The 72,089-nt window shown below is 47.0% G+C and overlaps 1 protein-coding gene across 1 annotated transcript; it reads left to right on the top strand.

The window, feature by feature from the left end:
• The first annotated feature begins 14,177 nt into the window (after positions 1-14,177).
• LOC141253091 (B- and T-lymphocyte attenuator-like) lies at positions 14,178-59,300 on the top strand. The gene is made up of 6 exons (XM_073670849.1): positions 14,178-14,788; positions 32,941-33,270; positions 52,629-52,673; positions 53,198-53,329; positions 56,430-56,473; positions 56,838-59,300. The coding sequence occupies exons 1-6, from the start codon at positions 14,701-14,703 to the stop codon at positions 57,102-57,104; spliced, it is 906 nt and encodes a 301-aa protein (XP_073526950.1). The 5' UTR covers positions 14,178-14,700; the 3' UTR covers positions 57,105-59,300.
• The last annotated feature ends 12,789 nt before the right edge of the window (positions 59,301-72,089 follow it).

The following is a 72,089-nucleotide window of genomic DNA, read 5'->3' on the forward strand; positions in this document are numbered from 1 at the left end:
CCCCGATGGGACTCTGCGAGTTCAACAGTATGCCGTTTGGACTCTGCAATGCCCCCGGAACGTTCCAGAGATTGATGGAGTGCTGCCTGGGACACCACAACTTCGAGACCGTGTTACTATACCTGGATGTCATGATTGTGTACTCCAAGATGTATGAGGACCACTTGAAGCACCTGGCGGAGGTATTTGAGTCACTGTCCCAGTATGGGATGAAGTTGAAGCCCTCCAAGTGCCACCAGCTCAAGAGAAAGGTACAGTACCTGGGACACATTGTCAGTCCAGATGGAGTAGCACCAGACCCGGAGAAGGTCACTGCCATCCAGAAATGGCCGGACCCGAAGAACTTCAAGGAGGTGCGTCAGTTCCTGGGACTGATAGGATACTACCGGAGGTTTGTAAAAGATTACACCAAGAGAGCAGCGCCTCTGCAAGACCTCCTGGTAGGACAGTCCCCCAAAGGCAGAACCCCCCCGTTCCACTGGGGTAAAGAGCAGGCTGAATCATTCAAGGAGATGAAGCAGATCCTGACAGGCGACGAGATCCTAGCCTACCCTGACTACAGCCAACCGTTCCTGCTGTATACTGATGCCAGCAATGAAGGATTGGGAGCTGTCCTAAGTCAGAAGCAGAATGGTCAGGAGAAAGTCATCGCGTATGCAAGCAGGAAGCTCCGCCCGACTGAGAGGAACCCAGAGAACTATAGCAGCTTTTAGTTAGAGTTCCTGGCCTTGGTCTGGGCCATCACAGAAAGGTACAAGCACTACTTAGCCTCCAGCAAGTTCACTGCCTACACTGACAATAACCCCTTAACTCATCTTGAAACAGCCAAGCTGGGAGCCATGGATCAACGATGGATGGCTCGGCTGTCAAATTACCAATTCACAATAAAGTACCGGGCGGGCCGCTAGAACGTCAACGCCGATGCCTTGTCCAGGATGCCTCACCAGTCAGACACAGAAGAAGAAGTGGATGACCTGGAGGAGATTGAGCTACCTGCCTTTCATCGGAATGGGATGATCCACGAGCAACGAGCCTCCAGGAGGCAGCGTGGTAAGACGTTAAACCCTTTGCCTCACCACAGCTGGAAGGAGACCCAGGACAGTGACCCAGTTGTCAGCCGTATCAAGGAGCTGATAACCCAAGAAGATTCCTCCCTGGAGAAGGACGCGTCTCTACAAGCAAAGCATCTGTGGAATGAGAGAAGCCGGCTGTTTATCTACCGTGAGAAGCTGTGCCAGAGGTACGTCAATCCAAAAACCCATGAGATGGTATGGCAGATAGTGGTCCCCAAGACGGACATCCAGATGGTGTTGGAGGCCTACCACGATCAGGCGGGGCACTTTGGCTGGAAAAAGCTAGAGACCCTGTTGAATTGTCGATTCTACTGGGTGGGAATGCGCAGCTCCATTGAGAGGTGGTGCAGAGACTGTGGACCCTGTAGCCTAAGAAGAAAAGACTACAGCAGCCAGAAGGCACTCCTGCAACCCATCAAGACGACTCGACCCCTGGAGATCGTGGCCCTGGACCATGTCAAGTTTTCACCCAGCCGGTCAGGATATACCTATGCCCTGACCATGATGGATCACTACTCCTGGTTCCTGGTGGTCGCCCCTGTCAAAGACCTGACAGCAGAGACAGCAGCGAAGACGTTCCAAGCGTACTTCTGCAGACCCCATGGATACCCTGAGCAGGTACTGACTGACCAAGGCCCGGCCTTTGAGGCTGAATTGTTCAAAGAGTTCTGCCACCTGTACGGGTGTAAAAAGATCAGGACTACACAGTACCACCCCCAAACTAATGGTCTCTGTGAAAAGATGAATAACATCATCATCGACCTGCTGAAGACCATACCACTTGAGGAGAGAAACCAGTGGCCAGACCTACTACCTGACCTAGTAGACCTGTACAATCATATAGCAGTAAGTTCCACCAACTGCACTCTGGCATACCTAATGCGGGCAAGACCTGGGAAGTTGCCCATGGACCTGGAGCTTGGTGTTGTAGAACCTGAAGCTGATGTGACCACTGAGGACTGGGACACGACCAGACAGGAGCAGTACAGAAGAGTACAAGCCTGTGTCGAAGACAGTCTCACTCGAGTGAGGGATAAACAAGAAGCATAATACAACAGAAGTGCACCAGCAGAACCCTTCACACCAGGAGAAATGGTATTGAAAAGGAAGCGGAGGAACCACAAGCTTGATGACCAGTGGGAGAGAGAACCCTACACTGTGTTGAATTCAAGGTTCGACAACAGGAAGAAGTGTCTAATCAGCAAGGATGAAGGAAGAACAACTGCAACAGTATCTAGGAACCAACTGAAGTTGTGTCCAGATCTGCTAAAACCACAAGAAGAAGTGCCTCTCATTTTCCCGGAGGAACCTGATGGAGCAGTAATACATACTGATTTAGGAGACTTCCCGGCAGATTGGCCTCAAATCGGAGGAGCAGTCATAATTCCAGTACTAGAATTCTTCCAACAGCCAGAAGACCCTCCACAGCAAGTTGAACCTGTAAGTGCTGCAGAAGAGCCTAGTGCCGCAAAAGAGCCTGCTAAGGAAGAATCCCCGGAAGGAGGATCCCCGGCAGAAGCAGAGAAAGAAGGCCCAGCCAATAGTGAACTTGCCAGCCCAGTAGCGAGGTTAAGGCCGTTTTTCAATACCATCGCTAGTAGAACAAACAGGGGAGCCGAGAGAGACACTGACACTACACGGACCACCGCACTACGCAGATCTACACGTAGCACGAAAGGTCAACTCCCTGTCAGGTACACTAAGTAAAATAGTTAAATCCCGACAGATGTAGATAGTTACCCCTGTATTGTATTGTATAATACTGTATATTATTGCATTATCCTGTGTATGTATTGCTATGTATTTATTGCCTTTTACAGGCCTGTAACTTATATTTTGCCCCTCTAATGGACAATCCAAGTGAAACGGACACTTTACTTATTTGCTTCCCATTACCCACTTGGGTATCTAAGAACTCTGTGGCTGAGGACTATGTGCAGCCCAAAGACTTTATTTGTACATATTTGCACTCCCTGAGTACCCCATTGAGCAACCTCTCCGGAAGAGACTTGGACTTTCTGGTTGCTTATTGCCTACTGTTTATTGAACTATATATGTATATTTATCCATGTTCTGGTTATGTAACGTTCAAGTGTCCTAACCTCCCATAAAGGGAAGCTTGTTATTGTTGTTGTTACAAAATGTGCTTCAGCCCGGGAGTGCTGAGTTCAACTAGTGGGGAATGTGACGCCCTGCTGCGCATGGAGTCACAGATCCTGGGGGGGTGCATTTTAGGTTTTCTCCGCAAGAGGCCCTCAGAGCATACACACACCTCCACCCTACCTCAGACCACCAGAGGGAGCCCGGATAGGGATATAAATACGGAGGGTGGAGCTAGGCAGAGTCAGTCTGCTCCAGAGTTAAGAACAGAGCAGAACAGTCTGTGAGTTAGTTCTCCTCAGGAAGTGAGTGGAGTCAGAACAGTCTGGAGTCCACAGCCAGTTCCTGCAGAGTGAGACACAGAGAAACAGGTCAGTCTGCAGTGTAGCTCGGTCAGACTCAAGCAGCTCGAGCTAAGTGAGCTAGGAGCGTTGCTGACGCTCAGAGAGCAGCAGAAGAGGCAGCCAACTAACTGCCAGTGTGTATAGCCTAGTGAGGGCCCGAGTAGGCTGAAGGCTAGAGGACTGAGTAGAATTGGAGGCAGAGGAGCTTTACCAGCTCACCCCAGAAACCATATACCGGACACAGGGTCCGAGTCTGCAGGGATTCTTTACACCCAGCAGAAGACAACCAGAACCCCTGGCGAACCACATGTCCCAGGAATACCAAACGCTGACTGTTATACCAAGGTCAGGAGTTACCGAGGCCCCATATACCAGGGAGTGTGTACTCCAACAGAAGGCCCTACCACAGGATCAGCTGGTGCAGAACAGAGACTAAGTTAGGCCTAGCTCCAGGCAGGCCAGAGACTAACACTAAGCGGCAAAGAAACAGGAGGCCCTACACCTGCTCACTGGGGAGAGTCCTGCAGTGCACCCCTCACCCTACAGTGCTCTGGACGGTACCTGCATTTCCACCAGTAAAAGGTACAGAAGCAAACCGTGTGTGTGTGTCCCCTGTTCTTCCTTGGACCCGGCTGGGTCACCGCCATATCGTGCACCTTGTCAAACATCACTGCCCTGAGGCCCCGCTCCGCCTGTGGGGAGCGATTCCATCTAAGCTGCCACAACACCGGCCTCAGTGGACTGCCGCAGCGCTGGTGATCCTCACCAGACACCACAGGTGGCGTCATGAACTTTGACATTCACTTTCCCCTATTTAAGAGAGACCCCAGGGTACGGGCCCGGGAGCCGACCACCGCGACATCCCCCAAGACCAGGCATTAAGGCCCGGGCGCCGAGTAGACCCCATCCCCTGGGCGCCACAAAAGCAACGGATCAGGAGGCCCTATACCCACTCACTGGGGAGAGTCCAGAAGTGCACCCTTCCTACCGAGTACCATGGACCATACCTGCATCTACACCAGTAAAGGTACCGAAGCGAACCCCTGTGTGAGTGTCTGTCATTTCTCCCTGAACGGTCCTGGCCATCTCTCACCTGTACCACCATCCATTTTCCCACGCTGCCCTGAGGCCCGCTCCACCTGTGGGGAGCCGTTCCATCATAAGCTGCCCTAACATCTGCCTCAGAGGACTGTCGCAGTGCTGGTAGTCCTTACCAGGCACCACAGGTGGCGTCACAAACTATTTATTATTTTTTCCTATCCAAGTTATCAATCCCCTTTTTAGTTGACCGCCCTGGGCCACGGACCGGGCCAGCCACTGTGACCTATCCCCCCACCAGCATCCATAGGCCCCGCTGCCGAGTACCCCATTTTCCTGGGGGCGCGTCACTATCCCTTGCACATAACCCTTACCAAGTTACCTTTCAGTAAAGACTGTGTTTTAGAACAGAAGTCTCCTTTATTGAACTGTGGAAGCTATGGTCCTGGTCAGCCAACACCACCGGTTGCAGGTGGCCTGCATGAACGTAAGGCCCTCACTGCATGAGTACAAACACCCAGCCAAGACCCACACACTTTCATATTGCGCACCGGGGTGTAAAAGGAGGAGAAGAGTCCCTAGCCGGTAGCTACCGCCCCACGTCACCCTACATGTCATCCAAAGCATCAAAGGTTGAGTGATTGCTTGAAATATCTCCTTCTGCAGGAAAAGTTGGTGAAAATTCTGAATTTGGCAAAATGCGTATTGAAGTCATCAGTTCAGCCTGAAGAACAGTTGCATACTACTTTCCTTTAGGTTGGAGCGCTTAGTACTATGTGTTATGACACAGCTTCAATCTGGCCAGGAACAATTATTCTTAATTATGCTAGACGTACTGTTCTTTTGTTCAGTAGGTCAAGAGACATGAGCCATTGTTTCATGTGAGACTGTCTGTTGACCCTTTTTGTTTGTTAAATTGTGGAATGCCTGCTGATTACATATTGCATCAACCCCCTACGTTGTATTAGTTTTCACAACTTGGAAGACAAATATGCAGTCAAATTGAACAATTGAACAATGAGGGATTACCTCCTCCCATATTCCCCCAATCATGTGGGATATAAAAGGGGCCTGCCCCTTTCATCGATGTGATTCTGCAGGACGACAGCTCAGGAACCATGGCTCCAGCTGGTGGGATACAGATCTGCTCCACTGCCAATCACTGAGACCACAAAGACGTTTGGAGAACCCAGATTGGGTCAATCAGGTCACCTGGCCACATACCTTGCTGTGCTTGATCAGCTTTCTAAACTTGCCACTACCTCCTCTCTGTGGGTGCCCGCCAAAAGTGGGGTAGGCCCTCGATGGCCCAAAGTCATGGAAATTCTAATCTCTGGCGAGCCAGTGGAAGGGTGAGATGCTGTCATTTGCACCATCTTTGTTATGATCTGCCTCAAGCACTAAGGAAAGACAGGAGATCTGTCCCTACAGTAGAACTAAACTGGATCCCTACGATGTAACGGGGAACCTGATCCTGCGATCAGACCCGCTAAAGTCCTCAGCTAGTCTGTACGAAGACCTATAGATGCAAGGGAGGGATCCCTACAAGAACTAGGGACTGGGATAAAGTTGGACACCTCCTAGCAGAAATTGTAGCAGTAAAAGATAAACACACAACATAGAACATAGAGGTCAGAAGACCTAGCAAAACCAACAGAGAAAGGTAACAGAGCACCAAGCTAGCTCAAGAGTAGTAATTACAATGAAGTCCAGCAAGGCCAGGAGGGTGGAGCCGGATTAAATAGGCAAAAAAGGTCATGTGACCAGCAAACTAGAAAAAAAAACAACAGGAGAGTTCTAACAATCTTGAGTACTTGCTGGGAATGTACTATGCATTGTTGACTGTTGGTGATCCAATAAAGTCTTACCGTAGTGTGGAACCCTCACCCTGTGTAGTCTGAAAAGTGTTCTGCCCATGGGGAAGGAGTACCAGCATTCACTGGAATGAGACCTGGTCCAAGCATTCTTTCTAAAGACTGCCAGGCCAGTGGATGAGAGCACACTGACCCCCATGTCTCCACACTATGTTTCTCTAAGTGTCCCCCAGTGTGCCCTGGGTATTTTACCAAGTGCACAATCTTCAATTGTATCTGCATCCTCTGCTGCAAGTTTCTTCAGAGTCCACCGACACCTCTAACTAGAAGGAGGGACACACAGGACATCAGCAATAACAAGCAAAGAAGCCATAAAGCAGTTGGACCATGCAAGCAAGTTATCACCTATCCACAGGATAAATGGTGATGTGCTGTTTGCTGGGGTTCCAACACTGAGACCTGCATTGATCCATAAAATGGGGCTCTGTAGTACACTGTTAAAGGGAATCAGTCAACAGGAGATAGAGGCTGAAACACAGAATTCAGGGATGTGTCACTTGTCAGAGTAAGTGCTGTTGTCAATTAACTGTGAAGGATTTATCACTAAGAGATTAACATTTCCGGACTACTCCAGCAACTAAGTAGCTCACTGTCTATGGACTTTGTACACGGAGAGCCTGGTGTGGGCGGGGTTAGCTTTGTTGTGGTTGGGTGTTACACGCATGCCGCTAGGCTGAGATAGGGCAAGATGGTATTCATGAATTCGTTGGAATCCTGGGGGAACCGTTACCCAGGGTGATCATAGGCTGCAGCTTCTCTCAGGCACACGATGGATTCAGTTGCTGACTAGACACATCTGACAAGAGTCTTCATAAACAGTTGAACAGTGGAGTTTAATTAACTACGGCCAGTACCATTTAACTCTTTGAAGCAACAGGATTCACCACAGTACAGTCTATTAAAGCAGGCACAGTAACATCAGTCTCTTCAGTAGCATAATTCAGCACAGATTAGATCTCTTTGCAGCACACTTCTATGCATACACAACCACAGGTTTTTCCTTCACAAAGACACAATAGTGCACACCATTCTTTATCCTGCATGGAGATGGAGGGGGATGGTTTGATGAGGGAGATGATCCCTGTGACACGATTCCTTCCAGTCCTTATCTTTCTGCCCGATAATACTCTGCACTGTTAGTTTAGAGAGTCTATCTGACCCGTGTTTAGCTTCCCTCCTGACCTGAATTCTGTTTACTTGCCTTCTGTGAGATACAGATCACACACCACCTTTCTCTTAGGCTCTAGCCAGACTAAGTAACAAGTTCCCCACAATCCCCCTAGGGCTCTGCTAAACACTCCACATGTCCTATGACTGTTGTGGCAAGTCGACTCGCTCGGCTCTCCTGGAGGCAGACTCAGGACACATGTTCTCAGGTTTCCTCTCTGCTGGTTTATTATCAGCCATAAACTCATGCAGGTTTCACAGGAAAAACAAACATGACCCCTCTGGGTTGAACGAAAAAAAACCAAAGCAAAGTATAACTCAGTCCATAGATGAGCGGGTTCCGCCCGCTCTCGGTAGCATAAACTGCACTGCTAAAGTCCATGTGAAAAGCTCTGCAGCTTCCACAATACTGTCTGGAGACTTCCCTCTCCAGACCACACTCCACAGGAAAAAAAACAGGACTGAGCTTTTACACATTGCTCAGCCACACCCTGAGGTGAGGTAGGGGGAATGGCGTCCCGCCCTCTTTGCCATTCCCATAAAACCGCACACCCTTTAACAGAGTAAGCCTACCAGCATATAACACGCTGGCAGAAAAATAAAGCAGGTCTTAGTTCACACAGGAGAGCATCCTGAGTGACACATACCTCCCCTCACATATAAAACCAGTGACACTGTCACACTGTGTTAACCCCTCTAGTTGCTGGATGCTTCTGAAGCACAACACTTCCTGTCTCTTGTGACTGTGTTAACTCTTATAGTTGCTGGAAGCTTTTGAAGCAACAGCACTACTTCTACATGTCACATGGAGTTAGATGTGGTGTGGGAGGGGTTAGCTTTATCAGCTCTGCTTCTTCCTAAATCTAAAAGCCCTGATTGTGTGAGAACTCCTGTATCCAGTAATATAAGTGATACATCGTTGTATTCAGCTTCTCTTTGCCTACATCATGCTGCTCTCAAATAAGGTAGCAAAAACCTGCTATCAGATTCCCTTTAAAATGGACCAGTGGCCCTGTATGCACCCCATTGCTCTAGTCATTGACTATAGGACAGCAGGAAATAGCCATGCGATGTACTCAGTTATTTCCTGCAGGTCTTTAATTGAATTGAGCGATAGTGTCCATGCATGACAAAATCAAGGAAAATACACCTAAAAAGTAAAGTAAAACGTGTACAATGCTAATAAAAAAAAACAAATGCTAATAAAGTAAAAATTTGAAAACGTAAAATACATATTACAAGGTATAAAAGTAGAAAAATACATTTATAAAAAAAATCTACATGCATAAAATAAAAAAATACATATGTAAAAAAAATGAAATAAAGGACATATAAATAAATAAAATAAATAAATTAAAAAAAAATAAAATAAAAAATAAAACACCTAAAAAAAAATCAATGACAAAACAAATGCACATTAAAGTGTTACATATACAACACTAAATAAAATTAAAAAGCATTGATAAAATAAAAATGTAAAAGCATACATATAAAAAATACACATCTTACTACATAGAGAGCTTAATGTTGAGGTGAGTCCAAGAAAAGCATCAGCTGAAATGCTACATGATTACCGGTAGTTGTAACATCATCTATATATATAATCGTCTTATCCCGTCTGTCTGTCTGTCTGTCTGTTTGTCTGTCCAGGAAATCCCGCTTCGCTCATTGGTCCGCCAGCGGGCAATCAGCGCGCGGGATTTCTGAAAAAAGATGGCGGCCGTTAGCGGCTCATCTGCAGGACGGAGCTCAGCGGCGATGCAGCCGGGAGATGACCGGCGCGAGGCGCTCATCTCCCGGCCGGCAACAGCAGAAGGAACCCGACCGCCGGACCCATCTGCGGGACGGAGATGCAGCCGGGAGATGAGCGGCGCGAGGCGCTCATCTCACGGCCGGAAGCAGCGGAAGGACCGCCGGCGCCGCTGACCTCCATGCGGAAGGAAGGACCGGGGAGCGGCGCTGCGGGTCGGGATACTTCTGCTGCGAGCGCTTGCTCATGTCCTGGGTTCTCGCAGCGGAAGTTGCCGCACAGGCAGCGCCGCTCCCCGGTCCTCACCAAGACGATTCGATGATTGGTCGCGGTCTTCGGACCCGACCAATCACTCATCTTACCGCAAAAGTTAAGCACCGTTGTGCTGATTGGTCGCGGACGCTGCCCGCGACCAATCACCGATTTGGGCGCCAAATTTAAATATCGGCCGCGACCAATCAGCACAGCGGTGTTTAAATGTGGAGCCAAGATCGGTGATTGGTCGCGGCCGATATTTAAATTTGGCGCCCAAATCGGTGATTGGTCGCGGTCAGCGTCCGCGACCAATCAGCACAATAGTGTTTAACTTTGGCGCCAAAATCAGTGATTGGTCTCGGGCCAAGACAGCGACCAATCACCGATTTGTGCGGCAGATTTAAATAGCGCCCGCGGCCAATTGGATGTCAGCGGCGCTGCCTGTGCGGATACTTCCGCTCCGAGAACCCGGGACATGAGCGGGCGCTCGCAGCAGAAGTATCCGGACCCGCAGCGCCGCTCCCCGGTCCTCCCTTCACACCCTAGCCGCTGATGTCCCCACAGTATCCGCATGCTGTTACAAAGGTCCGGACATTTGTGTTAAAAATCGCTGATTGGTCGCTGGCGCTGCCCGTGACCAATCACCGATTTGGGCGCCAAATTTAAATATCGGCCGCGACCAATCAGCACAGCGGTGTTTAAATGTGGACCCAAGATCGGTGATTGGTCGCGGCCGATATTTAAATTTGGCACCCAAATCGGTGATTGGTCGCGGTCAGCGTCAGCGACCAATCAGCACAATACTTTGGCGCCAAGATCAGTGATTGGTCGCGGGCCAAGACAGCGACCAATCACCGATTTGTGCGGCAGATTTAAATAGCGGCCGCGACCAATTGGATGTCAGCGCCGCTCCCCGGTCCTCCCTTCACACCCTAGCCGCATGGATGTCAGCGGCGCTGCCTGTGCGGATACTTCCGCTCCGAGAACCCGGGACATGAGCGGGCGCTCGGAGCAGAAGTATCCCGACCCGCAGCGCCGCTCCCCGGTCCTCCCTTGACTCCCTAGGCGCTGATGTCCCCACAGTATCCACATAGTGTTACAAAGGTTCGGACATTTGTGTTAAAAATCGCTGATTGGTCGCTGCCGCTGCCCGCGACCAATCACCGATTTGGGCGCCAAATTTAAATATCGGCCGCGACCAATCACCGATCTTGGCTCCAAATTTAAACTCCGCTGTGCTGATTGGTCGCGGCCGATATTTAAATTTGGCGCCCAAATCGGTGATTGGTTGCGGGCAGCGTCGGCGACCAATCAGCACAGCGGTGTTTAAATGTGGAGCCAATCATGATTTTTAACAAATATGTCAGGACCTTTGTAACACCATGCAGATACTGTGGGGAAATCAGCGGCTAGGGTGTGAAGGGAGGACCGGGGAGCGGCGCTGCGGGTCGGGATACTTCTGCTCCGAGCGCCCACTCATGTCCCGGGTTCTCGGAGCGGAAGTACCCGCACAGGCAGCGCCGCTCCCCGGTCCTCCCTTCACACCCTAGCCGCTGATGTCCCCACAGTATCCGCATGGTGTTACAAAGGTCCGGACATTTGTGTTAAAAATCGCTGATTGGTCGCTGGCACTGCCCGCGACCACTCACCGATTTGGGCGCCAAATTTAAATATCGGCCGCGACCAATTACCGATCTTGGCTCCACATTTAAACAGCGCTGTGCTGATTGGTCGCCGACGCTGCCCGCGACCAATCACCGATTTGGGTGCCAAATTTAAATATCTTCCGCGACCAATCACCGATCTTGGCTCCAGATTTAAACACCGCTGTGCTGATTGGTCGCGGCCGATATTTAAATTTTGCGCCCAAATCGGTGATTGGTTGCGGGCAGCGTCGGCGACCAATCAGCACAGCGCTGTTTAAATGTGGAGCCAAGATCGGTAATTGGTCGCGGCCGATATTTAAATTTGGCGCCCAAATCGGTGAGTGGTCGCGGGCAGTGCCAGCGACCAATCAGCGATTTTTAACAAATATGTCAGGACCTTTGTAACAGCATGCCGATACTGTGGGGACATCAGCGGCTAGGGTGTGAAGGGAGGACCGGGGAGTGGCGCTGCGGGTCGGGATACTTCTGCTCCGAGCGCCCGCTCATGTCCCGGGTTCTCGCAGCGGAAGTATCCGCACAGGCTGTGGCGCTCCCCGGTCCTCACTAATACGATTCCGCTCCCCGCTCCTCACCAATACGATTCGCTGATTGGTCGTGTGCGGAGAGCGCGACCAATCAGTGATCTTGGCGCTAAAGTTAAACACCGCTCTTCTGATTGGTCGCGGCCGCTGCCCGCGACCAATCACCGATCTTGTCGCCTCATTTAAACACTGCTGTGCTAATTGGTCGCGGACTCCAGCCGCGACCAATCAACGAGATTGGCGCCAAATTTAAGCAATGCTCTGGTGATTGGTCGCGGTTGTCGGCTGTGACCAGTCAGCAGTATTGGCGCCAAATTTAAACCTCACTCTGCTGATTGATCGCAACCACCGGCCTCGACCAATCTTCGTTTTTTGTGCCAAATTTAAACAACGCTCTGCTGATTGGTCGCGGTCGCTGGCCGCGACCAATCAGCAGTATTGGTGCCAAATTTAAACCCCGCTCTGCTGATTGGTCGCGGCCGCCAGCCGCGACCCATCAGCATTATTGGTGCCAAATTTAAACCCCGCTCTGCTGATTGGTCTCGGCCGCCAGCCGCGAACAATCAGCGAGATTGGCGCCAAATTTAAACACCGCTCTGCTGATTGGTTGAGGCCGCCTGCCGCGACCAATCAGCGATTTTGCCCCCAAATTTAAACAACGCTCTGCTGATTGGTCGCGGCCGTCAGCCGCGAACAATCAGCGAGATTGGCGCCAAATTTAAACACCGCTCTGCTGATTGGTTGAGGCCGCCTGCCGCGACCAATCAGCGATTTTGCCCCCAAATTTAAACAACGCTCTGCTGATTGGTCGCGGCCGTCAGCGGCGACTAATCAGCGATTTTGGCGCCAAATTTAAACACCGCTCTGCTGATTGGTCGTGGCCGGCGACCATTCAGCGATTTTGGCGCCAAATTTAATCCCCGCTCTGCATCGCTCTGCTGATTGGTCGCGGTCGCCGGCCACGACCAATCAGCAGTATTGTCGCCAAATTTAAACACCTCTTTGCTGATTGGTCGCGTTCGCGACTAATCAGCGATTTTGGTGCCAAATTTAAACACGCTCTCCAGTCCTCACTAACACGGTTCGCTGATTGGTCGTGGCCGCCGCCCGCGACCAATCAGTGATTTGGGCGTAAAATTTAAACAACGCTCTGCTGATTGGTCGCGGCCGTCAGCCGCGACTAATCAGCGATTTTATCGCCAAATTTAAACACCGCTCTGCTGATTGGTCGCGGCCGGCGACCAATCAACGATTTTGGTGCCAAATTTCAACCCCGCTCTGCATCGCCGTGCTGATTGGTCGCGGTCGCCGGCCGCGACCAATCAGCAGTATTGTCGCCAAATTTAAACACCTCTTTGCTGATTGGTCGCGGTCGCGGCTAATCAGCGATTTTGGTGCCAAATTTAAACACGCTCTCCAGTCCTCACTAACACGGTTCGCTGATTCGTTGCGGCCGCCACCCGCGGCCAATCAGCGATTTTGGAGCAAAATTTAAACACCGCTTTGCTGATTGGTCGCGGCCGGCGGCCGCAACCAATCAGCGAGATTGGTGCCAAATTTAAACACCGCTCTGCTGATTGGTCGCGGCCGCCAAATGCGACCAATCAGCGATTTTGGCGCAAAATTTAAACAACGCTCTGCATCGCTCTGCTGATTGGTCGCGGTCGGCGATCACGACCAATCAGCAGTATTGGCGCCAAATTTAAAAAACACTCTGCTGATTAATCGCGACTAATCAGCGGTTTTGGTGCCAAATTTAAACACGCTCTCCAGTTCTCACTAACACGGTTCGCTGATTGGTCGCGGCCGCCGCCCGCGACCAATCTCCGATATTGCCGCCAAATTTAAACACCGCTTTGCTGATTGGTCACGGTTGCCGAACGTGACCAATCAGCGATTTTGGCGCCAAATTTAAACACCGCTCTGCTAATTGCGCCCGGTCGGCCGCATACATATTCTAGAATACCCGATGCGTTAGAATCGGGCCACCATCGAGCTGAATAGAAATGTTCTTAAGGCAGAGATTTTAACAGGATTAGCTGAAGGTGATAAAGTATTTATACTAAGAATTGATTTATGTCCATCAGAAACAGGACAAATGAAGTTTGGACATGGTCAATTACCGTATATGTGGCGTTATTAATTATGACAACTTTGTTGTTTATCGTGTAAAAAGGCTGAAAGTAAATGGCACACTTTTCTAGCTTCCGAAACGTATTTGTTTCGGAACTCAGGCTGTTACTATAAAATAAAACACATAAAAAGTAATACAAGTAAAAATATAAAAATAAAAAATTCACATATATAAAATAAAATACATGAAAAAGTCATACAAGTAAAAATACTAAATAAAAAATACGCATATATAAAATGCATAAAAAAATCTAAATAATAAAAAACAATGAGAAATAAATGAAGTATTACATAAATCTCACAAAAACAAGAATTATCAAAAAATGTAAAAACATATATATATATATATATATATATATATATATATATATATATAAAGAAATCTACATTAAAAAAAAAATCAGCCCAAGCCTTTCTCTAATGACCTGCTCTGTATGACATCAGTGATGAGATACTTTATTTTGACAATAGCTGGTTAATGAGGCAAGATTTGCTTCTTCTGTACAAGAACAGGAAGTTGAGTAGAGATGAAAAGTTCGATACGTCGTTGTGTTCCTTATACCGTGGGCTGCGGTGAATGTTCTCATTTTCTATAGCAGCCGTCTATCTGTATGAAACGCAGCTCATCCAAAAGTGAGAGAGTCACCCTCGAAGACCGTGCTGGGCTCAGCTACGACAACCTATGAAAACAACTCCGGTACTCCCAGGACTAGGTCTCACCATATATTAGTAGAAATGATGACAAATCTCATCACTGCTACATAGAAACCTGTGAACCATGGACACATTGGCGCCAGCTTTTCGGAGGGGCCTTGTCGTGCTGTATATGACGGTCTCGTTATCGCTCGCGAGGAGCTTAGTGAATGGTGAGTACTTGTATCAAACATTCAGGACACATCATTATGACTGTCGTATAGATGTTGTGGAGCTCATTTTGTCGTGGATGTGTACAGGGGCTGAGTCTGTGATATACCATGAAAGCAAATCTTGATGATGTATTGGGTCATCGATATTTTTTAATGGTACGATTGGTAAGAGCGTCATCCCTATACATGAAAGAAACAGTTTGAAGACTATGGTGAGACCTGTTCTAATAGGTGGAGGCTCTAGGAGTAGGTCCACCATGTGTAAGAGTGTCATCCCTATACATGAAAGAAACAGTTTGAAGACTATGGTGGGACCTGTTCTAATAGGTGGAGGCTCTAGGAGTAGGTCCACCATGTGTAAGAGTGTCATCCCTGTACACGAAAGAAACAGTTTGAAGACTATGGTGGGACCTGTTCTAATAGGTGGAGGCTCTAGGAGTAGGTCCACTATGTGTAAGAGTGTCATCCCTATGCACGAAAGAAACAGTTTGAAGACTACTGTGGGACCTGTTCTAATAGGTGGAGGCTCTAGGAGTAGGTCCACTATGTGTAAGAGTGTCATCCCTATGCACGAAAGAAACAGTTTGAAGACTACTGTGGGACCTGTTCTAATAGGTGGAGGCTCTAGGAGTAGGTCCACTATGTGTAAGAGTGTCATCCCTATACATGAAAGAAACAGTTTGAAGACTATGGTGGAACCTGTTCTAATAGGTGGAGGCTCTAGGAGTAGGTCCACCATGTGTAAGAGCATCATCCCGATACACGAGAGAAACAGTTTGAAGACTAAGGTGGAACCTGTTCTAATAGGTGGAGGCTCTAGGAGTAGGTCCACCATGTGTAAGAGAGTCATCCCGATACACGAGAGAAACAGTTTGAAGACTAAGGTGGGACCTGTTCTTCCAGTAGGTGGAGGCTCTGGGGGTAGGTCCACCATCTATCACCTATCCTAGGGTTTATGGGTGAAATATTCCTTTAAGCATTTTTGAGTTTTGGGCGTTTTTCATTTTTTACATTTCTTGATGTAACTCAAAGCGGTTGTCCCAACTTGGACATTTATAGCATGTCGTTAGGATATAGGATGGGACCTGCTTTTTATCATTGAGAACAGGACTCCCAGGATAAGATCCTATTGAATAAAGAGGTGGCAAACATAACTCTTTCCAATCATTCATATGGGAGCTTAGTAAATTGATGAGCGCCCCATCCCATGAGAGCGAGCGCCAGATCCCTTTTCTCAAGAGGCTGGGACTATTCATACACCATGCAATGTCCCAGATGTAACATCCCTTTAAATTCATACTGAATTATCAAACACACTATAAACAATTAATTTTTTGTAGGAGTTTAAACATTTTTTACTACATTTTTGAGGTCTTGTTTTTTTAAAAAATGTCACGTTCTCTAAGTATGGCATCTTTTCTGGTGTATTTCTAAGGCCTCATTCAGAAGTTAGTGATTTTTCTCCTAGGTGATGAGCGATGTTCGTCAGATTTTGATCAACGTTTGTCTTTTTTAACCATCAGTGATCTTCTCGTATGGCAAAAAAAAAAATATTGCAAAGCTTCTCCTACACAATGCAATGTTAAAACGGATGGCGCGCATGACACAAGGATGACATCTCTGTGCTGTCTGAGATTTCCATACACTTGTATGGCCTCATTCAGACATTTGTTTTTCACATCTGTGTTATAAGTCTGGTTTCGTACAGATGTGTTTTGTGGTCTGTATTCAGACCGCAATTCATGAACTGTCCACAGGTCTACTGACCAGACTTTCACAGCCTCATATTTGCCTGTAGGAGCCTCCGAGGTCAGGCCAAACATCTCAAACCAAGTGTGGACTGGTAAACACGGATGTGTGAACCCAGCCTAAGCGTGATATTTTACAACACGTATCCAACTATAGTCTATGTTGCTATTAACGCATACTTGTTTTTTGCAAATAATCATGTCCGTTTTCGATAAAACTCTACACGACACAGATGACCTCCGTGTGCCATTTGCATACTCTCTGTTTTAACATTGTGATGGGTAGAGGGTTTTTAATTTCTTTTATGTTTGTCTATAAAAATAATCACTGATGTTAAGAGAAGACACAAGTACTAACTTTATACATTTTATTATAAATTATAATGAATTTGTCGGACGCGCTTGGCCAGGCCACCTCCCGGCTAAGCTCCTCTCACTTCTCAAAAACACAGCAGAGCTGGTAAAGACTTGGTGCAAAAAATGCCAAAAGTTTGCAAAGTTTCAACAAGTTGCCCAAAGATGTTGAGAAATTTCAAGCACTTTTATGCCAGAAAACCCCCTAAAATAAAAAAATTAAGGAAGGAAGCCTAAAACAAAAATTTAGAAGAATCAACAAGGATGCCACAACTAAATAAACTGGACAATTTTGTATGAGGACATCAGCAGATCTGCGTGAAAGACCACGAGGAAGACAAGGCTTTGTAGAAGCCGTGCGCTATGATTTCATGGGTTTGTCCCCACTGGCAGAAACTTTCTTGAGCACACATTTCTTAAACCTACCTGCATCTGACATTAATTAACAGATTTTTTTCCTTTTCCATAAAGTGTTTTCTTAGCTGTGCGATATTTATGGGATTCTTCTATGCACGGCGCGTTTCACATCTCTGGAACTTTGACGGGACCATGCAAGAACTTTCCATTTTTTCCATGTTTACTTGGTGGTATGGGGCATTGTTATGTTGTAAGATCCCTCACAGATTAGGTCACATTGTCTCAACTGGGACACTGAGGGCATGTAAATAGGATATTCCATAAATTCCCAATAACCCCACGTTTACCTCCAAAATGGGGCACAGGTGGTCGCTGTCAGGAGTAGACAAGGCAGCGCGTGTGCAATTGAGAGCTCTGAAAATTGCTCAGCACATGGTGGACCTTGACATGGATGGCATATCCTATTAATATTCCAGAAATATTTCAGATGGGGCAACCTCTATCAGTGACCTGTGATGCTTTAAAAAATTCATAGGGTTGCTTAAGCGTTGATGGAGTTAAATCAATTCCCAAAAAATAATATCTGCTCATCATGCTTTACACTCCAGGTATCAAGTTCGTTTAGTAAAGCCTGCAATCTTCCAGGCATGGCCAGTATTAATGCTCATATCCATAATTTCAGCAGTTTCCTAAATAATCACCAACCAATGATGCCCTAGATGTGCTCGATGGGAGACAAGTCTGGAGACACTGCAGCGATGGGAGCACATTTAGGCCACACAGGCTGCTCACAGTAGCACCAAGAAACATGTGGGTTGTGGCTGTCGTATTGACAAAACTGCTTCTGGGACACTTTAGAGAAATGGTCACACAACTGGTTCCACCCCCAAATCAAGGTAATGCCGAGCTGTTAGTCACCTGCAAAGAAGACTAGAGGGGTCCGACTCTCATACATTATGCCATCCCAAACCATAATCCAGGGAGTAGGTCCGGTGTTACTTTGCCTTTCAAAGGCCTCTTCTTTTTGTTACCTATGTAGTCTCAGATTCAAAGAATTACTCAAAGTGATCCATTCTGTACTGCAAGTGAGATTAGACATCAACTACCAAGAATAAGGTGTCACTCATTGTCTACAGAAACCATTAGACGGTGTCTACATGACATTGGGCTGCGAGCCAGACATCCAGTTACAGGTGTCCACTGACCTCAATCAATAGTTCTCAAAGTCTATTACGTCACAGAGCAAAACAGCAATGGAGGATATAATGGAGGTCTAGCCTCATCAGTGATGACTTCTCTGTTTTACTGTGGATGAAGTGATAATAGGTAATTGGTCTGGAGATCATGTGGTCAACGCCATAAAGAGGCCTTCTCGAGGGAACGTTACATCGGTCCTACTTCTAGGATTATTGTGTGGGGTGATGCGGCGCCCCTCAGGGTTCAGTCGCCACAGGGGTACTGCACCTCAGCTTGAGGTGTGGTATCTCCTCTTCCAGGTAAGGATGGAGCATCTCTCAGGACCCCACTTCACCACTCAACACTACACCACTCCTGTCCTGAAGGGGAACTAAATGCACCAGGGTGCTGCCCCGGCCCAGGATAGAGGAGATGGGGGGAACCAAAGATAGGGGGAACCAAGTAGTGGGTGAGGGTGGAGGACACACTTTTAGGAAACACTTATTGATTCATATTTAATCTACGGCCATTTTAGGTTCAAGGTCTTTGATTGAGGGTCTTCTGTCAGGGTCCAGCAAGAGGCTGTAGCTGGCGGAAGGTTCGCGGTCCTCGTATTCTGGCCTTGAGACGAGGAGTGGGTCAGAGTTAACCACTGTCTCTACCCGGTCAAGGTCCTGACCTAAGAAGGCCTTGGAGGGGAGCAGAGGAGATAGGCTCCACAGGCAAAAGGATCCCAGGGGGATACGGACGGAGCGGAGCCGCCACCTGTATTCTTTATTCTGGCCTAGTCAGAGGGATTCCTGCTGCAAGAGGGGTAACCGGCCCCCGATATCTGACTTTGTTACTTCACGTCTCAGTCAGAAAAGCCCGGAGGCTTAGTGGATCCCAGGGGGATACGGATGGAGCGGAGTCACCACCTGTATGCTTTACTCTGGCCTAGTCAGAGGGATTCCTGCTGCAAGAGGGGTAACCGGCCCCCTATATCTGACTTTGTTACTTCACGTCTCAGTCAGAAAAGTCTGGAGGCTTAGTGGATCCCAGGTGGATACGGACGGAGCGGAGTCGCCATCTGTATCTCTCACACTGCGTTTATCCAGTGGGACCCGGCCATACACCACGTTCATACCACACACAGTCAGGAGAAGACTTAGTGGGAGAACTTACCAAGGAGAGGAACACACACCAGAGGGGTCTCGACAGGTGCTCCTGATCTACCTGGGAAGTGCTGGACCCCCTTCCTGGTGGCCGCAGTACGCCGTGTGTAGCAGAGAGAAGCTTTGCGGCTGAAAGTTCATCTGAAGTGAGTAAAGACCCAGATGACTTCACACACCGCCTCAGCCTGTTATTTCCTGCACGGCACTGCACCCACCATTCCTCCTCACACTGCCCTGAGGCCTGCTCCGCCTGCGGGGAGCCGTCCCATCTTAGCTGCCCGTAACACCGGCCTCAGTGGACTGTTGCAGCGCTGGTGTCCATCACCGGAAACCACAGGTGGCGTAGTCGAAATACCATTCATCTTTGAAAGCCCAATATTTTTATGTGACCGCCCTGGGCACGGAACGGGTCCAGGCCATGACTGCCTCCCCTGCAACCCCTAAACTGACCCGGCTCCGAGTAACCCCACCGCTCAGGGAGGGCGAGGTGTCACAGTGACAAAATGTTTGTTAGCCGGACCTCTCTAGACTTCTTTCCAGGTAAACAGCAACAGCAATTTTGCAAACATTTCCCAGGAACCATATTTCAATATAACAGCTCTAGGTAGATCCATTGACTCCTGCTTGCTCCTGATCTTGACCTTGGCTTTGTCCTTGACTGTGTTCATGCCTTGTTCACTGGATTGTCTGCTCAGTATCTGTAGTCCAACCCTTAGTTTTGACCCTTGGACACATTCCTTACTATGCTCTCATCTCATCTTTTGGCCTGTTAATTTCTGACTAATTGGTCGTCAACAATTCGTGTCTCAATTCCTTCTTCTCTACTCCTGCATCAGAGCCACTACTGTCAAACCGTTACTATTTCGGGTACTGTAAGCTAATGATCTTTCTAAAACAAAGTCCAGACCTCCTTGCAGAGGAAAGGGAGATATTTTAAGTGAGCCAATGGCTCCACTTCTCCCATATGAGACTATAGCTTTAAAAAAGTACAACTCTCAGCATGATTTATCAATGCATTAGAGGAAAATTGGCGTGCTCACAGTAGAGGAGTCGAGGTGCAGGTGGAATCAGGTTTTGAGCCCCTGGGACATCTAGTTAGGTAAATTCACAGCACACTCTTGTGATGAATGCAATTTCTTTTTATTTCAAAACTCTAGTGCAGGTAGACATAAGCTCTGATCAAGCATAGAGTGCAAATAATAGATGCGATATAACATTTCGACACGATCCCCGGTCTTGTTCCACAAAGTCGTTCTTGGTGTGCTGAGCTTCTCCATGAAAGATACTAGTGGTCTTTGATGGGGTAAAGCAAAGAGGTTTGTCCTTGGCTATGGTGTCCTGGTTTGCGCTCCTGCACCTCTGATGTGTTTTACCCAAACTTGATATTATGGTTAAAACTAGCGTTAGAACCACAAACATGAAGTCTATATTGAGAGTAGTAGTGGACACATGTCTTAATCAGTCAATTTCGGTTCCTCATTCAGTTCCTTTGCAACCAGCGTATAACATCTGGCCCTTTGCCCTCGGTGTAAAACATCTGACCCCTCACCATATGACAGAATGACTGGTGGTGCAGAGCTCACTGATATCAGCGCGGTCCTGTACTTTGAACCACCGGAGTAACAAGTCCATCCATTACATTTCTTCCTCCTCAATCTTCCTCCATCACCTATGAGTGATATTATTGAAAAGTGGAAGTAAAATTAACAACTCAGCCACGAGGGGGGGACCGAGTTCTGAGGAGCAGAAAAGTCACCAACTCTTTGCTGACTTCATAACTGCAGAGTCCAGACCTCCTCTAGTATTGACATCAGCACAAGCTTCATGGCCGAGCAGCTGCATGCAGCCGGACATCACCAAGCACAATGCCGAGTGTCGGATGGAGTTTTGTAAAGCCACCACCACTGGACTCTGTAGGAGACGTGTTCTGTGCAGTGACGGATCGCTCTTCTCTACCTGCGTCTGATGGAGGAGTCTGGGTTTGGTGAATGCAGGAGGACGTTACCCCCTGACTGCATTGTGTGCTGTACAGATGGTGGAGGAGAATGATGCTATGGGCTGTTATCAGGGGGCGGCCTCGGCCCCTCAGCTACAGTGATGGGAAATCTTACAACATCAGCACAAGACATTTTGGACATTTGTAGCTTCAGCTTTGTGGGAACAGTTTGGGGAAGGCCCTCTTCTGTTCCCCATGACTGTGCCCAAGGTCCACAAAAACATAGTTGGCAGAGTTTGGTGGAAGAACATGACTGGCCGCCCAGATCCCGGACCTCAGCCACATCCAATAACTAGACCAGAGATTGTGATCCTGGCCTCTTTCCAACATCAGGATCTGACCTCACAAATGCTCTTCTGGATGAAGAACAAAAATTCCCACAGACGCCTCAAAAAGAAGTAGGCATTCTTCCCAGAAGAGCAGGAGCCATCATATCTTAAAGGGCTCGGATCCATATTAATGTCTGTGTATGTAGGATAGGAAGTCAGAAAAGAACCTGAAGGTGGAGGGGGCACGTACTTTTGACCATATAGTGTAACTGAAATGAGCTTTATCCTTCTTCATATTTCATGTGACCTAATATGATTTGCTGTATTTAAAAGTGGTACAGTAACTGAAAATTTGAACATCGCTGTCACAGATCTCACTTATACCAGTGCCAGCTATTCCTATGTACAATTTACACTTAGCCTGGGTTGAGTCTGTAGCTCAGGTCATCAGACTCGTGTCTCCTCGGGGCTCGATTCATATCTGTCCATCCTACTACAACGTCATGAATATTATTAGTCTACACAATTGTAATAAGCAGAATTTACTCATTGATTGTTGTGCAGACATTGAGCTGTGACGGTAATACATATTGGGTAATTTGCAGCCTTGACAGAGCAGAGAACGGTAGGAGGATGCTGTGGTTGGAAAATGTCCCACCTGAAACAAAAGCAAGCAGCAAATGTGGGTCAAATGTGCTCTGCTTTGTGCTAAAATAAGCAAAGTTGAGCAATGCTAGTGAGATACTGTACAGAATATACTACGTAAAAGTCAGATGTAACTGTGTCAATTTCAAGGGAAAAGTTAAAGTCACCAATAATTAGAACCAGCACCTGACGAGCTAAGTTAGTGAAGGGCTCACGGTGCCTGGTGGGGCCCACTATGCCCAGGAGTCAACGCTTGGTGGATGTGTCTACTACGTGTATGGAGCCGGCTCAGGGGCTGTGTTATGTAGTCCGCACCTGAGCCTAATCAATCAGGACAGCGGCACTCAAGAGTTTGACCCCCCACTTCCAACCCCCATTGACCTCTCCTCCGCAACATGATTGCAAGGTGCTGATTGCACTGTCATGGCAACCTACCAAAGGCCCCCATGTCTGCCATGCTTGTGAATGGGCTTCATAGAAGATCGTTCATTTTACAAAACAATGCAATATTACAATATTGAAGTGTATTGTACAAATGATCAAGTCCCTTGGGGGAGGGAAAATGGAAAATTAAAAAAAATATATATAAGTTCATATCACCTCCTTTCTCAGAACATAAATTAAATCTAAAACATAAGCTTAATATTTCATATCAATGTGTGCGGAATTGTCAAAATTAATAAAAAGTCCTAATATTTATCCCATACGGTGAATGCCAGAAAATTCAAAATGGAAGAATAGCTGTTATTTGGTGACTTTGCTTTTGAAAATAAAAATGGAATAAAAAGAGATCGGAAAGTTAAATGGACACTAAAATGGTAATAATAAAATCTAGAACTCGTACAAAAAAAAAAAAAAAAAGCCCTGATAGAACTCTATTGACCGAAATATGATTGGATTAGTATGGATTTATCTGTACCTGTGATGAAGTTTTTTTTTAACTATCTACAATTTTTGTGAAGATTTATTATACATGCCTTGATTCATTGCTGGATTTTTTCCTTTTTTCATGTTGGATTGTTTTGAGCCTTGCGAAGAAACCTAACCATGACTAGAGGTATAGCGTTATTTGGTGAGGTGACTCTCTCCTTCCTTATTCCTATTTTTGTATGAAAAGGTAATAACTTATAGCTCTTGGAGGACAAAGAGAAAAAATTGAAAGCGAAAAGAGTCTCACTGAGACTTGTCCAAGGGCCTGGTATCGGCCATAGTTTAATAAGATATGAAATGAGGAAGCCAAGCAGCAAAGCCATTAAGAAAATGGTGGGGTGAATCCATGGGGGTCATAGTCAACCTGCACTTAATGGAAGAAGACTCCAAGGGTGTACACATTAATAGAGAGGGATGAAAGTGAGAGTAACAAGGACTGACCTGGAAAGTGCTTTATCTATACTCAGGTGTGGGGATATGAGAGAAGTATTAACCTCTGTGAGGTTGAGCATCAGGGGAAGCGATATTGTCGAAACGTGTGAAATAATTGATTGTGTAACCATGAGAAATAAATACAAATAATATATGCAGGATATAGGAAAGCTAAATTTGTCATTTACTTCTCCATAATATGTGCAGTGTAATCAATAAGTATAATAAGTATTCCTGCAGCCCTATGCAAAACGCCAATCAGTGATGTCACCATGAGATGTGCTAAATGATAAATTCAGCTGTGCAATATGGGATAGTGTCAGTCCTAATAATCCTTTCTGTCTTTTTTTTGGTTTACTCATCTCTAGTTTTCCTTCCTTCATTTTTATTGTATGATACTTGTCAGGTTTGCTGTGTAGACAGAAGCCGAATAAGCAGAGTCATCTCAGTATGATTAGTGGTTGCACTTGTTAATGACACCTCTGCCAAGGTAACACACTATATATTAAAGACCCCCATGAACAATAGATAGCTGTGGGACAGTCATTCGACTGTTGGCTATATCTCGACTCCCACATACACAAGAACGCCTTCCATTCTTTTCTATGAGGAGTCTGGTAGAACATTGTCTTTGTGTAGAACAAAAGTAAATTTGCATTCCAATGGCCGGATACTTCTATTCCCTGAAATAATTTGTCAGGGAAGAGTCGAAAGTCCAAACACACAATAGACGGTTGGCCGATCTTACCGAAATCGGTGGATTTGGCCAACAAGTCTAATTTGTATGAAGATTCTGTATAGAGCTGACCTGTCACAACTTGGTCTAAAGTGGAGGGGTCTGGATTCCATCACTTTCCCGACAGCTAACATAAAGCAAAGACATCCTGATGTACGGTTCATGCCGAAAATACAGGAAGGGAGTGTGCCTCCACCAATATATCCTTCCCGGAGAGCAGTTTTATAAATATGAAATACATTACTAACTACAGTGGGTCAATGTCAGGAATCAAATGGAAAACATGACACTAGTGCGAAAAGAAGCCCTGGCAGGGTAGGAATGTCCATCCGATAAGATTAAACAATTTATTTCACTTCTCTTTTTTCTTTACTACACGTGATAGAAAAAAAAACAAAAAATCCCTAGTGTGCACATGTGTCTGAGGTGAGGTGAATGTGGGCTACCATAACCTGAAACAAGGATCTGATAGCGAAATATAGAACATGTCCAGTGGTGGATGTGGATGAAGTCGTAGAGGATTATAGAATCAAGAGATTTTGTTACATAACAAGGGTGTGTGTGCACAATGTCTTTTTTTAGGTGGAATCTATCTGGAATCCGCTTGAAAAAGCACCGCAGACTCGCAGAAAAAAATGTACATAATGCACAGTATGTAAAAACAACATTGCTGTGCACATGTTCACTCTTTTGTTGCTTCTTTTAACTTCTTCAGGTTTCGGAAACTGAGAAGCAGTTGTTTATTCTTTGGGCGGCTTCCACTACTTGCTAGTTCTAAAACCTAAGATAGAAATGAAATGAGGCGGTAAAAGCCATCCCACTGCGACAAGGTGTACCCAAATCGGGATGATCCTATACTTTCTCTAATATTGAAACCTTACCATGTGTCAAAAACAACCTCAATGTGAATATGGGTAGAGCAGGAGTGGGACCCAACTATGGACACTCAGCCATGGGAAGCCATATAAACGTAATGCCCGGCTCAAAATTTGAGCTGGGCATTACGTTTATGTAGCTTTCCATGGGTGGATGTCAATAATTAAGACCCTCTCCTGCTCTGCTCTCATTCACATTGAGGTAGTTTTCGAATTTTAGTAAGGTTTTAATATTAGAGACAGTATAGGACTGTCCTTGTGTCACCCTGGCCTGGATGCCACAAATATAATAAAGCTGTGTCTGAGAGCAAGGGGGAAGTTCTCTAGTCAGGGGAACATTAGCATGCAATACCTCCTGTCTCAGGCCAGTAGGGGGAGCAGGCCGCCCCTATAAAAGCTGGAACTGGGGGCAGGGTTAGAGAGAACTGGACGACCTGTCTCAGGACTGAGAGGTGTCCCAGAGCAGAGAGAAACAGTTGTGTTGCACCCTAAGAGGACGTGTGGCAGTAGGAGAGCCACAAGCCAGGGACAAAAGGTGAAGTACGCCTGTCCTGGCAGACAAAGAACCAAATTTACCAGACTTTGGAGTCTGAGGCTGTGAGGATTCCACGTCCTGCAGCAGATAACCAGTCCGCAGGGGACTGTATGTTCCTTGGCCTAAGAAGCCCGGAGGCTCCGCCACAGCAGAAGGGACCAGCAAAGCCGTACCAGGCCGAGAGTAGAAAGGGACCCACGTTGCAAACCATACGGGCGAGAGGACACGGTGAGCTCGGGAACGTGGACTGTTACCCTATAAGAAGGAGATAGCCAGAAGGAGCGCAGAGAGCACGGTAGGCCTACACCCTCAACCTGACCAGGGCCAACTTCCCATTTGCTCTCAGACATCCAGGTCCCCTCTTAGCCGGGACTGTTTGTGGGTCAGTTCACCTGTTCTAGTAAAGACCCTGGACTGTAACCTGTTGTCTGTGTGCTCCTTGCTCCTCCAGCACTAACGGTACTGAGACGCCCTACACCATCACCCCCATCCTCCATTATACTGCCCTGGGGCCGCACTCTTCCCATGGGGAGTCACACTACCCCAGCTGCATACATCATCAGCCCCAGCGGACTGCCTTTGTCACGCTGTCTCCGTATACTGGAAGTAGGGGGCCTAAGCTGACCCTAAGCTGGGGCCCTGACTAATCCCTCAACCTGGAGGTACTGTTAAAGGTACAGAGGTCCAGGCCGCCAGCGTAACCCCTACCTCCTGAAGATCCCTGCACCACAGTAATCTAGTCCTGAGAAGGACCCCGATCACAACCAAAGGGAACAAGACATAATATGCCCAAACACAATACTTAGACGAACGAGACAGTACAAGGGAAAAACCAAAACCACCTTGCATACAAACAACTTCTCAACTACAACAGAGGGAAAACCAACGGGAAAGGAGATAAATGATAAAGCGAGGAAAGGGAAAAAACACTTCCAAATACACTTATCTCAGCAACTCCAAACACCACGATCAGCTCTGTCAGTCTGAATGAAATGCTTTCACCGACACTTCCCAAACAGACCAGCAGGTATATGAAGGAGTCTCACTACAGAAGTATTGATTGCAGCTGGGCGAGGCTGGACCTCATCTAGCCCAGAGAGAGAGAGAATTAACTCCCTCACTGCCGAGAGACACAAAGCACCAACAAGTCAGCTGCGAGAAGTCAGGCTGTGTACTCGTGACGATCTTCGTGGCAACACACCCGTGACAGTACCCCCCCTTCTACGAGGGGCCTCCGGACCCTCAGGGCCAGGTTTATCCGGGTGAGTCGTGTGGAAGACCCGAACTAATCGGTCTGCGTTAATATCCGACGCAGGAACCCACATCCTCTCCTCAGGACCATACCCCTTCCAATGAACCAGGTACTGAAGGGACCGGCGATTAAAGCGTGAATCAATGACCCTCGATACCTGGAACTCCAAGTTACCATTGACAACCACTGGAGGGGGAGGTAAAGGTGACGGTACCACCGGCGCCACATACCTCTTAAGCAATGATCTGTGAAACACGTTGTGAATTTTAAACGTAGGGGGGAGATCAAGACGGAATGCCACCGGATTAATAATAGAACTGATTCTGTACGGCCCAATGAACCTGGGACCCAATTTCCAGGAGGGAACCTTAAGTTTAATATTCCTGGTAGACAACCATACCCGATCGTTCACACTTAGGTCCGGACCAGACACTCTCCTCCTATCAGCCATACGTTTGTATCGGTTCCCCATAGTATTCAGATTCTTCAGCACCCCTCTCCATACTGAAGCGAGTGATGAGGAAAATCGTTCCTCCTCAGGAACCCCCGAAGAGCCCCCCCTACTGAAAGTACAAAACTGGGGGTGAAAACCATATGCCCCAAAAAACGGGGACTTACCAGTGGACTCGCTCCGCCTATTATTAAGAGCAAACTCTGCCAGAGGTAAGAAAGAAGCCCAGTCCTCCTGGTTCTCTGACACAAAACACCGGAGATATGTCTCCAAGCTCTGGTTCATACGTTCCGTCTGACCATTGGTCTGAGGATGAAAAGCCGAAGAGAATGACAACTGCATCCCCCGCCGTGCACAAAACGCCTTCCAGAACTTGGACACAAACTGAGACCCCCGATCAGACACCACCTCGGAGGGTACCCCGTGAAGCCTCACAATCTCCCCAATGAACACCTGTGCAAGAGTTTTAGCATTAGGGAGAGCCGGAAGAGCGATAAAATGTGCCATCTTGCTGAACCTGTCCACTACAACGAGTATGACCGTTTTACCCGAAGACGGAGGGAGGTCCGTAATAAAGTCCATAGACAGATGAGTCCAAGGACGCTCCGGGATCTTCAAAGGTAAGAGGGCCCCAGACGGACGGGTATGTGAGGTCTTAGAGCGCGCACAAACCCCACAGGACGCGACAAAAGTTACCACCTCCTTATGTAAGTTAGGCCACCAAAACCGACGCGAGAGGAGATCCACAGTTGCTTTACTCCCCGGGTGTCCTGCAAAAACAGAGTTATGGTGTGCCTCGATCACCTTTTGTCGCAACTGATCTGGAACAAACAGTCTCCCTGGAGGTCCAACAGGGGCGTCCCCCTGAGCCTCCAATACCTCCTCCTCCAGCTCAGAGCATACTGCCGAAACCACCACCCCCTCCTGAAGGATAGGAATCGGGTCGTCCGTATTCCCGGCCCCCGGGAAACTACGAGATAAGGCATCCGCCTTTACATTTTTTGACCCAGGACGATATGTAACGACAAAATTAAACCTGGTAAAAAACAATGACCACCTAGCTTGTCTGGGATTCAGACGTTTCGCGGACTCCAGATATAGCAGGTTCTTGTGATCGGTGATGACGGTGACCGGATGAACTGCCCCCTCCAAAAAATGGCGCCACTCCTCAAAAGCTAACTTAATGGCCAAGAGTTCCCTATTGCCGACATCGTAATTCCTCTCAGCGGACGACAATTTTTTAGAGAAAAAGGCGCACGGATGCCACTTACCAGGGGACGAACCCTGTGACAATACTGCTCCCACCCCTACCTCGGAAGCGTCTACCTCTACAATGAATGGCTGAGACGCATCAGGTTGAATGAGTATGGGCGCCGAGGCAAAACATTTTTTCAAAGAGGAGAATGCTTGACAAGCCTTGTCAGACCACCTAGAAAAATCCGTCCCCTTTTTAGTCATGTCTGTGAGAGGCTTAACCATGGACGAGAAATTACGAATGAACTTCCGGTAATAATTAGCAAACCCCAGGAAACGTTGTAGTGCCTTAAGATTCTCTGGCCGATCCCACTCAAGAACTGCCCGCACTTTCCCAGGGTCCATACGAAAACCGGACGCTGAAACCAGGAAGCCTAAAAACTGGAGTTCCTGTACGGCGAACACACACTTTTCCCACTTGGCATACAGTTTATTATCCCGCAAGATCTGTAACACCTGCCTAACGTGCTCCTGATGAGACACCAGATCCGGCGAGTAAATTAAGATATCATCCAGATATATGACAACAAACTGTCCCACCAGGCGGCGAAAGATGTCATTAACAAAGTGTTGAAACACCGCCGGGGCATTAGTCAGACCGAATGGCATGACAAGGTTCTCATAATGCCCCTCCGGAGTGTTAAACGCCGTCTTCCACTCATCCCCCTCTTTCATCCTAATCAGATTGTACGCCCCCCTGAGATCCAACTTAGAGAACCATTTGGCGCCCACGATCTGATTAAAGAGATCGGGAATAAGTGGGAGCGGATACGGATCTCGGACCGTAATCCGATTAAGTTCACGGAAATCCAGGCAAGGGCGTAGGCCTCCATCTTTCTTCTTAACAAAGAAGAACCCCGCAGCCACCGGTGAAGATGAAGGTCTAATATGCCCCTTAGCCAGACTTTCTGAGATATAATCCTTCATGGCCTGCCTCTCAGGACCAGAAAGGTTATACAACCTAGCTTTAGGTAACTTGGCCTCAGGGAGCAGTTTTACAGAACAGTCATACACGCGATGAGGAGGTAGTTCCTGACACCCTTTCTCCGAGAATACATCCTCAAAGTCCGCCAGAAATGGAGGTAAGACCCAAGGAGTAACCGCACCAATGACCGTGTTCATGCAGTTTTTATTACAGAATTTACTCCATTGGCTTATCTCCCTGGTTTGCCAATTAATAACCGGGTTATGCTTAGCTAACCAAGGAAGGCCCAACACAATAGGAGTGGGAAGACCCTCCAACACGTAGCAAGACAACAGTTCTTTATGTATTGCCCCCACTTGAAGTTTTACGTCATGCACAGCTTGCAAAAAACTTCCCTGACCGAGAGGCCTGGCATCGATCGAGAATATGGGGATGGGTTTAGCCAACTCACTCAACCGCATACCTTGGACCCGGGCAAACCGAGCATCAACCAGATTAGCCCCGGCCCCACTATCCAGAAGAACAGATATCCTCTCAGTTCTCGTACCCACCACCACCTCCGCCGGTACGAGAAACTGAGACGAACCTAGGGACGAAATACCTACTCCCAGATTGCCGTCCACCACACAACCTGGGATTAACAGTTTTCCGACGACTCTTCACTCTGCAAGGGACGGGATGGACACCCCCCAATAAAATGTCCCTTTCTCCCGCAGAAGAAACACCTTCCTGCCTTATGGCGCACCACCGGTCCCCTCCCCCGAAATGATGTCCCTCCTAATTGCATAGGCTCCTCTGGACTGACCAGGGGAACCACCATATGAGGGGACCTTGTAGGAGGTGGAGTCATCACAGGGGGTAGAATTATCCCGCACCTCTCCCGAAGCCGTCTGTCCACGCGAATAGCAAGGGCCATAGCGGCTTCCAGTGACACGGGAGAGTCATACTGTGCCAACACATCCTGTAATTTGTCGGATAAACCATGACAAAACTGGCTCCTAAGAGCCGGGTCATTCCACTGGGTGTCCGTGGCCCACCTACGGAACTCCGAACAGAATTCCTCCGCCGGACGATCTCCCTGCTGGATCCTACGTAACTTAGACTCAGCAAGGGAGATCCGATCTGGGTCATCATATACGAGTCCCAGAGCAGCGAAAAACCTATCCACTGACTGGAGAGCCGGGGAACCCGGGGGAAGAGAGAACGCCCAGGATTGTGGGTCCCCTTGTAGGAGCGAGATGACAATTCCCACCCTTTGTTCTTCACTCCCCGATGACCGAGGCCGCAGCCGAAAGTACAATTTGCATGCCTCCCGGAAAACAAAAAACTTGTCCCCCCCCCCCCAGTGAACCTATCAGGGAGAGCTACTTTAGGTTCTGGTCCGGCTTGCTCCTGAGGATGCCAAACCTTGGACCTAACGTCCGCCAGCTCCATAGACAAACTCTGCAATTGCCGAGCTAGACCGGCTACTGGATCCATGGTAGCTGGAGAAAAACTAAGTTGGGTCGGTGAAAATGTCACGCTGTCTCCGTATACTGGAAGTAGGGGGCCTAAGCTGACCCTAAGCTGGGGCCCTGACTAATCCCTCAACCTGGAGGTACTGTTAAAGGTACAGAGGTCCAGGCCGCCAGCGTAACCCCTACCTCCTGAAGATCCCTGCACCACAGTAATCTAGTCCTGAGAAGGACCCCGATCACAACCAAAGGGAACAAGACATAATATGCCCAAACACAATACTTAGACGAACGAGACAGTACAAGGGAAAAACCAAAACCACCTTGCATACAAACAACTTCTCAACTACAACAGAGGGAAAACCAACGGGAAAGGAGATAAATGATAAAGCGAGGAAAGGGAAAAAACACTTCCAAATACACTTATCTCAGCAACTCCAAACACCACGATCAGCTCTGTCAGTCTGAATGAAATGCTTTCACCGACACTTCCCAAACAGACCAGCAGGTATATGAAGGAGTCTCACTACAGAAGTATTGATTGCAGCTGGGCGAGGCTGGACCTCATCTAGCCCAGAGAGAGAGAGAATTAACTCCCTCACTGCCGAGAGACACAAAGCACCAACAAGTCAGCTGCGAGAAGTCAGGCTGTGTACTCGTGACGATCTTCGTGGCAACACACCCGTGACAGCCTTGCAGCGGCGGTTCCTAATAACCGCAATCCACGGGTGGCGTAGTCGGACATTATCAACAGCACGTAGCAGACTACCACTGGTCTGACCACCCTGAGCCATGGAACCGGGTTGCCACTACTATCCCCATCGTCTCCCCATTGCCCGACTCTGAGTGCCCCAAGGCCCAGGGGGCGAGTCATCCTTATTTGGGTACACCTTGTCATGGTAGGATGGCTTTTACGCTATTTTTGATCAAAAACAGTGTTTACTAAGTCCCCTATGTTATTTATATGTACTATTACTTTTTACTTACTTATGGAAGGGTATATGCTCATTTTGTTTCTATCTTAGGTTTTATCTGTTTAATGGCCAGTGTGAAAATGCTCGCATAAATTGCATGTATACCAACCTATCCTCCAGTTAATTTTTTTCCTGTTTTACTAGATAGTTAAAGTATAAATTACAGAAAGAAGAAGCTGGACCCACTGCAAAAACAATGGTAAAATTATTAGTCACATTATATAGTCACATATTTATATACAACAAGACCCAGAAATAATGCAATAGATGAGACAGGTGATGTAAAGCAGAACGATCATTATGGGAGAAGGATAAACAATATTTACAGCCACAACTGTTTATCCCTCTTCCATACTCATAGTTCTGCTTCACTTGTCTCATCTATAGCATTATTTCTGTGTCTTGTTGTGTAAAATATGTGACTCTTCAGATTTTGTGTTATACTATTCCTGATGAAGAGACCTGAGTAGTCTGGAAAGCTTGCAACTTGTTACCATCTTTTCAGTTAGCCATCAAAAGGTATCAACCACTGAGGACTCTCAAATCTAAATATTTTTCTAGGGGAATTCAGGATTTGGGTGGAGTTGGTCTTTACATGTCTACATTGGTAACAATCTTTTTGGTCTTTTCTGTAGGAGACAGTTCACCGTGTAGACCTGGAATAACCATCGAACAAAACCAAAACTCTGGCACTTTACCAGGGCAGTCTCTTGTCCTGCATTGCCTGGTGCGGCTCTGTAACCTGGAATTACCTAATGTTACTTGGTGTAAAATAGCCGGACAACAGTGTGATCCCGTGAGAACCAGAGATGGGATCTACTCGAAGCTGGAAGACCAGAAAGAAGACAGCGCTGTTTATGTTCTGAAATTTGACTCTGTACAAATGAACGCCACTGGATATTATCAATGTAAAGCCAATTGGAAGGATCAGCAGATAATTGGCCGCACTGTAGAACTTGTGTCTCGTGAGTCCCATAGGTTTTCACTGTGTTCATGTGAAATGTAAAGTATATTAGCTAATAGGCCAGTGCAAAGGTGGGGTTTGGTTTCTTCTTGAGGAGACCACCACTGCTAAAGGGAGACTGATAGGTCGTGATCCTTGGAAAAAGGTATGCACATTAGAAGAGTGAGAGATTTCTTTCTAGTGCTACCTATTGAAGTGCCACCTTCTGGAGGAGAACTCATTTGCATGCCCTTTTTCCCAGGTAGCATTACCTTACTTATAATACTCTCTACACCAACTGGTGGTCTCTACAAGGAAAAATATCTCCTTAGACTCAACATCAAAGTCCTCACAGCCAACTGACACCCTGCTGTGCATTGTCAAGGTTGCAAGACCCCAAAATTATCTGTTCTTATCAGTGAATATGGCAGCAGCTTCTGCCCTGACCCCCAGAATTGAAGCCACGGGAAGAGTAGTCCTTGTCACAAGGATTGTTCGGGACGCAATTACCATTTGGGTTCCCATTTCCTGCAAGGGGATTGTGTGGCCATCAAATTCTGCGACATCCTGCATTCCCTGGTGGTTCTTCTCCCTTTGAAGGAGAACCGAAGGAGACTGAGCTCTCAATTCCTCTAAGGTGGCAACCCAGGAGGATACAGGGAGAATGCCGGGCACTCCCAAAGCTTTGTCGAGGGGAAGCCACTGATCCTTGACTCTCCCTGTGACTTTCTGTCCAGCGGGACAGGGAAACGTTTATTGGAGTGGATTGCCATGCAGCACATTCTTGTGCACTTTTTTATGTGGCACTGCTCACATTTTTTGCTCACTCAGATGAAGAGCTCATGCTCTTGCGAAAAATAAAACAACCCTGCTATTGGATGTCTCTTCCTTACGAAATCAGTCTGGTTTGACTAATATCGTTTAATCGTTTGCAAGGTGCCATCTGCCACAAAAAAAGCCACAAACATTAGAAATAGCACATGGTAGATGAGGCCCATTTACAGTTTTTTCCAGTTATTATATTTTGTAGTATATATATTATATTATATATTACCGTATATTTCGGACCATAAGACGCACTTTTTTCTCCCCAAATTTGGGAGGAAAATGGGAGGTGCGTCTTATGGTCAGAAAGTAACTTACCGGTGGTGGTGGAGTGGGATCGCAGGGCCATCAGGAAGGTGCCGGCGGTGGCAGCAGCAGCAGGCGGCGGCAGAAGTGGAGGAGGAGGAGGAGGTGAGCCGGTATTTGCCTGGTGTTTGCTGTGAGCAGCTTCCGGTGTGCGTGGCCATGTTTCTGAAGCTGTGATCTATGGGAAAATGGAGATAAGCTCTGCCATGTCGGGGGCCATTTTTCTGTAGTTCACAGCTTCAGAAATATGGCCGTATGCACCGGAAGCTGCTCACGCCGCTCTGCCATGCCAGCAAGACACTGGCCTTGGTACCAGGCCCCAGCCCCAGGCTCCCAGAGCCAGCCACCAGGACCCCAGTGCCAGCCACCAGTGCCAGGCACCCAGGCCCCAAGCCCCCAGCGCCAGCCAACAGCCCACCAGTGCCAGGCCAACAGTGCCAGCCACCAGGCCAGCCACCAGTGCCAGGCCACCAGCCCACCAGTACCAAGCCCCCAGCGCCAGCCACCAGGCCCCCAGCCCCAGGCACCCAAACCCCCATCTCCAGCCACCAGCGCCAGGCCCGGCTTCCTGAAGGACCCTGCCTCCTGTAACCCCCACTCCACCACCCTCCCAGGTAAGATACCTATTCAGTCTATAAAACGGACCCCCATCTTATAAAAAATATTTTTTCCCCCATTTTCCACCCCAAAATTTGGGTCTTATGGTTCGGTGCGCCTTATAGTCCGAAAAATACGGTAGTTATATTATTACTATTATTATATAATATAATATTATATATACAGTACAGACCAAAAGTTTGGACACACCTCATTTAAAGATTTTTCTGTATTTTTATGACTGTGAATTAACACATGTGGAATTATATACTTAACAAATAAGTGTGAAACAACTGAAAATATGTGTTATATTCTAGGTTCTTCAAAGTAGCCACCTTTTGCTTTGATGACTGCTTTGCACACTCTTGGCATTCTCTTGATGAGCTTCAAGAGGTAGTTGGTCTTCCAACAATCTTGAAGGAGTTCCCAGAGATGCTTAGCACTTGTTGGCCCTTTTGCCTTCACTCTGCGGTCCAGCTCACCCCAAACCATCTCGATTGGGTTCAGGTCTGGTGACTGTGGAGGCCAGGCCATCTGGCGGAGCACCCCATCACTCTCCCTCTTGGTCAAATAGCCCTTACACAGCCTGGAGGTGTGTTTGGGGTCATTGTCCTGTTGAAAAATAAATGATGGTCCAACTAAACGCAAACCGGATGGAATAGCATGCCGCTGCAAGATGCTGTGGTAGCCATGCTGGTTCAGTATGCCTTCAATTTTGAATAATTACCCAACAGTGTCACCAGCAAAGCACCCCCACACAATCACACCTCCTCCTCCATGCTTCACGGTGGGAACCAGGCATGTAGAGTCCATCCGTTCACCTTTTCTGCGTCGCACAAAGACACGGTGGTTGGAACCAAAGATCTCAAATTTGGACTCATCAGACCAAAGCACAGATTTCCACTGGTCTAATGTCCATTCCTTGTGTTCTTTAGTCCAAACAAGTCTCTTTTGCTTGTTGCCTGTCCTTAGCAGTGGTTTCCTAGCAGCTATTTTACCATGAAGGCCTGCTGCACAAAGTCTCCTCTTAACAGTTGTTGTAGAGATGTGTCTACTGCTAGAACTCTGTGTGGCATTGACCAGGTCTCTAATCTGAGCTGCTGTTAACCTGCGATTTCTGAGGCTGGTGACTTGGATAAACTTATCCTCAGAAGAAGAGGTGACTCTTGGTCTTCCTTTCCTGGGGCAGTCCTCATGTGAGCCAGTTTCTTTGTAGCGTTTGATGGTTTTTGCAACTGCACTTGGGGACACATTCAAAGTTTCCCCAATTTTTCAGACTGACTGACCTTCATTTCTAAAAGTAATGATGGCCACTCGTTTTTCTTTACTTAGCTGCTTTTTTCTTGCCATAATACAAATTCTAAGTCTATTCAGTAGGACTATCAGCTGTGTATCCACCTGACTTCTGCACAACACATTTGATGGTCCCAACCCCATTTATAAGACAAGAAATCCCACTTATTAAACCTGACAAGGCACACCTGTGAAGTGAAAACCATTTCCGGTGACTACCTCTTGAAGCTCATCAAGAGATTGCCAAGAGTGTGCAAAGCAGTCATCAAAGCAAAAGGTGGCTACTTTGAAGAACCTAGAATATAAGACATATTTTCAGTTGTTTCACACTTTTTTGTTAAGTATATAATTCCACATGTGTTAATTCATAGTTTTGATGCCTTCAGTGTGAATGTACAATTTTCATAGTCATGAAAATACAGAAAAATCTTTAAATGAGAAAGTGTGTCCAAACTTTTGGTCTGTACTGTATAATACGTTAGCTAATATAATAGAAAATATTAATATATTATTATCCAATGTAAAAAGTTAGAGATGCGCTAAGAAGTACCGTATATACTCGAGTATAAGCTGACCTGAGTATAAGCTGAGGTACCTAATTTTACCACAAAAAACTGGGAAAACTTATTGACTCGAGTATAAGCCTAGGGTGGGAAATGCAGCAGCTACTGGTAAATTTCCCCATCCTGTTAAGCATTGCCCACTCATCCCCAATCCCGGTATGCATGGTACCCCTAATCCCACAATCCTAGTATGCATGGCCCCCTCATCCCCCAATCCTGGTATGTATGGCCCCCTCATCCCCCAATCCTGGTATGCATAGCCTCCCCATCCCCCAATCCTGGTATGTATAGAACCCCTCATCCCTCAATCCTGGCATGCATGGGCCCCTCATCCCCCAATCCTGGTATGCATGGCCACTTCATTCCCAATCCTGGTATGTATGGCCTTCTCATCACCCAATCCTGGTATGCATGGCCTCCTCATCCCCCAATCCTCGTATGCATGGCCTCCTCATCCCCCAATCCTTGTATGTAGAGGACCCCTCATCCCCCAATCCTGGCATGCATGGCCCCCTCATCCCCCCAATCCTGGTATGCATAGGACCCCTCTTCTCCCAATCCTGGTATGCATGGCCACTTAATTCCCAATCCTGGTATGTATGGCCTTCTCATCACCCAATCCTGATATGCATGGCCTCCTCATCCCCCAATCCTGGTATGTATGGCCTCCTCATCCCCCAATCCTGGTATGCATGGCCTCCTCATCCCCCAATCCTGGTATGCATGGCCTCCTCATCCCCAAATCCTGGTATGCATGGCCCCCTCATCCCCAAATCCTGGTATGCATGCCCCCATCACAGCACACTTAAAACAAATAAACACATAGTTATCTTTCCTCACCTCTGCTCCAGTGCTGTGTCCTGTCTGCAGCAGCTCATGTCAGTTTCTGAGGCGCAGCACACGCTCTCAGAAGCTGATGTGAGCTGCTGCCTGCATATTCACTCCTCACCACGCCGGGACCATGTGCGTGGAAAGGAGAGAATATGCATTCATTTTAGTAGCGGGCACGGTCAGCAGGAGCCGCAGCTCAGAGCTCCTCCGTGCCCGCTACTAAAGAGAAATTAATATGTCCATGGGAGTGAAGAAGGGGGAATATTCATTTCCCTTAGCAGCGGGCACACGCATGTGCCTTGCTCCTCCGCCGCCGCAACCCCCCCCCCCCATCCCTAGTCACCAACGAATTCTCTGTATACTTGGTATACCCGAGTATAAGCCGAGGGGGGCTTTTTCAGCACAAAAAATGTGCTGAATAGCTTGGCTTATACTCGAGTATATACGGTAAATCCAAAACTAAAATGTAGAAATACTATCAGTATTTCATATGGATATAAATCAATTGGATATATAGGTAAAGGTTCCAGAAAACGGTGTTTCCTACCTTTTAATATGATGATCCTTTTGTTCGCTCCAAATTAACTGTCCTCAGCGATATGGATGTGGTGCCGACCGGTCACCATATATTCATCAGAGATATGAAGGCGGTCATAACCGCTGAAACGCCTAAGAAAGGTACTCACTCCGGAATTCATTTCCTGACGGAGAGCACACATTGCTTGAGTGACGTCACTTACCTGAAAAGGCGGCAGCCTGTTGGAATCACTGCGCGATATATGGTGACCGGCCAGCACCACATCCATATCGCTCAGCTCCTTATCCATCACGTGGATTGTGGACACACGCACCCCACGAGTACACCAAAGATTAGGACACACAGACACACAATCCAGTACCCAGTACAACGGGACGGACTTTTTTGGCATTTTGCCAGGATCTCTATTAAGCATAGTGCAACTCTCTGCAGGACATTTGCCAGGATCTCCATCGAGCAAAGTGCAATGATCTGAAAAGGATCATCATTAGTGATGAGTGAACGTGCTCGCCACTTCTCGGGTCCCCGTCCTTCATGTTTGGCACTCTTTAGAGAGCCAATGAACATGCAGGGATTGCCTGCCACGCACTGTAATGCCGTAGCCATGTTGGTTGTGGGCATTACAGTGATTGGCATCATCATCAGGTCTATATAAGACCGGGCGCCGCCATGCTCGTCACAGTCTACCCCGGAAACAGGCAGAGTAGGGAGAGCTGCTGCTGAGTCAGGGAGAGATTTGCTTGTTTATAGTTAGTATAGGTATTCCACAACATATATATATATATATATATATATATATATATATCCAGCTGAACTAACAGTCCTTCTGAGGACTACTCCAGCTGCATATATTTAGTAATGATAGCAGGAGTTAGGCAGGCAGGCACGGTATGTGGGAGACTGCAGTGCACATAGTGCATTGAACGTCCTGTCTGCTGCTGCTGCTGCTGCTCTTAAATATATTTGTAGACATAGCCCCAGAAATCAGAGGCCAGGGCAAATTTTTTTTTATCTTAATCCTGGTTATTTGCTTAAAAAAGCAATCTAGAGTACACCATTTTTCTGCCCCATTTGCTTGTTCTCACTGCAGAATATAGCCAGATCTGTTCCATATTTCAGCGATAAACATCCAGAAATTTGAACTGAACGTGGAAAATATTGGCCTCCTTTTCCATTCTTTTGCAGTGTGTCAGTCAAGCTATTCACACTAGGTCTCTGTGAAGAATAATATTAGTAAATTACAGGCCTGCTATTTAAAACCGTGGTTCTTTGTCAGACGTATCTCACATATAACTGCGTTCCAAAATCAGCCACTTCTGCCTTCCATTCTGTTGCAGTATGTCGGTCAAGCTATTCACACTAGGTCTCTGAAGAATAATATTAGTACATTACATGGCGGAAAAGCACTTGACTAAGTTGGCCGAAACCCAGGGTCCAGAAACAGTGTCTGTGGGTGACACCACTGCTTCTTCCACTGATGTGCGTGCACGCCAATCCCCTGTCCATGGAACATGCGAAGATGCCTCCCACCCTGCACTTGTCATTGCACACTCTCAACTAGCACCATCAGCAAGCACGTGGTCCACATCCTTTTCCCAGCACAGCATTCAGTTGTCCCTACCCAAGTCCTTGGAACGCAAGCACAAATACGCAGCCAAAGTCCCACAGGCAACACTACTAAATTCACATATTTCACGAATTCTTGCGCTCAAAATGTTGCCTTGTAGGCTCGTGGAGACAGCAGCTTTACGCAACTTGATGGCGGCGGTGGTCCCTTGGTACTTGGTCCCCAGCCACCACTATTTCTCCCAGTGTGCCTTCCCCACATTAAACGAGCACGTGTCCCACAACATTAGCCGTGCCCTTAACAATGCAGTTACTGGGAAAGTTCACCTAGCCACAGACACATGGACAAGTGCTTGTGGGACAGTACATCTCGCTGACGGAACACTGGGTTAATATAGTGGAAGCCGGGACCCTGTCAAACCTTGTGTCACGGGTGTGTCGCCACGAAGATCGTCACGATTACACAGCCTGACTTCTCGCAGCTGAGTTTTTGGTGCTTTGTGTTTTTCGGCAGTGAGGGAGTTAACTCTCTCTCTCTGTGCTAGACGAGGTCCAGCCTCACCCAGCTGCAATCAATGCTGCTGTAGTGGGACTCCTTCAAATGCCTGCCGGTCTGTTGGGGAAGTGTCGGTGAAAGCATTTCATGCAGACTAACAGAGCGGATCGTGGTATTTGGAGTTTCAGAGCTAAGTGTATTTGGAGTGTTTTTTCCCTTCCTCGCTTTATCATTTATCTCCTTTCCCGTTGGTGTTCCCTCTGTTGTAGTTGTGTAGTTTTTGTATGCAAGGTGGTTTTGGTTTTACCCTTGTACTGTCTCATTCGTCTAAGTACTGAGTGTGGGCATATTATTACCTGTCCCCTTTTGTTGTGATCGGGGTCCTTCTCAGGACTAGATTACTTAGGTGCAGGGATCCTCAGGAGGTAGGGGTTACGCTGGCGGCCTGGACCTCTGTACCTTTAACAGTACCTCCAGGTTGAGGGATTAGTCAGGGCCCCAGCTTAGGGTCAGCTTAGGCCCCCTACCTCCAGTACACAGAGACAGCGTGACATTTTCACCGACCACTTAGATTTTCTCCAGCTACCATGGATCCAGTAGCCGGTCTAGCTCGGCAGTTGCAGGGTTTGTCCATGGAGCTGGCGGACGTTAGGTCCAAGGTTTTGTATCCTCAGGAGCAAGCCGGACCAGAACCTAAAGTAGCTCTCCCTGACAGGTTCACTGGGGGGCGGGACAAGTTTTTTGTTTTCCGGGAGGCATGCAAATTGTACTTTCGGCTGCGGCCTCGGCCATCGGGGAGTGAAGAACAAAGGGTGGGAATTGTCATCTCGCTCCTACAAGGGGACCCACAATCTTGGGCGTTCTCTCTTCCCCCGGGCTCCCCGGCTCTCCAGTCAGTGGATAGGTTTTTTGCTGCTCTGGGTCTTGTATATGATGACCCGGATCGGATCTCCCTTGCTGAATCTAAGTTACGTAGGATCCAGCAGGGAGATCGTCCGGCGGAGGAATTCTGTTCGGAGTTCCGTAGGTGGGCCACTGACACCCAGTGGAATGACCCGGCTCTTAGGAGCCAGTTTTGTCAAGGTTTATCCGACAAATTACAGGATGTGTTGGCACAGTATGACTCTCCCGCGTCACTGGAAGCCGCTATGGCCCTTGCTATTCGCATTGACAGACGGCTTCGGGAGAGGTGCGGGATAACTCCACCCCCTGTGATGACTCCACCTCCTACAAGGTCCCCTCATATGGTGGTTCCCTGGTCCATCCAGAGGAGCCTATGCAATTAGGAGGGACATCATTTCGGGGGAGGGGACCGGTGGTGCGTCATAAGACAAGAAGGTGTTTCTTCTGCGGGAGAAAGGGACATTTTATTGGGGGGTGTCCATCCCGTCCCTTGCAGAGTGAAGAGTCGTCGGAAAACTGTTGATCCCAGGTTGTGTGGTGGACGGCAATCTGGGAGTAGGTATTTCGTCCCTAGGTTCGTCTCAGTTTCTCGTACCGGCAGAGGTGGTAGTGGGTACGAGAACTGAGAGGATATCTGTTCTTCTGGATAGTGGGGCCGGGGCTAATCTGGTGGACGCTCGGTTTGCCCAGGTTCAAGGTATGCGATTGAGTGAGTTGGCTAAACCCATCCCCATATTCTCGATCGATGCCAGGCCTCTCGGTCAGGGAAGTTTTTTGCAAGCTGTGCATAACGTAAAACTTCAAGTGGGGGCGATACATAAAGAACTGTTGTCTTGCTACGTGTTGGAGGGTCTTCCCACTCCTATAGTGTTGGGCCTTCCTTGGTTAACTAAGCATAACCCGGTTATTAATTGGCAATCCAGAGAGATAAGCCAATGGAGTAAATTCTGTAATAAAAACTGCATGAATACGGTCATCGGTGCGGTTACTCCTAGGGTCTTACCTCCATTTCTGGCGGACTTTGAGGATGTATTCTCGGAGAAAGGGTGTCAGGAACTACCTCCTCATCGCGAGTATGACTGTTCTGTAAAACTGCTCCCTGAGGCCAAGTTACCTAAAGCTAGGTTGTATAACCTTTCTGGTCCTGAGAGGCAGGCCATGAAGGATTATATTTCAGAAAGTCTGGCTAAGGGGCATATTAGACCTTCATCTTCACCGGTGGCCGCGGGGTTCTTCTTTGTTAAGAAGAAAGATGGAGGCCTACGCCCTTGCCTGGATTTCTGTGAACTTAATCGGATTACGGTCCGAGATCCGTATCCGTTCCCACTTATTCCCGATCTCTTTAATCAGATTGTGGGCGCCAAATGGTTCTCTAATTTGGATCTCAGGGGGGCGTACAATCTGATTAGGATGAAGGAGGGGGATGAGTGGAAGACGGCGTTTAACACTCCGGAGGGGCATTATGAGAACCTTGTCATGCCATTCGGTCTGACTAATGCCCCGGCGGTGTTCCAACACTTTGTTAATGACATTTTTCGCCGCCTTGTGGGACAGTTTGTTGTCATATATCTGGATGATATCTTAATTTACTCGCCGGATCTGGTGTCTCATCAGGAGCACGTTAGGCAGGTGTTACAGATCTTGCGGGATAATAAACTGTATGCCAAATGGGAAAAGTGTGTGTTCGCCGTACAGGAACTCCAGTTTTTAGGCTTCCTGGTTTCAGCGTCCGGTTTTCGTATGGACCCTGGGAAAGTGCGGGCAGTTCTTGAGTGGGATCGGCCAGAGAATCTTAAGGCACTACAACGTTTCCTGGGGTTTGCTAATTATTACCGGAAGTTCATTCGTAATTTCTCGTCCATGGTTAAGCCTCTCACAGACATGACTAAAAAGGGGACGGATTTTTCTAGGTGGTCTGACAAGGCTTGTCAAGCATTCTCCTCCTTGAAAAAATGTTTTGCCTCGGCACCCATACTCATTCAACCTGATGCGTCACAGCCATTCATTGTAGAGGTAGACGCTTCCGAGGTAGGGGTGGGAGCAGTTTTGTCACAAGGTTCGTCCCCTGGTAAGTGGCATCCGTGCGCCTTTTTCTCTAAAAAAATTGTCGTCCGCTGAGAGGAATTACGATGTCGGCAATAGGGAACTCTTGGCCATTAAGTTAGCTTTTGAGGAGTGGCGCCATTTTTTAGAGGGGGCAGTCCATCCGGTCACCGTCATCACCGATCACAAGAACCTACTATATCTGGAGTCCGCGAAACGTCTGAATCCCAGACAAGCTAGGTGGTCATTGTTTTTTACCAGGTTTAATTTTGTCGTTACATATCGTCCTGGGTCAAAAAATGTAAAGGCGGATGCCTTATCTCGTAGTTTCCCTGGGGCCGGGAATACGGACGACCCGATTCCTATCCTTCAGGAGGGGGTGGTGGTTTCGGCAGTATGCTCTGAGCTTGAGGAGGAGGTATTGGAGGCTCAGGGGGACGCCCCTGTTGGACCTCCGGGGAGACTGTTTGTTGCAGATCAGTTGTGACAAAAGGTGATCGAGGCACACCATAACTCAGTTTTTGCGGGACACCCGGGGAGTAAAGCAACTGTGGATCTCCTCTCACGTCGGTTTTGGTGGCCTAACTTACATAAGGAGGTGGTAACTTTTGTCGCGTCCTGTGGGGTTTGTGCGCGCTCTAAGACCTCACATACCCGTCCGTCTGGGGCCCTCTTACCTTTGAAGATCCCGGAGCGTCCTTGGACTCATCTGTCTATGGACTTTATTACGGACCTCCCTCCGTCTTCGGGTAAAACGGTCATACTCGTTGTAGTGGACAGGTTCAGCAAGATGGCACATTTTATCGCTCTTCCTGCTCTTCCTAATGCTAAAACTCTTGCGCAGGTGTTCATTGGGGAGATTGTGAGGCTTCACGGGGTACCCTCCGAGGTGGTGTCAGATCGGGGGTCTCAGTTTGTGTCCAAATTCTGGAAGGCGTTTTGTACACGGCGGGGGATGCATTTATCGTTCTCATCGGCTTTTCATCCTCAGACCAATGGTCAGACGGAACGTATGAACCAGAGCTTGGAGACATATCTCCGGTGTTTTGTGTCAGAGAACCAGGAGGACTGGGCTTCTTTCTTACCTCTGGCAGAGTTTCCTCTTAATAATAGGCGGAGCGAGTCCACTGGTAAGTCCCCGTTTTTTGGGGCATATGGTTTTCACCCCCAGTTTTGTACTTTCAGTAGGGGGGGCTCTTCGGGGGTTCCTGAGGAGGAACGATTTTCCTCATCACTCGCTTCAGTATGGGGAGGGGTGCTGAAGAATCTGAATACTATGGGGAACCGATACAAACGTATGGCTGATAGGAGGAGAGTGTCTGGTCCGGACCTAAGTGTGAACGATTGGGTATGGTTGTCTACCAGGAATATAAAACTTAAGGTTCCCTCCTGGAAACTGGGTCCCAGGTTCATCGGGCCGTACAGGATCAGTTCTATAATTAATCCGGTGGCATTCCATCTTGACCTCCCCCCTACGTTTAAAATTCACAACGTGTTCCACAGATCGTTGCTTAAGAGGTATGTGGCGCCGGTGGTACCGTCACCTTTACCTCCCCATCCAGTGGTGGTCAATGGTAACTTGGAGTTCCAGGTATCGAGGGTCATCGATTCACGCTTTAATCGCCGGTCCCTTCAGTACCTGGTTCATTGGAAGGGGTATGGTCCTGAGGAGAGGATGTGGGTTCCTGCGTCGGATATTAACGCAGACCGATTAGTTCGGGCCTTCCACACGACTCACCCGAATAAACCTGGCCCTGAGGGTCCGGAGGCCCCTCGTAGAAGGGGGGGTACTGTCACGGGTGTGTCGCCACGAAGATCGTCACAATTACACAGCCTGACTTCTCGCAGCTGAGTTTTTGGTGCTTTGTGTTTTTCGGCAGTGAGGGAGTTAACTCTCTCTCCCTGTGCTAGACGAGGTCCAGCCTCGCCCAGCTGCAATCAATGCTGCTGTAGTGGGACTCCTTCAAATGCCTGCCGGTCTGTTGGGGAAGTGTCGGTGAAAGCATTTCATGCAGACTAACAGAGCGGATCGTGGTATTTGGAGTTTCAGAGCTAAGTGTATTTGGAGTGTTTTTTCCCTTCCTCGCTTTATCATTTATCTCCTTTCCCGTTGGTGTTCCCTCTGTTGTAGTTGTGTAGTTTTTGTATGCAAGGTGGTTTTGGTTTTACCCTTGTACTGTCTCGTTCGTCTAAGTACTGAGTGTGGGCATATTATTTATTACCTGTCCCCTTTTGTTGTGATCGGGGTCCTTCTCAGGACTAGATTACTTAGGTGCAGGGATCCTCAGGAGGTAGGGGTTACGCTGGCGGCCTGGACCTCTGTACCTTTAACAGTACCTCCAGGTTGAGGGATTAGTCAGGGCCCCAGCTTAGGGTCAGCTTAGGCCCCCTACCTCCAGTACACAGAGACAGCGTGACACCTTGGGGCAGAACACGTCCTCCCGACACCGAGGATTGCGAGCCCTGGGTCAATCAGGGTTGGCCCCACATTCTACAGCTCCTGCACCTCCTCCTCCTCCTCTTCAGCCTCCATCTCCAAAATGACCACATCGGTCGCAAGCTGGAAGCACTGCAGCACTGCCTAGGCCAATCGGTAACAGGCTGTGCTGAAGCTAATATGCTTAGGTGACAAACAGCACAATGATGAAGAGTTGTGGACAGCTCTGAAAGAGCAGGCAGATCTGTGGCTCACACCGCTAAGCCTACAGCCAGGCATGGTCGTGTGTGACAATGGCCAGAACCTGATTTCGGCTCTGAGGAGAGGCGAGCTCACACACGTGCCATGCCTGGCCCATGTGCTTAACCTTGTGGTTCAGCGGTTTCTCAAAACCTACCTGGATCTGCAGGATCTGCTTGTCAAAGTACGCCACCTGTGTGCCCATTTTAGAAAGTCAGCTACAGCTTCCTCCGGCCTTGCCGTTCTTCAGCAGCGTTTGCAGCTTCCAGCTCAGGAAGCTCTGAGTTGGAACTCTACATTGCAGATGTTGGGAAGGATTTGTGAGCAGAAGAGGGCAGTTGTTGTTGACTACCAGCATCAACAAGGCCATCGGTATTCAGGTCAGACTCCACACATAAAACCTCAGGAGTGGACATGGATGTCAGACATCTGTACCATCCTCCAAAACTTTGAGGACTCCACCAAGATGGTGAGCGGCGATGATGCCGTAATTAGCGTCACCATCCCGCTTCTCTGTCTTCTGAAATGCTCTCTACTCACAATTAAAGAGGATGCATTGCAGACGGAGCACGATGAGATGGAGCAAGGAACCATACAGGGTGATTACACACAGTCCAGCCTCATCTCATCTCAACGTGAATTGGGTGACAATGAGAAAGAGGAGGAAGAAGAACAGGAGCTAGTTTCCTGCGCTATAGATGGTACTACCTGCACAACTGTCATACCGTCTGTTCAGCGGGGGTGGCCTGAGGACAGGGAGGAGGAGGAGGAGGAAGAGGAGAAGAGCATGGTCAGTCGTCCTCTTGGTGAGTACATGGAAGTCTTGCCTGTTAGCAGTCTGGCACACATAGCTGAGTTTATGTAACGCAGCCTTTCCCGTGAACTTCGCGTTCTCCAAATTTTGGGTTACAGTCATTACTGGTTGGTGACACTTTTAGACCCACGCTACAAGGAGACCTTTCTGTCTCTTATTCCCATGCAGGACAGGCCTAATAAAATGGGGCAGTACCCAAATGCCCTTGTTGCGGAATTATTAAAAAAATCCCCACCTGAAAATGCTGGCGGCAGAAGTCACAGTTCGTTGGACAACCAAGGACTACAGGCGAGAGAGACACAAATCCAAACCAGCAGAGGCAGGGGAACACTGTCAAAGCTCTGGGACAATTTTCTCAGACCCTCCCATCACACAGGCCCTGATGAGGGGGCTACTCTCACAAGTAGATTTAAGTTTCGGAAGATGCTGAAGGAGTATCTTACCGACCATACCAACGTCCTCGTGATTACTTTGCGCCTTATAATTATTGGGTATCCAAGCTGGACACATGGCATGGACTGGCTCTCTACGCCTTGGAGGTCCTGACCTGCCCTACCACTAGTGACGTGCCCCCTGGGCCGTGGGGTACCCGGTGCCGGGCCGGTAGATGCTGGGGGAATGTCACAGTGGGGGTGACCCGGTCTGTGACCCAGAGTGGTCAATAAAAAGGGTTATGGATCGGGGATATATAGTGTTTTTATAGAGTTCGTGACGCCACCTGTGGAATGCGGCAAAAGGGAGCCGCCGCTGCGGAGCAGTCCTCTGAAGCTGATGTTACTGCAGCAGGGATGGTGTGGCTCTCCAAAGGAAGAGCTAGCTCCAGGGCAGTGTAGATGTTGCAGGTTGTGCTGGGCGTTGTAGTGCAGGGGTTGATGACGCAGCAAGAAATACAGAGACAAGTAAGTGCAGTCCCAGGGTCTTTACTGGTGCTGTTTAGACAAGCCGGGACTAGGGTACTGGCTAGAAGTGGAAGTCCGGGCAGCCTGGAAGCAAAAAAAGAATCCTCCTTGCCAGGTGAAGTTGGGGGCCTTCCCTTTCCACTAAACTCTTTGGCCCTGCTGCTTGTAGCGGTGCGGTGGCCCTCGTCCCTGAGTGCGGTGTTTCTGTGCTCACCCGTATGGCAGGCAGCTCGGGCCTTGCTGGTGCGTCGCTCCAAGTGGCGGTGCTGGACCCTGCGGTGCTGCTGAGCCTCCGGGCGTCTGATGGGGCCAGGAGACCTGCAGTCTTCTGCCCTCCGGTTTCTGCGGCTGGGCCTTCAGTGCCCCACAGCCTCGGACTCCGGTGTCCAGTTCTTATGTGTTTGTTCTTCTGGGGTGAGCTTCCGTGCAGCTCCAGTCCCCAGCTCCTCTCTCCTCAACGTTCTCGCTTCAACTCCTCACACTAAGACTAACCCCGCCCCCAGATCCCAGTTGCCAAGGGGAGGGGGCTCTCCTTGCTGGTCTGGAGCCAGGAAAGTGTTGCATGTTTAGTATCCCTGACTAGGGGATCCCTGCTTGCTTCCAGGCATGGCATCACCTCTGGTGAGGGAGGCAATGCCACTGTGGCAACCGGACCCCTGGGATGCCACACTAGCGTTTTTGTCAGAGTGGGTTTTTAGTGAATTATAACCAATAGGTGCATCCGTCTGTCAACTGAAAATGCTGACAGGCTGACTCTTATAAAAAAAACAAGGGCTTGATTGGGCCAAACTTCTTAACACCACCGAATGATAGCAGCGTAACATAAACTCAAATACAGTGTCTTTTTTGGGAGGTCTAACTCTATTCCTATGCACCTTTGTCTTCACACCCAGACATGGGTATACGCTTCCTGATTTTGTCTAATTGCTCTTGTCCTCCTCCTTCTCCTCATCCTCATCCACCACAATATCACCACCATATCTACCATATCACCATATCTACGTCTCTTGCAAGGGACATTGGAGTTCCTCCAAATTTTTGCCAGCCGTTGCTTCACTGCATAGGCAAACAACAGTATGGGAGACCCACTTCCTTATAATGGGAGCATTTTTTTCATGAGGCCCTCCGACCTCTACGTCTCTTGCAAGGGGCATTGGAGTTCCTCCAAATTTTTGGCAGCCGCTGCATTCACTGCATAGGCAAACAGTATGGGAGACACACTCCTTTTTAATGGGAACATGTCATACTCGTTACTGTGTCTTTAAATTGTTATTGTGGTTTTTCCCAAATTTTGGCAGCAGTCACAGCATGGGCATTACCACTATAGGAGACCTGCTCCTTTATAATGGGAACATTTTTTTACTGAGGCCCTCCTCTATGTCTCTTCAAAGGGGTATTGGGGTGCGTCCAAATTTTTGGCAGCCCTTGCAGTCACTGCATACCCAATAGCAGTATAGGAGACACACTCTTTAATAATGGGAACACCAAAGCATAGCTGACTGATGGCTCTCTAACAATAGCGAGGGCAGACTGCTGGCCCTTTAAGAATAGTAAGGGCCGCCTGATAACCCTATAAAAGTAAGTTTTGTGACTTTCAGAGTTCCTCCATCATAAATGGCCAGATAAGGTTGTAAAATGTTAAAATGACATTTACTGGTAAATGTTTTCTTCACCATTGAAAGGATTCAAAAATGCCAGAACGCATCAAAAGTGCTACGTGTAAACATAGCCCAAGGTGGGGAGAAGCATTTTTGTTTTTTGGTTATTTATTTTGCCGTACCCTGGAAAGGATGTTCCTTAACGTATTTTCCAGGAAAATGGGAGGAGCCGATTGAAAAATGCTCGAGTTTCCCATAGACTTACATTGGGCTCGTTGCTCAGGTCGAGCAACCGAGTTTTCCAATTTGCTCGACCCGAGCAACGAGCACCCGAGCATTTTAGTGCTTGCCCATCACTAATCATCATATTAAAAGATAGGAAACACCGTTTTCCGAATCCTTCACCTATATATCCATTTGGTTTATATCCATATGAAATACTGATATTATTTCTACGACTTGGATTTACTTCTTAGCGCATCTTTAACTTTTTACATCGGATTTTTACTGTTTTCACTAGTCTGCACTTAGGCAAAGGTGCTCTTGAGTTTGCAGCTTGGAAGTTCACAAACACAGCGCTAGTGCAAAATATTTTTTCTGTACATTATTATTATCGTTGTTATTATTATATTAGCTTATTAGTTATTATATTATTTGTAATATTAATATTTATATATAATAGTATAATTATGTATACATAATATAGTTATATAATAGAATAATTATAATATATTATTATTGCTAATATTATTGTCTTAATATAAACTAATATAATATATTATATAATATATATAATAGCTAATGTAACATAAAATAATACAATAATATATTACATTATTGATATTATATCAGCTTATTAGCTATTATATTATTTTTAATAGTATTATATAATTAATATTAATGTATAATATAGTACTACATTTATGTATATATATACAGTACAGACCAAAAGTTTGGACACACCTTCTCATATAAAGATTTTTCTGTATTTTCATGACTATGAAAATTGTACATTCACACTGAAGGCATCAAAACTATGAATTAACACACGTGGAATTATATACTTAACAAAAAAGTGTGAAACAACTGAAAATATGTCTTATATTCTAGGTTCTTCAAAGTAGCCACCTTTTGCTTTGATGACTGCTTTGCACACTCTTGGCATTCTCTTGATGAGCTTCAAGAGGTAGTCACCGGAAATGGTCTTCACTTCACAGGTGTGCCCTGTCAGGTTTAATAAGTGGGATTTCTTGCCTTATAAATGGGGTTGGGACCATCAGTTGTGTTGTGCAGAAGTCTGGTGGATACACAGCTGATAGTCCTACTGAATAGACTGTTAGCTGCTTTTTTCTTGCCATAATACAAATTCTAAGTAAAGAAAAACGAGTGGCCATCATTATTTTAAGAAATGAAGGTCAGTCAGTGCGAAAAATTGGGCAATTTCAAAGTCATGAAAATACAGAAAAATCTTTAAATGAGAAGGTGTGTCCAAACTTTTGGTCTGTACTGTATATATATATTAATATATATTTAATACTATGTTATTATAGTATTACTATTATATGTATTATTAGTAGTATTGTTGTATTAGCTATTATATAATATATTAGCTATTAGATTATTTTTAATATGATTATATCATTAATATTAATATATCACACATTAATATAATTATATATATAAATTATAATTATTATATTAAATATGATGTTGTATATTAATTATTATATTATTTGTTATATTATATTTTACAACAAAAATAATATTAATAACAACAACAATAATAATAATAATAATAATTTCATATTATTATTTTACATTTTATATTACTTATTATATTGTTTGTACAGTGACAAAAAAATTGTGAAACAATTTTAATTTTTATGTACAGTATTTTTTGACACTTGCAAATTTGCCAGTACACCCTGATAAAGTGGAAGCAAATATATAAAAATGAAGTCAAACTTTTTTTTTTTTTTTTAAAGTCAAACTATTGCTTCTCTGCAATAGGCAAAAAGTTAAAAAGGTTTTCTGACTTCTAAAAAATCTTTTCCAATCAGCAAGAATGGTTTCAGTTCAATAAAATGGGGCACACTATTTTTTTCCAGAATAAATTTCGGAATAAATTTCACAAGTTCAGTAGTGGAGACCAGAGTAAATTAGTACTAAAAAAAATGTTTTAGCATAATAGATCTATTTAAAAATATTATCTTTGTTTTTTTATGTTTTATTTTCTTTTGTTTAATACAAATATAATCTAAAATAATTTTTTTTTGTAAAATCAAAAAGTCATAAAAAATTAACTCTAAATGAAATATTTGGTTTTAAACAACTTTTACATGAAACAATACCTTATAAGAAAAAAAAAATTTCCCCTGAATTTTCTATACAATTAAAACCACAGTCTTTTATACCCTTTTTAACAGGACAATTTTTCATTTTTGTGCATTTGTTTTTTCATCTTCGACATCATTCATTTTACTTCACAAATTGCTGAAAAATAGGGAAAAAAAATTTAAGTGCAGTGAAATGGTGATAAAATGTGATGTTGCCATTTTTTTTTTCTTGTATTCATTTTGCAATAAAAATAATCTGGTAACATGATTTTCCAAGTCAGTACAATTACGGCAATACAAAATGTGCATAATTTTCTTGGAGAGTTTTTTTTTCACTTAAGTGATGAAACAAAAAAAATGTAAAATTTGTCAATGAAGATTTGTTTTGAGTCGACTTTTAACTTAATATTTTTTTTGGTTGATAGAGATGTGTTTGGTCTTGTTTTTCATTTATCAGGCTGAATTTTTTCTTCATACAATTTTGGAGTGCATATGACATTATGATCGCTTTTTATGGCATTTTTTAGGGAGTAAAAAAACTCGCAATTTTCCAAATCTGATTTTTTTTTTACTCTATACATCTTTTACATTTTACATTTTGATAGATCAGACTTTTTTTGTGTTTGCTGTGATACCAAGAATGCTTTTTTTCTTTCATTATTTTTAATAGTAAAAAAGAAACGTGATTCCAATTTTTAGATTTAATATGTTTTAAATTGTTAAATTTTATTTTTTTAGCCCCTGGCTTCCGTGATAAAAAATTGGTTCCCTGCGATTGTATTGCGGGGAGCCAATGGGAGCCACTGCAAGTGTTTTGACAGCTGCACTTAAATAGTGAAATAGCAGTAATTAGAGCTAGTTCTGGTCTCTGCTGTTACACAACCGGTATCTGTCAGGTATGGTGTGAGCTCAGCTTCTGTATGGGAATATACCCTATCAACTGTTTAAAAAAAAAGCTGCCTTTTCTTTAGAATTTACAGTTAGTTTGAGTCATACTCTCATAACTGGGTCAAGCGTGTAAATGAGGATGTAAAATATATTTTCCCTTTTTGTTGGACCAGATTGATTATTTATGTCTTGTTTCATTTTCACTAGAAAGTGCGACTGAAAAAAGCACCGCAATGAATACCACAGAGACAGGTAAAAGCTTCTTATTCTAAGAGCAATATCTGCAAAAAGTTGTTGGTAATTTTTGTATATTTTCTGGAAATTCCTTATTGTACAAAAGTTTTCACCTAAATATATTCTGTAATTGCCCTTTTTAACAACTGTTTATAAGAGAACATATAAACGATTGTGATTGGACAGTCCCAGGCCAATGAAGAGAGAGAAAGACTGGGCATGGGAGGGGCTTGGGAACTACCTGAGTTTTTGGGTCCTAAGCTCTCTTCCCTATGAGCTTGCCAATCAGTTCCCATCTGGTATAAGAGATCTGTGAGGCTCATATTATTTATTATGTCATTATAATAATTGATAACTAGGATCATGCAAAGTTATGAATAAGTAAAAAGGAAAGAAAAAAGTTTGGTTTGGGCCAAAGTATCTATCCTAAACTCAGATGTGAAGACGTCCAATAGTAGGAATGCAATGTGGAACCTGCTGATACTGAAATCTTATTAATATATTTCAGCATATGTAATGTTCTTATTCTGTTACCCCCCCAGGCAATACCACAAAGGGAACAGATACTATTCAGAATTTTACATTATTGTTATATATTGTATCAACCCTGGGAGGGCTCTGTGCTTTTATTATCACCATCTCCTTGTTGATTTACTGTCTGCGACATTTTAAAGGTAACTTTTTGGCAGTTTGTATTTTAAGTATCTCTGTGGGATGGTTCTGTACCCCGAGTGTCAGTGTCATTATCCTGTACCCCGAGTGTCAGTATCATTATCCTGCACCTAAAGTGTTAGTGCCATTATCCTGTAACCCAAGTGTCAGTGTCATTATCCTGCACTCCGAGTGTCAGCGTCATTATCCTGTACCCCGAGTGTCAGTATCATTATCCTGCACCTAAAGTGTTAGTGCCATTATCCTGTACCCCAAGTGTCAGTGTCATTATCCTGTACCCCGAGTGTCAGTATCATTATCCTCCACCTAAAGTGTTAGTGCCATTATCCTGTAACCCAAGTGTCAGCGTCATTATCCTGTACCCCGAGTGTCAGTGTCATTATCCTACACCCCGAGTGTCAGTATCATTATCCTGCACCTAAAGTGTTAGTGCCATTATCCTGTACCCCAAGTGTCAGTGTCATTATCCTGTACCCAAAGTGTCAGTGTCATTATCCTGCACCCCGAGTGTCAGCGTCATTATCCTGTACCCCGAGTGTCAGCGTCATTATCCTACACCCCGAGTGTCAGTATCATTATCCTGCACCTAAAGTGTTAGTGCCATTATCCTGTACCCCAAGTGTCAGTGTCATTATCCTGTACCCCAAGTGTCAGTGTCATTATCCTGTACCCCGAGTGTCAGCGTCATTATCCTGTACCCCGAGAGTTAATGTCATTATCCTGCACCCCGAGTGTCAGCGTCATTATCCTGTACCCTGAGTGTCAGCGTCATTATCCTGTACTCTGAGTGTCAGTGTCATTATCCTGTACTCCAAGTGTCAGTGTCATTATCCTGTACCCCGAGTGTCAGTGTCATTATCCTGTACCCCGAGTGTCAGTGTCATTATCCTGTACCCCGAGTGTCAGTGTCATTATCCTGTACCCTGAGTGTCAGTGTCATTATCCTGTACCCCAAGTGTCAGTGTCATTATCCTGCACCCCAAGTGTCAGCGTCATTATCCTGTACCCCGAGTGTCAGCGTCATTATCCTGTACCCCGAGTGTCAGTGTCATTATCCTACACCCCGAGTGTCAGTATCATTATCCTGCACCTAAAGTGTTAGTGCCATTATCCTGTACCCCAAGTGTCAGTGTCATTATCCTGTACCCCAAGTGTCAGTGTCATTATCCTGTACCCCGAGTGTCAGCGTCATTATCCTGTACCCCGAGAGTCAATGTCATTATCCTGCACCCCGAGTGTCAGCGTCATTATCCTGTACCCTGAGTGTCAGTGTCATTATCCTGTACTCTGAGTGTCAGTGTCATTATCCTGTACTCCAAGTGTCAGTGTCATTATCCTGTACCCCAAGTGTCAGTGTCATTATCCTGTACCCCGAGTGTCAGTGTCATTATCCTGTACCCTGAGTGTCAGTGTCATTATCCTGTACCCCGAGTGTCAGTGTCATTATCCTACACCCCGAGTGTCAGCGTCATTATCCTGTACACCAAGCGTCAGTGTCATTATCCTGTACCCCAAGTATCAGTGTCATTATCCTGCACCCCGAGTGTCAGCGTCATTATCCTGTACCCGAGTGTCAGTGTCATTATCCTGTACCCTGAGTGTCAGTGTCATTATCCTGTACCCCGAGTGTCAGTGTCATTATCCTGTACCCCGAGTGTCAGTGTCATTATCCTGTACCCCGAGTGTCAGTGTCATTATCCTGTACCCCGAGTGTCAGTGTCATTATCCTGTACTCCAAGCGTCAGTGTCATTATCCTGTACCCCAAGCGTCAGTGTCATTATCCTGCACCCCGAGTGTCAGCGTCATTATCCTGTACCCGAGTGTCAGTGTCATTATCCTGTACCCCGAGTGTCAGTGTCATTATCCTACACCCCGAGTGTCAGCGTCATTATCCTGTACCCCGAGTGTCAGTGTCATTATCCTACACCCTGTGTGTCAGTGCCATTATCCTGTACCCCAAGTGTCAGTGCCATTATCCTGTACCCCAAGTGTCAGTGTCATTATCCTGTACTCCAAGTGTCAGCGTCATTATCCTGTACCCCGAGTGTCAGCGTCATTATCCTGTACTCCAAGCGTCAGTGTCATTATCCTGTACCCCAAGTGTCAGTGTCATTATCCTGCACCCCGATTGTCAGCGTCATTATCCTGTACCCGAGTGTCAGTGTCATTATCCTGTACCCCGAGTGTCAGTGTCATTATCCTACACCCCGAGTGTCAGCGTCATTATCCTGTACCCCGAGTGTCAGTGTCATTATCCTACACCCTGAGTGTCAGTGCCATTATCCTGTACCCCAAGTGTCAGTGCCATTATCCTGTACCCCAAGTGTCAGTGTCATTATCCTGTACTCCAAGTGTCAGCGTCATTATCCTGTACCCCGAGAGTCAGCGTCATTATCCTGTACCCCGAGTGTCAGTGTCATTATCCTGTACTCCAAGTGTCAGTGTCATTATCCAGTACCCCAAGTGTCAGCGTCATTATCCTGTACCCCGAGTGTCAGCGTCATTATCCTGTACCCCGAGTGTCAGTGTCATTATCCTGTACCCCGAGTGTCAGTGTCATTATCCTACACCCCGAGTGTTAGTATCATTATCCTGCACCTAAAGTGTCAGCGTCATTATCCTGTACCCCGAGTGTCAGTGTCATTATCCTGTACCCCGAGTGTCAGTGTCATTATCCTGTACTCCAAGTGTCAGTGTCATTATCCTGTACCCCAAGTGTCAGTGTCATTATCCTGTACCCCAAGTGTCAGTGTGATTATCCTGCACCCCGAGTGTCAGTGTCATTATCCTGTACCCCGAGTGTCAGTGTCATTATCCTGTACCCCGAGTGTCAGTGTCATTATCCTGTACCCCAAATGTCAGCGTGTAATTACCCTGTACCCCCAAACGTTAGAATGATTTTTTATAACATTTTTATTACATTAATGCATTTTAATGCAGTGTAAAAAGTCATGGTATAGACAGTAGATAGTCAGTTATGTAGATACAGTCACTATTGAGGGATCCTCCTTTGTATATTGTATTGTATATTTTTACTCTCACAGCTTTTTTACTGTGATCTGTTTTAATAAAAAAACATTTTATTTTCAATTTCTCCAAAGTTAAGCACAGCACCTCATCTCAGGACCCTGCGACTACTGAAGAGGTGAGTCTTGTTTCCCGGTCCATTACAGTCAATATATTATTTGACTTTTTACCCTTTTCTTAGCTCCTTCACCATGGGACTTGACCATTCAATCATTTGATCTTTCAGTAATAATCTGCAACACTTCTGTATTTTTATGTGTTATGCCTCTGAGTATTACACTACTGAGCCTATGAGGTTGCCGAAAACACACTTCAGGCGAAATGAATGCCCTGTGTAAAGCCAAGTGCAGGGCTTGAGACAATAAAAAGAGCAGCACCACCTTCCCCAAACTCTACTCATGACATATCACCAATGATGAAATGTAGAGATTTGATCATATCTTACTGTTCATCGAGTATTAATATGTCCTTATTGTTTTTAGCTCCAGTTCGTAGCCATGTCAGGAAGTCTGAAGAACTGTCCGAAACAGACACAAGGAGGAACTCTGAAGGACACAGACCAGACTGCCGTAACCGTTGAGGTCACATATGACAATGCCCACTTGGGTTACAAGTCCTCTCCAAAAGAAGAAGACTCCATTGTCTATGCTGATCTAAACTACAATAGCAAAAAGACAATTTTTCAGTTTGAAGACGACCATGAGGTTGAATATGCCACAGTACATCTGAACGAATCCAGAGAAAAATGATCATTAAGATATGAGATAATCAAATTTGACTGTCTTGTCATATCTAAATGATGAGGCCAGATGTTCTTTGGAGAACTTGAGTTGTGGTAGTCTATCATGAATGATCGTCCATGGCTTTACTCTACGGATAACCAAATAAATGAAAACAATTCTTCAAGATGTCAACTCTGAGATGAGTTCCTCACATTGGTTAAGGCCACCATGGACCTGTTGGACTAGTTAAACGTCTAGAGTAATATACACATTACATAAAGTTATAACATATTTCTAATTTTGTAATTTATAGAATAATCATTTATCTAAAAAAAAAACAAGAGCTATACAATGATTGTATATTGAAAACTAAAGGTGATATGTTGTCTCATGAACTTTCTAGAAGTTGGCTTAGACTATTCAACTTTGAAATTAAAGATAATGTATAGCCTTATTAAAAGGAGATAAAGGTGCTACTTAAAGAGAGTTTATTGAGATTTCCATGTAGGGAACCTCCCCAAATTCCAAAAAAATTGCAACCTTTTTGGGGCTGGTTGGTGCCCCCTACAACTCTGAATATCTGAAATCTAAGAAAATCAATGAGATCAGTGGTGACTTATTATACATCACAATTAAAATGATTGGTTCTTCTAAAGACATATTCTAGAAAACTTCACAGATTATAGATGAGGTTCAAGCACATTAGTCTGAAAACTGGTCTCTTTACCTTTGGAACAGGTGAGAGTTTCAGTTTATAGACCTTAATAATATCATCTCAAGTTGAGGTTCCAGCTCATGGATCCCATTAAAGTTAGACTGTCAGCTCATGGACCCTCATTATGTTTTTTTAGGTCGGGATTCAAGGTCATAGATTCCCACTGATATTTTTTTGTGCCAAGATATAAAATTTGTAAACTTGTCTAGAAGCTTCTAAACTTAGAATTCTTTATCGAATTACAGACATATGAATGTATGTGTAGCAGGAATAAATGTCACGTTCTACGTTCAATGAAATAGTTGGACTTCCCTACAGTGCCCCAAAACTGATTTCAAAACTTGATAAAATTAATAAATAAAATATGGATGAGCCATCTCCAACTCAACTTGGAATGACGACATCAATGTCTACGTGATGTCTAGCGGACAAGGAAGTAACACCGATCAAGTTTTATGGAGACTCCTTGGCAAAATAATGAATAGACCCCTTTCCATGGAAGAAGAAAAGCAAAGTTTACACGTGGCATTAAAATCATGTTCTTACTACGAGGAGTGACATTTCGAAAATGTGAGATTGAAGCTCGCTAAAAATGAGTTTTAGAAACCTCTGCAGGCTTTCACTTTCTGTAGACAGGTGGAGGAAATGATGCAGATGTCTAAAGGCTTGGTTCTAAGTTGATGCTAGCGGACATCACATTCTACTGGGTTGTCTTCTCGTAAATAACAGAGACTTGATGGGGTGAAAGTTTCCACCAATGGTCTTTTTATTCATGCTTCCCCTCTTGATTTTGTACTATGCATGGGGTAGTGGAGGTCCCAGTTAGTTTGCCCCCAATTACCCATCCTATAATATAGACGTATACTGCTGGATGAATCTTGTACTGTTTTGTGAATTTTCTTTGTTACCATGTCGTGTGCTGCTCAATATAATCCCTATAGAATATCTAATAGATGAAAGATCACAAATGGACTTCGACCTCAACGACTGTATATCCTGAGATTAGACCTAACATGTTACTGTGTACATATAGAGCTATTATTTTGTCCTAAATGATTAAAATTCTATGAGATATTGAATGATTGTAATTTAAAATAGACAATTAGTTAATGATTGTAAATTATATGCTGAGCGATTAAAATATATTCATGCTTTTTTGTGATGTTTTTGCAACTTTTTAGAAAGACATCATCACTAGTGTTGAGCGATACCTTCCGATATCAGGAAATATCGGATCGGATTGGATCGGGCCAATAACCAAAAAGTATCGGATATCGCCGATTCCGATACCGGAAACCAATGCAAGTCAATGGGACACAAATATCGGAATGAAAATAAACCCTTTCTTTCCTTGTAGGTTAATTCTACATGAAGGAAAACAACTAACAATAATGTAGAATGTATTGGGGGAGGTGGTTGCCCAAATCGATGGGAACAGTGCTCACACTGAAGCATGAAAAGCCGGCAATTCAGCAGCGGCATACACCGGTACCCGACAATTTATAACAGAAAGAATAGAGCTTCACACATAGATTAGATAGATAGAAACATGTCAGTCACATATATAATAAGTGGAGTGACAGTGTTGATTACTGTACTTGTCATTTAGTGTTAAAATAAAGGATTTATTTAAAAAAAAATTGGCGTGGGGTTCCCCGTAATTTTAAGCTCTAGCGGAGGTTAAGCAGATGGCTGGGGCAGATGTTTGAAGCCTGGGAAGGGGGTAATACCCACGGAGCTCCCCAGGCTACTATCCCGCGGATACTGAGAAGCGCAGGCATGCTTGCGCTCCTCAGTGTCTGGCTGTGACGGCATCCAGATAAGCCGACAATGAACTCAGCTCACCTCATGCACGTCACTGACAGCATGGGAGAATTCTCCTGCGCATGCGGTGAGCGTGAGAGACTCGGCTCATCTGGATGCCGTCACAGCCTGACACTGAGGAGCGCAAGCATGCCTGCGCGTCTCAGTGTCTGCGGGATGACAGGCTGGATGGCAGCGTTCTGCAGCGGTCCAGCCTGTCATCTTGATGTAGCAGAGCTGAAGCTGTCCTGGGATCCATGGAAAGGTAAGGATGAGGTTGGTTTATTATTTTTCTTTTATTGCAGGAGATCGTTGGCTTCAGCTGGAATGGGCGTGAAATAATTTAAAAAAAAAAATACGTGGGGCTTTGCCCTATTTTTGTGTCCAGTCAGGTACAACTAGGCAGCTGGGGGCTGGAATCCACAGCGCAGGGAGGCCCAAGCTTTCTGGGGCCCCCTCCGCTGCAAATTGCAGTCCGCAGACACCCCGGAAAATGGCGCGTTCATAGAAGCGCCATCTTCTGGCGCTGTACCCAACTCATCCAGGGCCCGGGTGCGGTGGCTCACTGGGTTAATAAAGGGGTTAGGGCCAGCTTGGTATTATCGCAAGCCCTAAGCCTGAAATTCATGGGGTCACGCCAATATTAGACATGACCGCCATGAATTTCTAGTAAAGTATTTAAAAAAAACACAACACCCAGAATAAAGTCCTTTAATTGAAATAAACACACAATTATTTATTGTTGTAAATTAAACCATACTTACCATCACGCCCATTCCAGCTGAAGCCAATGATCTCCTGCAATAAAAGAAAAATAATAAAAAACCAACATCATCCATGGTTCCGAGGACAGCTCCAGCTCTGCTACATCGAGATGACAGGCTGGATCGCAGCAGAAAGCTGCCATCCAGCCTGTCATCCCGCGGACACTGAGAAGCACAGGCATGCTTGCGCTCCTCAGTGTCAGGCTGTGACGGCATCCAGATGAGCCGAGTCTCTCACGCTCACCGCATGCGCAGGAGAATTCTCCCACGCTGTCAGTGACGTGCATGAGGTGAGCTGAGTTCATTGTCGGCTTATCTGGATGCCGTCACAGCCAGACACTGAGGAGCGCAAGCATGCCTGCGCTTCTCAGTGTCCGCGGGACACTGAGATGACAGGCTGGATGGCAGTTTTCTGCTGCGATCCAGCCTGTCATCTCGATGTAGCAGAGCTGAAGCTGTCCTGGGAACCATGGAAAGGTAAGGATGATGTTGCTTTATTATTTTACTTTTATTGCAGGAGATCGTTGGCTTCAGCTGGAATGGGCGTGACGGTAAGTATGGTTTAATTTAGAACATTAAAGAATTGTGTGTTTATTTCAATTAAAGGACTTTATTCTGGGTGTTGTGTTTTTTATAAATACTTTACTAGAAATTCATGGCGGTCATGTCTAATATTGGCGTGACCCCATGAATTACGGGCTTAGGGCCAGCGGATAATACAAAGCTGGCCCTAACCCCTTTATTACCCAGTGAGCCACCGCACCAGGTCCCTGGATGAGTTGGATACAGCGCCAGAAGATGGCGCTTCTATGAACGCGCCATTTTCTGGGGTGGCTACGGACTGCAGTTCGCAGCAGGGGGGGCCCGCAAAGCTTGGGCCTCCCAGCGCTGTGGATTCCAGCCCCCAGCTGCTTAGTTGTACCTGGCTGGACACAAAAATAGGGCGAAGCCCCACGTATTTTTTTTTTTTACTTATTTCATGAAATTCATGAAATAATAATAAAAAAAGGGCTTCCCTATATTGTTGTGTCCGGCCAGGTACAATTAGGCAGCTGGGAGTTGGGGGCAGCCCATTCCTGGATGCTGTACCTGGCTGGCATACAAAAATATGGCAAAGCCCACGTCAAAATTTTTGGGAAAAATTAATTAAAAAATAAATAATAATTTAGGGACTGCATCTTTATTAACTCCTCAAGTGTCATTTAGTGTTAAAATAAAGGATTTATTAAAAAAAAAATTGGCGTGGGATCCCCCATAATTTTAGTCTCTAGCGGAGGTTAAGCAGACGGCTGGGGCAGATGTTTGAAGCCTGGGAAGGGGGTAATACCCACGGAGCTTCCCAGGCTACTAATATCAGCCCCCAGCTGAATACCTAGCCTTTACCAGCTATTAAAATGGGGGACTCCCCCCAAAGAAATGACGTGGGGTCCTCCCTATTTTAATAGCTAGCAAAGGCTAGGCAGACAGCTGGGGGCTGATATTACTAGCCCAGGAAGGGTGCCATGAATATTGGCCCCCTCCCAGGCTAGAAACACCAGCCGTCAGCCACCCCAGAAATGGCGCATCCGTAGGATGCGCCAATTCTGGCGCTTAGCCTCGCTCTTCCACGCTGCCCTGGTGCGGTGGCAGTGGGGTAATAGGACTGGGGTTCATGTCAGCGCCAGCTGCCATGAAGCCCAGGTTAATAATGATGGGGGTTTATAAGACACCCCCATTACTAACCTACAAAGTGTTAAAAAGAAAACACACTACACCCATAAAAAAATAATTTATTTGAAATAAAACACACCATTTTATTTAATTCTTAGTTTACTAAAAAAAAATAGTTACCTGTCCACGTTCCTGCGCTGATCTCCCATGCACAGCTGTCACATCTGGAGATGGTGACAGCTGTGCATGGCTGCTGTAAGCTCACGCTGCCGGGAACACGTCCGCTCCCGGCAGCGGGAGCCACTGACTGAGGTCACCGGAGTGCATTCAGTCAGCGCTGCTCCGGAGACCTCCTTTACGGCACTGCTGTACCGTGGGAATTTCTCACGGTACAGCAGGGCCGTAAAGCAGCTAACCGGAGCAGCGCTGCCTGAACTCCGGCGAACCCGCTTATGCAATGACGGGGCTGCTTTACGGCCCCGTCATTCTAGCGGCGGCAGCGGTTCAGAGCGGTCACATTCTATGTGGCTGCTCTAAACTGGAGATCATCGTGGGACACTCGTGGACTACTACGGAGGGGTAAGGATAAGGTTGTGGTTTATTATTTTACATTTTATTACAGGAGATCGATGGCTTCGGGGAATTAGGTGTCTAGGTGAGTATAGGCGTAGTTTTTTATTTTTTACTTTATTTTAGGTGGCGATCGGCGGGGACAGGTAATGTATAAACTAATTTATTGTAGGTAACCACTGGCCACCAATGACATGTATTTAAAATTTATTGGGGACCAAAAAAACATGTATAGGGGCAAAAATAGCACATGGGGCAGTTTAAATAGCAGGATCAGGCTGATGGGAACTACTGCTCCCATCGAGCTGATCCTGCTGGCACGAGTGGACGGGGGACAGACATAGGCCGATGGGAGTAGTAGTGTCACATCGGCCTATGTCTGCCTGCACGCACACTCCCGCAGACATCGCACAGACACCGCACACACTCGCAGACATCGCACAGACACCGCGCACACCGCGCACACACCCGCAGACATCGCACAGACAACGCACACACCCGCAGACATCGCACAGACACCGCGCACACCCGCAGACATCGCACAGACACCGCACACACCCACAGACATCGCACAGACACCGCACACACCCGGAGACATCGCACAGACACCCACACACACCAATCATGATGGGTCTGATCGTCTGGGAGGTGAGGCTGACCTGTGCGGCCGTGGGAAAGTTCATGTGAGTTCATGCAATGCAGTCAAGCATGAACTCACATGAACCCTCCAAGGGCACCGCGGCTACTTCAAATGAACAGCTGATCAGCATCACCTGATACCTCAGCTGTTCATTTGAAATAACCGGCGGGAAAGCGCAGCACAGAACGGGAAAGCCGGCGGTGAAGTCTTTTCACTGCCGGCTTCCCCGCCCGGGTCCTTCGCTCCCCGCTCCTTGGTGCTGCGCTCCCCGCCCGGTCCTAAGTTACGATCAGGATGGGGGGAGCGGAGGATCGGGGTCGGAGGCTGCGGGGAAGCAGTATGGGGCTGTGTGATTGTTTAAAAGCCGGCGGCTTTTTACCGCCCGCCGGCTTTTAAACAATCAGGAGAATTCTCTCACGCTGGGATGGCATTCTGATGACAGGCTGAATCGCAGCTGAGCGCTGCCATCCAGCTTGTCATCCTTCAGAGACACTGCAGAGCGCAGGCATTATGGGAACTTCCGATTCCGGTATTCGATATTGTAAAAGTATCGGAATTAAGTATCGGAATTCCGATACCGCGAATATCGGCCGATGCCCGATATTTCAGTATCGGAATGCTCAACACTAATCATCACAGTTTTTCAAGTAGCTTTTTGAAACAGAAGTTTATTAAAGATATCAAGAGTTATCCAACAGTCCATCTACTCAACCCAGAGGTCTAAAGAATAGGAAGTAAGACAATAAAGACCAACCGCCTATCCTTATACATCGATCGTCTCATCTACTAGAGGTCCATTGCCAGGGATCCTTTCTGATCAATTTCAATTAAAAAAAATCAGTGTGAATGTACCCTTATGTTCATCCCACATCCCAAGATTCAGTAGTATATGGGCCCTTGGGGAACAAAAAGTCACAGAATGTCCCTTGTCTACTGCACCTTAGGCATGAAGGGAATCTGTCAGCTGAAAATGAGCTATTCTTTCAATTAAGCTTCTTAAATGCTTATTTTTTTTGTTTCATATCACAATCTATATATTTAAAAAAAATTTTGCAATCCTGAGTTATCTACTGTTTATAGAGGTGTTATCAGTCATTGTACAGGAGGAGGAGGTGACCTGTGATATCATCTATTGTGAATGGTGGATCCTGTGTTATCTACTGTATATGGAGGTGTTTTCAGTCATTGTACAGGAGGAGGAGGTGAGCTGTGACATCATCTATTGTGAATGGTGGATCCTGTATTATCTACTGTATATGGAGGTGTTTTCAGTCATTGTACAGAGGAGGAGGTGACCTGTGACATCACCTATTGTGAATGCTGGATCCTGTGTTATCTACTGTATATAGAGGTGTTATCAATCACTGTACAGGAGGGGGGAGGAGGAGAGCTGTGACATCACTTATGGTGAATGGTGGATCCTGTGTTATCTACTGTATATAGAGGTGTTATCAGTCATTGTACAGGAAGTTGGAGGAGGTGAGCTGTGACATCTCCTATTGTAAATGGTGGATCCTGTGTTATCTACTGTATATAGAGGTGTTATCAGTCATTGTACAGGAGGAGGTGAGCTGTGACATTACCTATTGTGAATGGTGGATCCTGTGTTATCTACTGTATATGGAGGTGTTATCAGTCATTGTACAGGAGCAGGTGAGCTGTGACATTACCTATTGTGAATGGTGGATCCTGTGTTATCTACTGTATATGTGACTCACCCCCTGGGCCATGTTGTGTAGCGTTGCGCACGCGGGGAATACCCGGAGCCGGATCCGATAGGGGTAGTAGTCCTTGTGGCGGTGACCCGGTCCGTGCCCAGGGTGTCAAACTAAGTGGCGTTATTGATATGATGGTATTAGTGTCCGACTACGCCACCCGTTGAATGCGGTTATGAAACCGCCGCTGCAGGGCAGTCCGCTGAGGCCGGAGGTACGGATGTGCAGCGTGGATGGTATAACCCCCAACGGGAGGGGTATAGCCTTAGGGCAGCTGATGAAGCAGGAAAAGATGATAGTGGTAGTGGTGGTGTGACAAGGAAGCTCAGAGACGTGCAATTGCAGTTTTCACAGCTTTACTCACAGTTCTTTATCAGGTCCCTTGTGTACAGCTAGGACCACCCGAGCCGTGCTGCGTCCACCAGGTGCGGGACTCGGCCAACTACCAGGCAGTTCCAGAGCATGGTCCTTAGCTCCCCTCTCTTCCTTTCTACTGGCCGTCCCCACCAGGGATCCACCTTTGTCCAGCTCCCTCGGGCCTTCTGGTGGTGAAACCTTTCCCGGTTTCCCTGACCCTATATGGTATGCCTTCCTGGTAGATATGGCGAGGGGTCGCGCCAAAACTTGTCCACGACCTCCGGTTCCTGGCTAAGGATAATTGGCCTCCACCAGTTTGGGATCCGGCACCCTGTTCTGCCAACCCTTCACCCGTTATTTCGTGGGATCTTAGGGTTCCCTCTCTCTTGCGTCTCTGGGCCTTTCCTGGTGGTTCTGTTCCTTCTTCCTCTGACTTCTCTCTCTCTCCCTCTCTCAGCTTCAGGCCTCCACTCCAGGCCTGACTCTGGAGCTGGGCCCAGACTGAGCCACAGCTCCCTGTCAGCCCTCTCTGGCTGAGCTCCTTTCTGCACAGAACCAACCGTACCCTAGGATGGTGCCCACCTTATATACTCCCTCTGACACCCGAGCCCAGGTGACGAGCAACCAATGGGCTCCTACCTCTGCCCAGAGTCCCTCCCCTCTCTGCTCCTACACCACTAGGATGTTCCTCCCCCCTCCCCACTCCAGCCAGGGACAGAAGCTGTCGTACCTGCACATCTATCTGGTGGGAGTACCGTTGATCTGTCCCCCGGAAATGGGGTGAGTGTGGTGCATGCAGCTATCTGAGCCCAGTTCCACACTCCATCCTTACCCGGGAGTGGAATACCACACCTCTGGTCTGAGGTGCAATACCCCTGTAGCAGCCGAGTCCTCGGGGTGCTACATTCCCCCCTGGTAAACCACAGCATGTCCTCGGGCTGGAATAGAGCAAAACCAAATTACAACATACAAAATTTTTAAAGTGCACTCACATATAAGACGTTAACCAACAACTCATCCCTTTATGGGAGGTACTCTTTTCTTCTTTCTCTTAACGTTACAGGTATAAAACATTTCGGAAACATTATCAGACTTTCTTCACATACTTATAAAATACCATTAACTCTTTTAGCATCATATAAAACTTTGTCATATAAAACATTCTTGACCAACACGTTCTTGATCTCTGGTCAGCGTGCAACATGTGACCAGGTAAAGTGCAACAGTCACTAGTTCCAAAGTAGAAAAGCAGTTCTTCTATAAAACCAGTAGGGGGCGCCTCAAGAAGCGCAACTATTCACAGGGTGGCCGCTCTCAGTCCTCGGCCAGTGGGAATAGGGAATTGGCTGCTCACAGTCCTCAGCCTGGTAAGGGATTAAGGGCACACTGGTAACAGTTCACACAAACACCAATTTTACGACAGTTCTTGTACCCCGACGGGTAACTATATACAGTCCTTCTTTACCACACTCTAATAATGGTGTCCTCTTCGTGCTCCTTCCTGAGGGTAGTCTTCAGACCCGTCCGGGTCCTCTTGGCTTTCCTCATACTGTATCTCCTCCTCAGTCAGCCGGTGTACGTGAAGGGCGTACGGTCCTTTGGCACACTGATGCCGGGTGAAGGTGACCTCATCACCCGGGTAGAGGTCACGTCCGCGGTGTCCCTCCGGCAGGTGGCTCTCCACATCCCTGCGGGTGACAAAGATGTCGCCGGGGGTTCGGTGATCCCGGATAAAGCCCCAGCCATGCTCCAACTGGAACTTTATTACGGTCCCGTTGGCGCGGGGACCGTGGGCCGCACGGGGGTTTCGTCGGGCCCGGCGTTTCTGCTCCGCGCTTTGGACCTGCAGCTGTTCCTCGCGGATCCGCCTCTCTCGCCGTTCTCTCCCAAAGACCTCTAGCTGTTGACGGCAGCACTCCTCACGCCGGGCTGCGGCCGCCCGGGTTTCCTTGGTGAACCCCATGAGGTCCTCACCGGTCGGATCCCATGCAAATTGGGCGTCCTCCAACGAGAGCGGGACAATTTTGACGGGCGCCGGAGCCGGGATCAGAGGCTCGCACATGGGTTGTTCCTTCCGGAGTCGGGGGTTGACGTACTCCGGTGGCCACACGAAGGGCAGCCCGTCCGGGCTGGTATGTTGTGCAAACAGATCGGCGCCCAGGGGTGGCACTGTGGAGGTTGAGGGTGCCGTAAGGGCGGCAGCGCCCGGGGGTGCTCGGCCTTGCGTCCAGGCCGGAGGCATCCTATCTGGGTCCAAGTATGGCACCTCCCGGGAGGAGAGTGCTGTGGAGACCGCGGCACCCGGAGGTACTCGGCCTTGCGACCAGGCCGGTGGCACTTCCTCTTTTGCCGCGCTCCGGGTCAAGGGGCGTGGCGCGGAAGGGGGCGTGACCGCGGCTCCGGCCGCTTGAGGCCTAGTTGGGAGCAGTGGCGGTGCGGCAACGGGCGCGGTGAGTGGGACTTCGGGCTCTGCGACGGGGAGCTGGGGCAGGCTTTCGGCTACTGGGCTCGGGGTGATGACGTCCCCATTACCTGCTTCCATCCCTGCGGCTCCCTCCGCGGCGTCGTCTCCGGCCTTCGTCCCTCCTGCACCATCCTCAGGGGCAGACATGCTCCACGTTACGGGTGGCGTCCTCTGCTGGCGGGTTTCAGCCTGCTGGGCCATCTCCCTTCTCCATTCGGCCAGTGCTTCTTGCTGTACTCGGGCCATCTTCCGGGCCAAGGCCTCCAGCGCGGTCTGTGCACGCTCCCGATCTCTGGGGAGCTGTGCCAGGATCTCCACCAGGCCTTCTGGGGTGGCGGCCTGCAGCAGGCCCCGGACCACGGGGTCGGTACCGCTTGTCTCTTCCTCCATCCCCGGGTGCGATCTGTCCAGACTCCTCCAGGCCGCACCCATCTTCTCCGTTTTGTTCTCTATCCGCCCCCCTTGGGAGTGGTCCCGGGGCAACTTAGTGACAGTCAGTTTCAGGGGCAGACCCCCCACTTTGATGGACATTTCCATGGTGGTAGTCTCGGCTGGTGGGGGCGGTCTCCGCTTTTGGCGCCCTTCTGGGACCGCGACCACGATGGGAGGTCGTCTCTTGCCACCCTCTGGCACGCCCATAATGGCGTCCGCTCTGCCAGGGCGGGAAATCGTCTCAGATGGCGGGAATCGTCTCCTGATGGCGGGAAACTTCGCAGATGGCGGGCAAAGACTGCAGATGGCGGGCAAACGGCGGGAAACGACCCCAGATGGCGTCCGATGGCGGGAACCCTCTGGAATTGGCGGGAGACTCCTTTTTGCGGTAAATGTGAACTTTTCTTCAGGCACGCAGTACCCGGTGGTTGCGGGCACGTAATCCTGCCGACTACGCCAAAGTTGACTCACCCCCTGGGCCATGTTCTGTAGCGTTGCGCACGCGGGGAATACCCGGAGCCGGATCCGATAGGGGTAGTAGTCCTTGTGGCGGTGACCCGGTCCGTGCCCAAGGTGTCAAACTAAGTGGCGTTATTGATATGATGGTATTAGTGTCCGACTACGCCACCCGTTGAATGCGGTTATGAAACCGCCGCTGCAGGGCAGTCCGCTGAGGCCGGTGGTACGGATGTGCAGCGTGGATGGTATAACCCCCAACGGGAGGGGTATAGCCTCAGGGCAGCTGATGAAGCAGGAAAAGATGATAGTTGTAGTGGTGGTGTGACAAGGAAGCTCAGAGACGTGCAATTGCAGTTTTCACAGCTTTACTCACAGTTCTTTATCAGGTCCCTTGTGTACAGCTAGGACCACCCGAGCCGTGCTGCGTCCACCAGGTGCGGGACTCGGCCAACTCCCAGGCAGTTCCAGAGCGTGGTCCTTAGCTCCCCTCTCTTCCTTTCTACTGGCCGTCCCCACCAGGGATCCACCTTTGTCCAGCTCCCTCGGGCCTTCTGGTGGTGAAACCTTTCCCGGTTTCCCTGACCCTATATGGTATGCCTTCCTGGTAGATATGGCGAGGGGTCGCGCCAAAACTTGTCCACGACCTCCGGTTCCTGGCTAAGGATAATTGGCCTCCACCAGTTTGGGATCCGGCACCCTGTTCTGCCAACCCTTCACCCGTTATTTCGTGGGATCTTAGGGTTCCCTCTCTCTTGCGTCTCTGGGCCTTTCCTGGTGTTTCTGTTCCTTCTTCCTCTGACTTCTCTCTCTCTCCCTCTCTCAGCTTCAGGCCTCCACTCCAGGCCTGACTCTGGAGCTGGGCCCAGACTGAGCCACAGCTCCCTGTCAGCCCTCTCTGGCTGAGCTCCTTTCTGCACAGAACCGACCGTACCCTAGGATGGTGCCCACCTTATATACTCCCTCTGACACCCGAGCCCAGGTGACGAGCAACCAATGGGCTCCTACCTCTGCCCAGAGTCCCTCCCCTCTCTGCTCCTACACCACTAGGATGTTCCTCCCCCCTCCCCACTCCAGCCAGGGACAGAAGCTGTCGTACCTGCACATCTATCTGGTGGGAGTACCGTTGATCTGTCCCCCGGAAATGGGGTGAGTGTGGTGCATGCAGCTATCTGAGCCCAGTTCCACACTCTATCCTTACCCGGGAGTGGAATACCACACCTCTGGTCTGAGGTGCAATACCCCTGTAGCAGCCGAGTCCTCGGGGTGCTACATATGGAGGTGTTATCAGTCATTGTACAGGAGGAGGAGGAGGTGAGCTGTGACATCACCTATTGTGAATGGTGGATACTGTGCTATCTACTGTATATAGAGGTGTTATCAGTCATTGTACAGGAGAAGGACGAGGCGAGCTGTGATATCAGCTATTGTGAATGGTGGATCCTGTATTATCTACTGTATATAGAGGTGTTATCAGTCATTGTACAGGATGAGGAGGAGGTGAGCTGTGACATTACCTATTGTGAATGGCGGATCCTGTGTTATCTACTGTATATGGAGGTGTTATCAATCACTGTATAGGCAATGGAGGAGGTGAGCTGTGACATTACTTGTTGTGAATGTTGGATTCTGTACTATCTACTGTATATAGAGGTGTTATCAGTCATTGTGCAGGAGGAGGAGGTGAGCTGTAACCTCACATATTGTTAATGTAATCCTGTGCTGATAATGAGATGACTGCGGTTTACAGAACAGAAAGTGTCATTCTATTCATTATAAAGCAGAGTGGCCGAAGTAAAAAGAGATTATAGTTTTTTTTTAATATAGCTATTGAAGGAAAACTTGACCAAACATTGGTAAAATAGGTTTAATATAGAACATAAATTTTGGCCAGTTTATTAAAAAAAAAATTGTAATTTCATGCCTAACCGATTATTTTTTTATGTGGGTGTGCTAAAAAAAAGGCAATTCATATATTGTACCTTTAACTAATAAGCAGGTGCTGACTAAATTACAAAAACATGGCGGCAGAAGCCATTCTTGTCCACATCTCAATATTTTAACCTTAATGGAGCTGAACAGCAATTTCTACGGACAGGCGTGGCGCCCTTTGTGAATAAAGTATCCATCTGTCTCTAATTTTGAACAACCCCTTTAAGTGCAAAGATGTCGTGTACAGTAATATACCCAAAAATATCTAATATAAAACTCTCACAAATCACTCGCTTTGTCAGGGTAGATTTCCCCAAGTTGAAACGTGGCGTTATTTTACGAGAAGGTTTTTGAGCTTTTTTCAAGCTTGGGGGAGATTTCAGAGGTAATTTTAGAAATGATTATCACATAGACAATACCAAAAATAATAGTGAAACGCGAATACCACACGCTCTCATAACTATTGCAATTACATCATTCACGAGTCCGGGAGTCTTCCGGTACTTTCTGAGAATCATACCTAGAGTTATCCTTTGTGCAATGTATGCTCTGGACAGTTCCTGCACTGATACATTGAAACAAACTATCTGGAGTTGGGAGAATTCAGCTCTTCATGTACAATATCGCTTATCGAGCCGCATTTATCTGAATTGTCTTACAGAAAAATAGCTTTTATTGCCCATAGCCACCAATCAGCACTCAGCTTTCACCATAGCAACCAATCAGAGCTTACCTTTCTCCAGAGCAACCCAATAAGCTCAGCTTCACTTTATCAGAGCAACCAATCAGAGCTCAGCTTTCATTTTACCTCAGCGGTGTTAGTAATGTGTGTGGCCGTCGTCGACTTCCTGTCAGAGTCTTTCTTTGCAGAGGACGCGTTGTGTCTGTGTAACGAGATGACATACTGTGGTAATGGAGGTGATGTACACACAGGATCAGTCACAGGAACACAAGAATGTTCTGCTGGGCAATGTCCAGACGTTTTCGATCCAGTAATAAGCAACACATATGGTTTAGAGTGGAAATAGTGTAACACAGGATCCATGGTCAATGCGTAAAGAAATAAAAAATCGTGTTCAGACACCCGTCTTTGTCTCCGACTGTTATGATCTGCAACATGTACTAAGGAAAGATAGGAGAAAGCAGTCCATACAGTAAGACTAAGCTGAATCCCTACGATGTAGCGGGCTGCCTGTTCCTAGCGAACGGACCCGCCTTAGTCCTCGGCTAGTCTGAACGAAGACCTATAGCGTAAGGGAAGGGGTCCCTAAAAGAACTAAGGACTGGGACAAAAATGGGACACCTCCTAAACAGAGAAGTTGTTGCAGAACACAAAAAGACAAACTGACAAAAATGTACTAGAGGTCCAAGAAGGACCAAGCGAACTTGACAGAGAAAGGCAAACAGGAGGGTTCTAACACAGACGTCCAGGAGAGGATCTGTAAAAAGCTGAATTAGCAGGTTCACTGAAATTTGTCCAAAAACATTTGATTTGCTTACACTTTATTCAATGT

Source organism: Phyllobates terribilis, unplaced genomic scaffold (genome assembly GCF_046119375.1).
Source record: "Phyllobates terribilis strain yellow unplaced genomic scaffold, ASM4611937v1 Scaffold_2__4_contigs__length_985480577, whole genome shotgun sequence".
NCBI lineage: Eukaryota > Metazoa > Chordata > Amphibia > Anura > Dendrobatidae > Phyllobates > Phyllobates terribilis.

Bases quoted from the DNA above. Each gene is read 5' to 3' on its own strand.
- LOC141253091 (XM_073670849.1), top strand. From the start codon at position 14,701: ATGGACACATTGGCGCCAGCTTTTCGGAGGGGCCTTGTCGTGCTGTAT. The intron at 33,271-52,628 runs GTGAGTCCCATA...CATTTTCACTAG, and splicing joins CACTGTAGAACTTGTGTCTC to AAAGTGCGACTGAAAAAAGC. The intron at 52,674-53,197 runs GTAAAAGCTTCT...TTACCCCCCCAG, and splicing joins AATGAATACCACAGAGACAG to GCAATACCACAAAGGGAACA.